The sequence below is a fragment of the Equus przewalskii genome, chromosome 5 (assembly GCF_037783145.1).
Source record: "Equus przewalskii isolate Varuska chromosome 5, EquPr2, whole genome shotgun sequence".
In the NCBI taxonomy this organism is placed as follows: Eukaryota; Metazoa; Chordata; class Mammalia; order Perissodactyla; family Equidae; genus Equus; species Equus przewalskii.
In genome coordinates this window covers 38,283,745-38,355,833 of record NC_091835.1, presented here as the reverse complement: position 1 = coordinate 38,355,833, position 72,089 = coordinate 38,283,745, and the positions used below count along the sequence as shown (strand labels likewise).

General features: G+C 37.7%; 3 protein-coding genes across 5 annotated transcripts; 1 reads left to right on the top strand and 2 right to left on the bottom strand.

Annotated features, from left to right (window-relative positions):
- Positions 1-8,252: 8,252 nt before the first annotated feature.
- Positions 8,253-16,957, bottom strand: GABARAPL1 (GABA type A receptor associated protein like 1). The gene is made up of 4 exons (XM_008534776.2): positions 15,899-16,957; positions 11,654-11,732; positions 10,521-10,639; positions 8,253-9,613 (listed from the first exon to the last, which is right to left on the bottom strand). The coding sequence occupies exons 1-4, from the start codon at positions 15,986-15,988 to the stop codon at positions 9,548-9,550; spliced, it is 354 nt and encodes a 117-aa protein (XP_008532998.1). The 5' UTR covers positions 15,989-16,957; the 3' UTR covers positions 8,253-9,547.
- A 10,711-nt stretch (positions 16,958-27,668) lies between these two features.
- Positions 27,669-35,339, bottom strand: TMEM52B (transmembrane protein 52B). 2 transcript variants are annotated; one of them, XM_008534783.2, is made up of 5 exons: positions 34,677-35,339; positions 32,701-32,744; positions 30,945-30,983; positions 30,235-30,401; positions 27,669-29,252 (listed from the first exon to the last, which is right to left on the bottom strand). In XM_008534783.2, exons 1-5 carry the CDS (start codon positions 34,728-34,730, stop codon positions 29,008-29,010), a joined length of 549 nt encoding a protein of 182 aa, XP_008533005.2. In that variant the 5' UTR covers positions 34,731-35,339; the 3' UTR covers positions 27,669-29,007. The 2 variants fall into 2 exon arrangements, with proteins under 2 accessions (XP_008533005.2, XP_070475157.1); XM_070619056.1 differs by lacking the exon at positions 32,701-32,744 and having other exon boundaries at positions 34,677-35,291.
- Positions 35,340-43,857: 8,518 nt separating this feature from the next.
- LOC103560606 (oxidized low-density lipoprotein receptor 1) lies at positions 43,858-57,676 on the top strand. 2 transcript variants are annotated; one of them, XM_070619049.1, is made up of 7 exons: positions 43,858-43,949; positions 45,177-45,254; positions 47,810-47,911; positions 50,061-50,306; positions 53,703-53,842; positions 54,138-54,253; positions 54,466-57,676. In XM_070619049.1, exons 2-7 carry the CDS (start codon positions 45,179-45,181, stop codon positions 54,608-54,610), a joined length of 825 nt encoding a protein of 274 aa, XP_070475150.1. In that variant the 5' UTR covers positions 43,858-43,949; positions 45,177-45,178; the 3' UTR covers positions 54,611-57,676. The 2 variants fall into 2 exon arrangements, with proteins under 2 accessions (XP_070475150.1, XP_008533004.1); XM_008534782.2 differs by lacking the exon at positions 43,858-43,949 and having other exon boundaries at positions 44,997-45,254.
- Positions 57,677-72,089: the final 14,413 nt, after the last annotated feature.

Here is a 72,089-nt window from a genome sequence, read left to right as displayed (position 1 = left end):
TTTGTTTGAGGAACAAGTTATAAAAAATAAGCAGGATTGGGGTAGGTACTTATATCTTGTAAAGAAATTATCTATGTATCTATATATATATATAAAATCTTATTGGTTCTGTTTCTTTGAAGAACCTTGACGAATATAGAGGGACAAATATTCTAGATAAACATTTGGGAGGTCTTGAGGTTATAAAAACGCTGGTGAGTTTGAGGAACTAAGAGAGCCATGAAGCCACAGCACAGAGAGCAAAGTGACACTAGTTCAAGCTGGATCGAGGCACAAGTAGAAAACAAGGAGGAAGTAACTTCCCAACTCATACTCTGTTCTAGTCGGCTTTGAAGGTTTTATTTTGCTTCCAAGGTGCCTTACCTACTACCTAGAGAACTTTGAGTTTGTATTTAATATACAAGATATGAAAAAAGCCAAATCTGCTTTGGTCTTTATCACTGTATTGTACTGCACAGTCATTTTAGATTCATCAAAAATGTACTTAGAGCTGGGCACTGGGATACAAAGATGAATTCAACATAATACAGGTCTTAAAGAATCCAAGACAATGAAGGAGAGAAATATCTAAAGGAAAAGTTACAGTATTTTAAGGTTAATATACACTCTAACAGAATTATGTATAAAATTATGTAATTCTCAGTGGTAAGCATTATTTCTAATTTACCAATGAGGATACTGAAATTTATAGAGATTAAGTAACTGAAATATTTACACAGTGCTGGAATTAGAGCAAAAAAATCTAGTCTTTATTTTGGATGGCCATGTGCCTGGCTAAGAAATCTATTACTGTGGGAGAAGAGGAAAATGGTTTCATCTGCTGCATCTCTCAAGCCTCAACTCTTAATATGTACTTTTAACATTCTTTCAAATTCTTAAGATTCTTTCTACCCCTTAATCTTTAGTTACTTGTGCAAGTCCCTGTGTTAGGGTTAAAAAAAAAAGTATAAATATAATTGCATTTCAAAAAGAACCTAGGGGCCGGCCCAGTGGTGCAGCGGTTAAGTTCTCACATTCCGCTTCTCGGCGGCCCGGGGTTCGCTTCGCTGGTTCGGATCCTGGGTGCGGACATGGCACTGCTTGGCATGCCATGCTGTGGTAGGCGTCCCACATATAAAGTAGAGGAAGATGGGCACGATGTTAGCTCAGGGCCAGGCTTCCTCAGCAAAAAAGAGGACTGCCAGTAGTTAGCTCAGGGCTAATCTTGGTCAAAAAAACAAAAACAAAAACAAAAAACAAAAAGAACCTATACAAGTAGGCTCACAAAGCAAAAAAATATAACATGAATTAACCCTCCAAAATAGGTTGAAAATTATTAAAACTGGGAACATTTTGCAAATCACTTAACCTCTATCTCAAATTCCTTATAAGCAAAAATAAAGACCACACAGAGATTCAAAGCACTAATGGCACTTAATGCCCACCCATCCTTAGGTCCAGTATGACTTTTAGCCAAGGTGGAAAAAGTGAGTGGGGTGATTAACCTTATATTCATTGAAATAACTCAGTCTCTTCTTATTCTAGTAATAAAATTGACCCTGGGAATTTAAGAATGTTTGTAGTTGTTAGTGCCTTTGAGTCGATTCCGACTCCTAGTGACCTGTGAAAAGCAGAGCAGAACCCTGCCCCGTCTTTCTGTGCCATCCTCTCATCTTCCAGCACCGTATCAGACAATGCTGCTATTCGCAGGGATTTCGTGGCTAATTTTTTCAGAAGTGGGTGGCCAGGTCCTTCTTTCTAGTGTGTCTTAGTCTGAAAGCTCCACTGAAATCTGCCCACCATGGGTGACCCTGCTGGTATTTGAAATCCCAGTGGCATAGCTTTCGGCATCATAGCAACACACAGCTGCCACAACGTGACAACCGACAGACAGGTGGTGGTTCCCTGACTGGAAAATGAACCCAGGCTGTGGCAGTGAGAGTGCCTAATCTTAACCCCTAGAGCACCAGCGCTGGTTTTAAGGAAGTTAATGCTGTTTTATTACTATGAAATTAGTACATTAAACACATTAATTTAATTACATCACAGTATGTTTTAAATTCATTTTATAGTATGTCTCCCATATAACTATAAAGAAAATCACTTCACTTATGAGGTAAAGGGATTCCTAGTTGCTTGTTAAGCAATTAATGCCAGAAGAGTCTAGATTAAGTTGAAGACCTCAGGTGGGTACGCTCTAAGAGTTAACAGGTAAATCTCATTTTTCAGTATATGTATCCATATTCTTACTTAATCACTGCTTCATTTAACAATCATTAGCTCCTAGTTATCTGCTGGCTACCAGGGACACAAATAAGATATGGTCCTGGCCCTTGAGGGACATAAAATACAACTTGGGAAGCAAGATATGTTTAAAACTAAATTATACAAAAGAATCACACAATGAAATATATGGATGCCTTAACAGAAGTACTGTGATACAGGATACAGTAGCTGCACTAAGAATTATGTTGCCAAATTTCCAGAGAGCTGAAGGAGATATTAGGAACTGCTTCACAGAATAATTATCCCTTACGCTCTTCTTCCACAGTAATAAAGTTTTGAGCCAGGCAGACGGACAGCTAGGATGAAAATTCCATTTGCAGACATGCATGGCCAGGTTACTAAATTCTCGCCAATGGAAATAGTGGAACTCTCCTTAGCACCTTTAGGGAAACTTCTTAAGAGATAGCCTGTACGCTGTGTCTTCTTCTGGATCTTTTCCTCCATCTGGCTACAGCGAACAGATGTTGCCTTTGACCTTATGGATGAGGGCCAGACCCAACTGATTGGGAGCAGAGGGTAGGAGTAGCTTGGGCCTCAAGAGATAGCACCATTACATCAGACCTGGACTTTTACATGAGAGAATAAACCACTCTTGTTTAAGCCACTGTTAGTTTTTCTGTTACTTGTTACAAGCACTCCTCACACAGGTGCTGCTCCTGGGGAGAACTCGGGGGCAGGTAGGATAGGGAAGAGCATTCCAGATAGACAGCAAAATAAGAGGAGGGGCTGAGGTGTAAAATAACCTGGTGTTTACACATAAGCAGAAGCAACCCAGTTACAGGATGGGGGGGAGGGGGGGCACCGCAAAGAGAAACTAAAATACTTTATAGCTTCAGTCTTTTCTCCTATCAAAGCTTCACATGGAATCACTAAAGGGCCCTAAACTGCTTTGACCATGGTGAAGACCCGTGCATGAGATTTGCAATTAGTTCTGGGTTTGAATATCTAGCTATATAGCTCAACATTAGCTATTTGATCTTGGAAAAATTAACTTTCCTTCCACATAAAGTTGAACTAAAATATTCACCCTAGAGTTTACTTTCCAAGACTCAGTGAGAGAACAATGAAGTATCTAGCAGTGATTTATACATAATTATAATACATAAATATAATAAATATATACACATATATAAAAATAAATACCAACAAAGGTTTATCCTCTTTCCCTCCCTTTCTTTGATCTCCCTTTTGTTCATTCATGGGTATTTAAGAAGTGTGGGTCCTGGAGGGATCTGCCATTTGGGATAATAATGTTGACTAAAAGTGGGCAAAGAGAAAAGGCACCTGACTTGCCCTTCCAGAAGCACTGGACTGCCCTCACGAGGGAAGCAGCGCTCCTGGGGCAGAGCAGCACTGGGCTGCAGGACACCTGGTCCAAGGGCATCCTCTCTGGAAGGCCGTGTTTTACAGTTCATTCTGCTTTAGGTGGTATAAAAACTAATGCATGGCAGTTAGTTATATTTATTAATGTGTTATAGCATGACGAATATTTGCCTGGACATTTTATAATTGAGCCCAAAAAATCAAAATAAGTTTCAAAAATTATATTGATTCCAGCCTGATAGGGCTGAAAAATGTTCTAGTTACTCTGTCCCACGTCTAGGTTTCACCTGCCACTACAGAAAAGGAGACCGACAGTACCATCTTTGAGGATAAACGGCAGCTACTGCCATCAAGAAAATCAATCCTCATAAGGGGTTAACCAAAAGGAAAAGAGCCCTCTCGGCTGTTTCCCATCAAATCTGGGAGCTCTTCAGAGACATCTGGCTCAGCATATGCCACTACGTTTTCCCTGACTCATGCCATATGCTGCATTTGCCAATGAATGTCCTCCAGTATTACCAATGAATAAAAAAAACAAAACCCAGATTCCCGCTAGCTGACCTAAGTTATTGCCATTTTAGACGTAAAGCTTTTTTCTAACGTGATAATGCTGTTTTAACAGTTTGCAAAGGATTTACTTAACAATCACAACCTTGATGTAATTATTATATCTGACAGGAAGGGAACTCATAATTTCACTTATTAAAAAAAAAATTGGTCCATGTCACAGAGCTAGTTAAGTGTCAGAGCTGGGATCTGAGCCCTATTTCCTGCCTCCAGGTCTTCTTCTACTAAGTTTCGAGGGGTTCCCAAAGTGCCCTTGAATAGCCCTTTTGTAACCTGTGCTTTTCCGGAAAACTCAGTTCTTCACTGAATTACCTAGTCCTCGAAACCTTCGTGCTGTCAGAAGCAACTCTTCTTTCAGTCTTTTGAGCATCAACTCTATGTCAGGCACTGTCTTGACCCATTTGTGCAAATCAGTGAACAAGTTTTTGTCTTTGTGGAGCTCACACTCCAGTGAGAGAAGATAGACAATAAACCTAAGAAAGGGTTAGAAGGTGATCAGTGCTAAGCAAAAAGGACAAAGAGGTATGAGTGGAAGGGCTGTGAGTGAGTGCAAGTTGTTGAAACACTGAAAACGTGCTGAGTGGGCCTCAGCGAGATGACAGCTGAGCCAAGACCTGAAGGAGGTAGAGTTAGCCAATGTTAGCAACTAAAATATGGCTTATTGTTACTTTTATCCTGTGAATACTAGGCAAGGAGCAATCATCAAGCTATTATTGAATGATGTGAGGCAACTTTGACCCTATTAGAAGTATAAAAATAGAAAATGTGTTTCAACTCCCACACAAGAGCTCAAGATCACTTTATGCAAGTTTCAAGGGCTAAGCACCTCTAAACAGAAGTCGTAAGGATCTTAATTACACTGCTGTGTTGAAAATAGAACTGTCAAAATAGATCATCCACACTATTGAACACACACCAGGAGAATGACTTAGGTATTTTGTTAGTCACTGTTGAAATATACGCACACCCACACAATGGCGTGTCCAAATGTCACTTGACCACTTCTAGAGGTGATCATTTCTTGTTACTTCAAACGTGGAAAATAATCTGGGCATATGTATTTACAAAGTATCCAACTACCCATAACTGTAAAAATAAAGGAAAAATAAAAAAATATGGTCCTATGACACAACAGGGCAATGAGGCTGACATCAGTCTCTCACAGCTTTTGGAACAGGGACACTAATGTTTATTTTTGGTTTTTTGGGGGAACTACATATCAAAATAGCCAGAAAAAACAAGCTCTAGAGCCCTAAGTCATCCACAGGACAGGATGCCACAGGCTGCAGCTGACCAAACTGCAGACCTACCACCAGAAAATCCAGGGGAACAAAGAGTGGCGGGGAGTTGGGCGGCATCCAAGAGCCAGAAAGCAAATACTCGGTTACTCAGGCCTGCACGGGAGTGACAACCTGGACTCAGAGCCACTCGAGGGGGCCAGTTTCTGAAACTAACTGGTCGTTTCATGCAGCAAAAACAAACAAAACAAAACAGGGAGATGAATGCTTGAAGCTTGTTCAGATCTGTCAGAGTAAAAAAATATCCAATAGAAAACACAGGTAGAAATAGTTGATTTTAAGTTTTGTATAGAGTAAAAACTGAATGAAATCACTTTATCAACTAGTTTATTTTCCAGAAATGATTGAATTTGTCCATTAAAACAGCTGGCTTGGCACTGTTATCTGTAAGCAAGAACACATGCATGCTCCCAGCCCACATACAAAACTTCAAAACAATACCATACCTATTATATTTGGTGGTTAACGACATAAATACAATGCAGAATTGTGTGCTTAATAAATGTAACATTCCATGGCAACTGGCAATAACTGGTATTATATCCAAAGGGCCACTGCGAAACCCAGAGGATTGTGCACCACAAACATCACACTGGGGAGCAATGTTCACTGGACGATGGCATGATGCCCCCCTGGAGTTGCACAAGGCAGTGCACCAGGCTGCTTAGTTACCACTACTCAACGGTTACCCACCATTTGTTTTGATCTTTTTGCAACCTTAACCTCTGATTTTACAATACAGTCCAAACATTTTTCCTTCTTTTTAGTGTACAATGCTTTAAATAAAACAATACTGCATGGGGGAAAAAATGGAATAAAGCAGAACAGTCAGACATTCTGGAGTGGCATTCTCCTCCTCGTCTCCATGTACACAGGGTAAGAGCCGGATGGGGCATGCCTTACATGGATGCACAGACACTGTCTGTCTCTCAATGGTGGGAATAAGCTTCCGTTTTTATGCTAAGTATGAGAGCGACCATTTATTTTGTCCATTGGGGAACTTATGACAGTGAAATAAGGAACCATTAACAAACCAATCAGGACAAGTATAAATCAAGACGATCCTTGGCAAATCTACATGTATGCTAACTCTACAGATACATATATTTGAGATGTTTCTACAAAAATGTATTCATTTCTGACACTGATATCATAGTGGCCTCCAAGGAAGGAACAGACTTTATTTGACACATCATTCTAGTCCCGAGAAAGAAGCATCATGATGTCAGTTAACCTTACATGGGACATAGGGCCCAGGTTAATAAAAGGACTCTTCTTGAACTGCTTTTAGTTCAAGACGACTCACAATGGCCTAAGAGTATAAGAAGCTTTAAAGCTTGACTAGCAGGAAACATGGGAGTGGTGCTGAGACACTGACGTTCAGGAAAGAGCATCATATCCAAATCAAAGCATGAAATACTTGGCCTGCCTTTGCCTCTGAACTTAGTTATTTAAAACTTATGGATCTATAAAATCAAAGGGCTGCTCTAAAGTGATAAGTAATGTCCCATCCAAGGATAACTTTTTTCCACCATGAAAATCTAGAGATAACTCGGACTGCAAAAAGCAAAGACCTCCTGTAAGAGACAAAGGCTCTAAATTCAAAATACCTTTTTGGTTTAGTAATGACATGCGTTCTCCTGCATGACGGGGACTGTTCCCCATGGGTAGAGAGGGCTGGGATCTGCCATGTGTTTATTTGCTCTTAAACATTCACCCAGTCACATTCCCATGCAGTGGGCAAATCTAGTTTCAAAATGTAGCTCCTATCTTAATTCAATATTAGCTGCCATCTGGCTTTATCAGAAACACCCCAATTAGTTACAGGTGACCATTTTTAATGCTTTGATGTCAACATCATAATTCTTTAGAGCTTTCCACAACTTCCTGCACGTGGCACTTGCAGGGCTTGGATTTCTTCCTTTCCTCTCAATCCCGACTTAACTTCCTCAGTTACTACACTGGGCACGGTTTGATGGTGGGTGGAATCCTGCCACAGATCTTTTACGATCACCTACTTCCTTTCTAGTAATTCTGATATACTCCATGAAACTCTACACAGGTATACACCACTTGGGGGTATAGCTGCAAGAAATTAAAAAGGATTAGGGATGGGTTTTAAAGTTCTTTAAGAAAGGAGTTTTTACTAATCTCTTTCAATGTCTCATAACTTGCATCACACTGCCCTCGCACATATTGGTTCCTGACTACCTGAACCCATGGTCAGAAGACACCAAGCTTGATTTGACCCTAGGGGCCTTGCCTAAATGCCATTTGCTGGTTCGGGAGATGATGGCCTCCTACTGACCAAGCTGTGATGGAGAGAACAGGTTTGGTTGGGACTTACAGCAAAACCAGGTACACAGAGCAATGCCTCTCAAACTTCAGTATGAAGCAGAATCACGAGGCGCTGGTTAAAAATACAGACGCCTACGATGAGATTGAGTCGGCTAAATCTGGGACAAAGCCTAGATATCTGCATTTTTAATAAGCATACCCCCAACCTCACCCTCTGTAGTCTCATGTAGGCAATCTTCCTCCTTCAGCTTTGAGGAACACGTAACGCAGTGACAAAGCATTTATCTGCAGAGAAAATCACACACATACTACCACTGCACCAGGCACACTGCCCCCACATTCACCAATTCCTGGTCAGTAAGGAACTGACAAACATGGATGTCTGACCATACGTGATCATTCATTGCCAAGAGCCACCCTCACTCAAAGTTTTCTGCTCAGAGTCCACATGCCATCTACTCTAACTCATGCTCAATAAAGGCAACATTTCTGAACTCACCGTGAGTTTTTAAGGTATGCAATTATTTTATTTTCTTGGCCTGACAGCATAAACTTCATTATACAAGAACCTGCAGCTGACAGAACTGACACATAGATTTCCCCCATAGGAAGAACACTTTTCATTAGCAGAGATGAACTGAAATGTCACGTCTGAGTGCAATTCCTGCTCCCCACCCCCACCCATTTAATAACCCCTAAAGTGACAATAATCTGAATCAACAGAATCCCCATGAATTACTAAAAGTCATCCCTTCAAACTTTCCTAACTAGCAGCTGCAGTAAATGAAAACCAAAGGAGGGAAGCAGCTGGCCATCCTTTAGTATTTCTGTGCGTGTGAGATGGAAGGGACAGCAGCAAGGGAGCAAGAATTCTGGATGAGTGGGAGGTGCAGACAACCTATCTTACCTCATACCTGCCCCTTCCATACATAAGACATCTCCGTCCCTACACACGGAGTGAAGTTTGGGGAATGCTGGGGGAGTGGTTTTAGCCTGTAATTGAAAATGGCTGAGGTTCATTAAAGTCTAAGGTAGGTGTGGAATAAGGGGCACCAGAGAGAGAGCAGGTTAGACAGAGATGCTCAATACTTAGCAATTCCAGTTTAACGCTATTGAAACTATCTTCACAATAACAACATCCTTCACGCCTTACCCCTATTTTCCAACAGTAAGAGAGCTCCATCTAAATTTCTGTGTCTGATGTCTATCACTACCACTGGGGTGGTACTGTAATATTTGTGTGTGAGATTAGGATTGGGATGGGGAGAAGTGTGGAGATAGGCGAGATCACGCATCACAATGTTTTAATTACAATGGATCTCTTTTGGTCCCCAGAATGGTCCACTACCAATAGTCTAAAACATTCCCATCCCCTTTTCCTACCTGTCTTGTGCAAATGTCAAAAACAGAATCCCTGCCCAAAGAGAAGAGCAGGAAGTTGCTACTGGTCCACAACCATCTCTGGCCCCAACCTGCCTACCTCCTCAGTCTTCCATGAAATCGCACAAAAATTAATTCGCAGCAGTGCTGTGAAATTACATCATCCCCATTCCTCTAGCAAAGCCAATCCAACAGCTCTGTCCTGACAAGCTTTCTCCCTGGGCCGAGGAAGCAGCAAAAAATTATCAAGTGAGCATGTGAAAATATGATGACGGTGTGTGCGGTGTAGTGTTTCCAGATGTCTTCACCTCTGTCTCCTCCACCGTGGGAGCCCTCCCTCTCTTTCCCCAAGTCCCACACACACCCCTCCCTCTACCCCCAAGTCCAGGTGCTCCCATCTGCTGGGCTTCCACCACTCACTTCCCATAGACACTCTCATCACTGTAGGCCACATACAGAAAATAGTCTTCCTCATGGTTGTCCTAGGGAAGAGATAAGAGGACAGTTTAGAAAACATAATCACATCTATTATCTCTAGGATCCTGAGCTCCACACAACCTTGTAAATACGTATGGAAGGTTATCATTAGACCCATTAAAAAGAGGAACAAAGAATAAACAGAAGTGGTTGGAATTCAATTATGAGTTCATAAACAAAAAACCTTCATGGAGAACATCATACACATAGGTATCAAGGATATGAACATGAGCAGGACATAATCCTTAACCTTAAAAAAGCTCATTCTAGCAAAGGGAACACAGATACAACAAAACATACATACTGGAATATATATTAATAGGCAACATATGCTATGGAATAAAAGTCAGATTAGAGGCATTAGAAGTTTATGCAATTCAGTAATGGGGCACAAGAAGGCGGCAGCATCTTTTCTGAAATCTTTTAAGGAACAATCCAGTTACAATCTTAGATGATACAGTAGGGTAAAGTCCTTTCCTATAGTTTTCTCAGATTCGGACAGTTTACCAATTAAACCAAAAGAAATCACAAAAATTATTCTCTCCAGCTCAGTTTATCTGTTAAAACAAATAAATCAACTTAAAAATTTTGCCTTAATTTTAAATTTCATTTTATCCGGAATTTTTGTAATCAGGAACCATTTCCTGCTGTTTCAATAAAGACGATCCAAAATTAAAACACTACAGCAAGGAGACTGAGAAGAGAATTTGAAGGTAGGTATTAAACCTAGCAGACTGCTCAATCCCTAAAGGACAAATGGTATCTCATGGCCCAGAGCCCTACACTGCGGTGTGTAAGAGGATCCTGATAAACAACACCTCCTGCCCTACTTCCCAGGTGTTAGCAACATGCACTGGAACAAAAGCCAGAGAACACCAGACTTCAAGGTATTGTTGTGACCAGGACCATTACCTCATACAGCTGGCCCATGGTAGCGCTAGTGGGAGGGATAGTGTTGTTGACAAAGAAGAATAAGGCGTCCTCAGGTCTCAGGTGGATCCTCTTCCGGATTAAGAAGTAGAACTGGCCAACTGGATGAAGGAAGGTTTTAGAAAAAGAAGGCAAGAGAAGAAAACAAGGCATTAGGAGAAGGGTTAAGACCCAGAAAAAAATTCTACTGTACCCGTTCCCTTTAAAGGATCGGCTTTACATGCCATCTGAGCAAAGCCAAATACTGTCCCACAGCTTTAGAAATAAAAAGGGAAACTCAAAGAAGACTGCATATTCCCTGACATGCCATTGAGGAGTTTATTCCTCAATACTTCCCCTCCTTACTCTATTTCAGACCTAATGTTAGCATACCCACTCAAAGCCTGAGGATGACTTTGAGGGAATACTATCCATCACTGTCTCAACTTGATTTGAAACACTCCCATGCCCACTCTCACCCTAACGCAGATGAGTGATGCGAAGAGGTCTACTGGACTCCCAGTAATCTTAGCATGGCTACTCACTCCAATGTTGGGGCAATGAGTGGAGTTCAATGCTTTTCCTTTAGCTGAGCACAATGAAAGCTCTAGAAAGTTGAGAGTCAAATCTAATAACTCGGGAGCAAACATATCTACCAAATCTTTCTAGTGTCCCCTGGATGCAGTGGTTATTCCATTGAGAATCAAGGTGAAGAATGAATACCCTTTGCAATTCGAAACAGTATCTACAAAATGTATTAACAAAAAACTGTAGTTTGAGGAGACAATTCAGCTGAGAATCTCTAAAATGTGATCCTTCTAAGAAACTAGTCTGATTTTCTTTTCGGAATAAATTCATACCACAATAACAAAGCTGAATTTTAAGTCATTTAAATAATGGATGTCTGATCTTTTCTTTCAATGTTTTGCACTTTGTTGTGTCAAAATCAAACAACGCACTATTATGGGAGACGCTTAAGGGAATTGGTGATAGAGAAAAACGATTGTCCCCATTTTTGAATCACCTAACTCTGTGGAGAAGCACACTCACTTTCTTCAATTCTTCAACTCAAAGCATGCAGGAAGGACTGGGAACGCTTGCCAAGGGAGGAAGGGTCAGGGGAGGGAAAGCTTTACCAGTGAGGTCAGAGGGCACTAGGTACTTCCTCTTGTCCAGATCAGGCACTCTGGCCTTAGGAGCCTTCTCCACGATCACCTGGGAGAAGAGGCAGACAGTGGGAATGAAAACTACAGAATCCAACCTAGCATTTTTCCTTCCACATCCTACAGCTGCCCTCTTTGAAGTGAATTTGTCTAGGCCAAAACAACTTTTTCATTTTTTATTTCTCCTTACCCCTTACAAAATGTATGGGCAAATGGGCTTTCTCAGTAAGGTTATAGTTTTATTAGTGAAATAATAAGAAAATAGAGAGGGCATGTGATGAAAAGTAAAGAGAATCTTGATCTAAGTAACTACAAGTTACCTGTAAGGTACTCTATAGGATATATACTTTCCAGTATTTAACTAGAGCATTAAAAAGATTGTCTGGGTTTTCTCAAATGGTCCTGAGTACTTATTAGTTTTATTCTTTCCTATAAACGCCTTTTATTGAAAGGACAGATAACATGGTTTAAATTTTATAAGGTCAAAATTTTCGAGAATGACTTCCAAAAAAGTACATTCAAAACACTCAAGTGAAAAAAGTACACATTAAAAACAGTTCTTATAGTACGATATTATGAATAAGATGCCAGGACAATAACCCATTTATCAATATTGATTATCTGCTAGGATTTTCACTGTCTACATTAAATATTTCTATATTTCAAGTTTTAGAAAGATCATATATTTCTGTAATGAAAAAATTAAGATGTAAAAATTAAAGTTTATGCATGTAAATTTATAAAATAGAAAATATTTATAATTACTTAAAATTTTAAATGTAAATTATACCACAAAACTATATTTAGTATTTACATATTCATATATTACATAAATTATATATGATTTATTATAAAATATATAATTTAATTCAAATTATAAATACAATCTTCTGTTAACATCAGCTTTAGATTTATAGTTAAGAAAATATAATCATTCTAGATAGAAGATACGGAAAGTATAAAAAAGTTAAAGTAGAAATAAACACTGGACAAGTATCTCTAGTAGCTGTGTGATCTATTTAACAGAAAGGTGGGTTAACCTCTCTGAGCTTCAGCATTCCAATGAGTGAAAGGAAGATAACTTTCCAACACATCTTTTACAAAGTCATGATACAGATATAATGAACCTGAGTAATCCATAAAATTTTATGTCAAAATGCTTTGCAAATTATAAAGAACTATCTAAACATAAGGACTGACTTAAAAGGGAGGGGCTTGAAGCTTTTCATTAAACAGATTAAAATAATGAAAAAACTTATTTCGTATTTACAGAGAAAAAGTATCCTGTACCAGGAAGACCAAAGGGACACGATCACACTCAAAATTTAAAAGTAAAAACTGGAGTCAAGTTATGTGAATCAGAAATTACAAAGAAAAAGTAGGAAGAGCTTTAGGGAGAGACCAGTGAAGGCCAACAATGAGGATGGGCAGGACGCAGCAGGTTAATAAAATCAAAGGCAAACAGGGAGCATAGCAGGGGGCCTCCCAGGAACTCTCAGATCTGGCAGCTCCTGCTCTGACCACTAAGGATCAATAAGTGATAGAAAGCACAAGAAGGGAGGAGAGAAAGAGAGCAATAAAGCAGACTGCAAATAAGACATCCGGAGGCAAGAGAGAGATCTGGAGAGGAACGGAAGGGGAGGGGGAAATCATTAAGGCCTTGGTTTACCAGAAAATATTTAGGTTTCCAGGAATCCCAACTCTACTCCTCACTTAGAAAGGCCCTGGGTGAAAGGCTTTGTCTCTGGTTCGGTTTTCCTCATGTGTGAAATGTGCCTAATCCTCCAGAGAACTGTTCACAAATCTTAAAAAACAGACAATCTGTTACTAACGCTTTCCTGCTATGTTGCAGGTTTTTAATACACTGTAGCCACTACGATAATTTCAAACTCCCAAGATACCCTCCTCTCTCAAGGCAAAGGCACACCTATTCTTTCAGATGGCAGCTAACAGACACTGTTGGGGCTAGGCTCAAGTATGCGAGAACTCAGGGTACATGACGGCCTTAATCACACCAAGGGTCCAGCTGGCAGGGACTTCAGAAATCATTTACTCTCACTGTCTTTTCTGTAAACAGGACACTAGCACAGTAAGATAAAGGATTCCGCCTAGAACCAAATCTCAGAAAACAGAGCTCTTCTTCCTGTGTTCACAACTAGAAAGAAGGTCACAGGCTGAGCACCTGAGGAGCACTGGGGAGGCCCATCACTGGTTAAAATCAAACCGAGGGAACCATGCAATCTGATCTATTATGGTCATAACAGCTTACAAATTATCAAAGTCAAACATTTAACACCAAAGAATGAAGAGAAAAAAATAGCGAGGATTAGCTGGCATATTCTGAGTGAATGCTTGTAAATGATTGAAATGGGAAGGGCTCAGTTTTGAGGAAATACATGGGAATTTTAAGTAGATTTAGGAACTGACAGATTTCAGTGTTTGTGACTTAGGTGGAGCTCCTGGAACAGAGCCTCAGAGTTCTGAATAAATGGGTCATTTCGCTGACTGGGTTACCTTTCTGGCATCATACTACCATGAACGCTTGAGGGCAGCAACAGTTTCATTTCTATTTCCCATACCTAACAGTGTGAGGCAGAGTGCACACTTAAATAATTCTGTTTAACACAAGTGGATTAGAAACTGAGAAATGATATGGCATGGAGGGTCCAACAGCCAGGTGGAATTTGAATCTGCCACACACCAGCCATATGAAACCTTTAGGAAGTTACTTCATTTTTCTGTGCTTCAGATCCTTCTTCTGTAGAACGGGATTATAATGGTGTGAAGATTAAGTGAATGAATAAAGACAGAGCACTTAAAATACTGTCAGGTACCCGGTAAACTATCAGTAAGTTAGTTGTCACTTTCAAATATTATAATAAGAGAGTAGGATTGGAATCACCAGACTTGAGGAACACTTTTAAAGAGGTCACCCAAGGTCCAGAGACCAGGAAAGCAATTTGTGAAAGATCCTTTACTGAGTAACAGGGCTAGCTCTCCTTTTTAGCCACAACTTCTTTGTATGCAATTCCTGGGGAATGGAACAGCCCTAATGCCCTTTCTTCCTTATAGGAAAAGGACTGCAACGGGTTTCCAGGGCTGGCCTAAGGCCCGAGTTGCTTCCGGTGGCTGTTAAGACCTTGACAGTTAGCCAAACGTTGGGGAGAAGTCTGAAAGAGAATCTGGGGGTCAAGAAAGGACATCAGCTAATCGCAATTTCTTTACCTGTAATTTACATGTAATATTTATCCTAACGTCCCCGCCTGAAGATAAAGAGCACAATCTTAAAGTGTCTGCTCTTCCGTCTCCAAAATCCAACGGTTGTTGTTCCATTACCTTAATACTTGTGTTCTGCCCTCCAATTCGGCTGTGCAGCCTATATTAGAGAAAAACCAGTCAAGTGGCGGGGGATGAGGGGACGGGAAAAACGCCCGGATGCAGAAAGATTCCTTATTCTTTCTTTTCTGTTCTTCCTCACCGCCTACACTAGTTTTAATTACATAAACCAGGGTGTAAAACGGAAGGAAAAAGACCTCATTCCTTCCCTATTGTATCTAGGTACAATCTAATCAAAATCAGTACCGGAAGAAGGAAGGCTGGCTGGCCCACACATGCCCTGGAGCCAAGAATGATGAGGCAACCGGGCTGTGGCGCAGAGAACGTGACCTTGTTTTCTGGGCCAGGGCTGTCTTGTGGCGCCCCCCTCCCCCTGCTTTCCTAATCCTCACAAAAAAAGGAAAGGATGCACTGGCTTCCAAACCCAATGTCATAAGGGCCAAAGTCAACCCGATTAAGGGAGAACCATCTAAGGCAGCAACCGAGTGGAGCAAACCCCATTGCATCAGTCAATCCCTGAACAATTTCCCTGCGATCTTAAAAGCAGCAAATCCAAGGTCCCAGCCTAACTATTCTCCCACAAAAGGGCCACGTTTTGAGCATCTCAACCAACATCGCTTCTGAATACTGCTGAGTCACTCAAACGTAAGCTCTGCTCTAAAGATGCGGTCGGCTGTAAAAATGGGTAGGGGCCCTGGGTTTATGGGTTTTAAAAGGTCCGCAATCAGAACGTCCATTCCACTGGCTCTCCTGGTAGTGAAGGGCGCTCAGGATTAAGTAATTGAGGGATCACCCTTCTACTGCGCCTGAAGGCAGCCATCACGACGCCCCTGCCCATGGGGATCCGCTTCCCCTCCCCCTCCGCACTCCCATTACACTCACAGGGACCCTGTCCGGATATTTCTTCCGGATCTTTTCTCCTTCCTTTTTCCGATATTCAAAGGGATGGTCCTCCTTATACTGGAACTTCATGATGGACCGCAGGGTTTCTAAGATCCCCGGACGGGGCCTGCCTCCCTCGCTGATGACTGCGTCTCTCCCGTCTTGCTTCCCTCCGCCGAACTTCAATATGTATCAGAATCGCTTCCGAAATGGCAGCTCCCGTCGCAACGCAGCCTGGCAGAGCTTTCAGAAGGGATGGCGGGTCCGCTGGTGCGGAGGTAGAGAATAGGCAGGTGAAGAAATCCCGGTGGCTTTTCCCAAGAGCTGGGAACACAAAAACAACACGGCGGCGCGTAGGTACTGTGACCTCACGGAGCCCCGCCCTTCATCCCGCCCTTCATCCCGCCCCCGGCGCTCTGGACCGCGCGGCCTGGGGGTGGGCAGGAACAGTGTCGGTTTCAGGGTATTCTCTTTCTACCTAATGATTTCCTGAATAGAGTCCGCTGCAAACATGAAAATTTCTTACTTCTTATTTTGTTGTGACTGTGACATTAAAGATTGTTTTAAAGTCAAAAAAACATTTTTTTTTCTAAAGATGTCTTTCCCTCTCCTTCGCTGTCTCTTGGTTGGCCCCAAAAACAAATACAGAGGGCGAAAATCCAGCTTTTTCCAGCTTGTTGGGATGTGGAATCAAGAAAAAGAAGGGATGAGGTTCTTAGGATTCCTTTGGCCAGTGCAGAAGTATCCGTTGCTTGCCTTTTGCCCTTTGTCCGTTCAATTTCACCCGCCTGGCACCTCGGGAGCCAGGCTGCCTTCCTCTAACCGTGACCCCTCCTTCACCACGCTGGCGTCATTGTGTTTGGGTCCATGCCGCAGTTTGCTCCCAGAGGAACGACATAAACAGAGCATGACTCAGGAATTTGAAGAGATGTATAAGGTGAAGGGCATGAGGTGTAATCAAGGTCCAGAGACGTGATGTCAGTCATGTATACTGAGGGCTTCACGCATGTTCCAATATAGAGATGATTCACTTTCTAACCCAGAAGTTGGGCCTATTTTCTGCAAAAGAAAATAGCAAGCAATTAAGGTGATTAACTCGGTAGTTCTCCAACATTCTTTTTCCTTTTGCAAAAATTTCACCTGAGGATAGTAATACTGGTTAAGTGTCCCTAATGTGAATAAATTGTGCCACCTGAAAGGGCTGCTTTGCTCTGAATAAGTCCAGGGAGTTCTGAAAAATATATGTTGCGTGACGGCAACCCGTCACTTATTTTATCGATGTCTCAGTGTCTCAGGTTTAAAACAGAAACCCACAAAAAAAACTAAACTAAGTTTCATCATTGAAACAAGAAAAATGAATTGCATAGTCCTACTTCTTGATGTTAATTCTTTTTCTCCATGGCATCTTTCAACCCTTTTTATGTATGAAAATCCAAGAATTATTTTATCCTATTATATGTTTATAATTTTGAGTCCTTATTTTCAAATTGAAAATGGTTTAATTCCTTGTTACTTATTTTACTTTTGACTCAAATATAGCTAAGTCTTTCAAAGGAGTCCTTTACAACCAGTTGAGAAAAGTAATTATGGTGAGGATTTATATAGATTTATATATATATGTATCTCCCCCCCCCCCAGGGAAAGATTGGGCTGAGCTAACATCTGTTGCCAATCTTCCTCCTTTTTTCTTCTCCCCCACACCCCAAGCCCCAGTACATAGTTGTGTATAGTTGTAAGTTCTTCTGGTTCTTGTCTGTGAGCCATTGCCACAGCATCGCTATTGACAGACAAGTGGTGTGGTTCTGTGTGCAAGAACTGAACCCAGGCTGCCAAAACAGAGCACACAGAATTTTTAACAGCTAGGCCATCAGGGCTGGCTCTGAAGATTAATATTTTAAGTGTTGTTTTTGATCAAATTGACTGGAAACAATTGTAGCTAGTTAAAATGCTGATTTTAACTTTTATTTTAAAAATACCTAGCACAGTGGTATATTTGAAAAATATGTATGAAAAATAATTTCCAGATGAAACATTGGTTAATCTTTTTGCCTTAAGGGTTTTCTAAATGCTAATACTTTACCTTAGAATAGCCAATCCGTCAACTTCTAAAGTTTGCTCTCTACCTTTATTCTCAGCATAACATTTAAAATAGTATGAAGAAGGTAATTTTATAAATTAACACATTCACTCAGATAAAAATATTTCAAAATTCTTTTTTTAACCAAAGACAAAATACTATATGTAAAAATCTCACATTTCAGGAACTCTCATTCATTGCTGACAGGAATGGAAAATGGTACAGCCACTTTGGAAGACAATTTGGTGGTTTCTTAGAAAACTAAACATACTCTTACAACATAATCAAAAATCATCCTCCTTAGTATTTAACCAAAGAAGCTGAAAATTTCTGTCCACATAAAAACCTGCACAAGGATTTTGATAGCCGCTTTATTCATAATTGCCAAAACCTGGAAGCAATCAAGATGTCCTTTAGTAGGTGAATGGACCATACACCGCCGCCCCCCCAGATGGGAAGAATGTTGAAGAATTTGTGGACGTGTTTTAAAAACCACCACTATTACTCAAACCGTTTCTTAATTAGTCTTTAATTTTCTCTTTGTCATTTCTAGGAGAAAAGGAGAAAAGAAGCTCACCAGTGCCAGAATAAATATAACAAAACCATATTTCATTGTGTCATTTGCTTTCTTAATATCATTCAATGGTCAGAGATTCTCTATAGTCTTTGGGATGAGTTCCAAGTCCTTAGTAGAGAAATGGAGAACTTATCATCTTGCTGCTATTTCTCTCTCTATCCTCATATATAGAACATATATGTTCCAGGCATACTAAGTTACTTAAATTACTTCTTTCCCTATCTTGCCCTTGTTTCTGGCCATTGGATATTCTCAAAGGCTCTTCTTGTAAAAACATTTTCTCCTATGTTTTTCCTGTCTAATTCCTGTAAATCATTCAGGGTTTAGTTCATGCATCATCTTCAGGAAAGCTTTTTGATTTCATTTGCCTGGGTCATTCTGTATCCTTTCAATGTGCTTCCAAATCATTGTGTGCTTATCTTTGTTATAGCACATATAATGATGCTTATTAGATGTTATGATACCTATTAGTTCTCATTGTTTTAAGGGGGACATACATGGTTTTGGAGGCAACTACACTTCCCACACCGACACCACATAGTCCTTCAGGTGGGATCCACCAATCATAGACCCTCACTGCCTTGACCATTTAGAAGGCCAGGTGATTTACAAAAGACTGATCAGAACATTTTCTTAGAGGTCCCTTCTTTGGTAGTGAAGTTTGGATGATATAAAATCAGAGGCTTACAGTAGCCGTTGTTTTAGTCTCATGCAGTCCAAATGTGCTGTCCAAATGCACGGGTCCAAGATAAGAGAGATAAAGAAGATGACACTCAGAGAGGCAAGATATATAGATAAGAAGAGACAGAGAGAGAGAGGGAATTCTAATGGCATTTAAGTCCCTAGTTTCAGGTAGTCTTTCCCAATTGACTATGCTATTTGATGGCATATTACTTGTATTTATATCTTCAGTGCTTTGGATACAAAGTAAAGACTCAAAAAACTTCCAGTACGTCATGTCACAGAGCAAAGGGTAGACTTCTGACTTAAGATAGTGGATTGAAAAAGATATATTTATCTTTGCTGTCTCCTGAAATCCACTAAAAGAACCGTGTCATGGGTTGAATTATGTACCCCCAAAAGACGTCGATGCTTTAACCTGTATCTGTGGATACGATTTTGAAAATAGGGTCTTTGCAGATGATCAAATTAAGATGAGGGCATTAGGGTACACCTTAAACCAAAATGGCTGGTGTCCTTCTAAAAAGGGAGAAATTTGAACACAGAGACAGACATGCATAAAGGAAGGAGGATGTGAAGACACAGGAAGAATGCCATCCCTAAACCAAAGAATACCAGAAGCTACCAGAAGCTAGGAGCGCAGTGAAACAGATTCTCCCTCACAGCTTTCAAAAGGAACCAACCCTGCCTACACCTTAATTTCAGACATTTAGCCTCTAGACCTGAGAGACAATAAATTTCTGTTGTTTAAGCCATCCAGTTTGTAGTACTTAGTTATGGCAGCCTGTGATATTGTGATTTATAATAGGAAATATATATTTGGTCTGCTACCCCATTCCTGGAACAGAGCTCTTAAAACCCTTGGAATTTCCTAAGTGATGAGAGGATAAAGGTGTCTTTTGTTATGTTAATGAGTGACTTTTGGAATGCCTCTAGGTAACCTAAGGATGAGCACTAGTCACCAGAGGAATCACCCATGACATTAGAGTTGAAATTTTCAGTCCCAACCCCCCTTCCAGAAGGAAGAGGCTCAAAATTGAGTTCAATCACCAGTGGCCAATGATCTAATCAGTTAGGTCTGTGTAATGAAACCTCTATACAAACCCAAAAGGACAGGTCTCTGGGAGCTTCCAGGTTGGGGAACACGTAGAGGTGTTGGATGAGTGATGCACTGGGAAAGGGCATGGAAGCGCCACGCCCCTTCCCACATAGCTTGTCCTATGCACCCCTTCCATAAGTAAAATATTTCTATGAGTTCTGTAAGCCGCTAGAGCAAATTAATCAAACTGGTGTAGGAGGTCATTGGAATCTCCAAACTATAGCCCAAAGGTAAGAAACCCAGAGGACAACCTGGACTTGCAATTGGTGTCTGAAGTGGTGGAGCAAGGGCAGTTGAGAATTGAAAATTGAGTTGAATTGTAGGACACCCAGCTGGTGTTGAAGAATTGCTTGGTGTGGGGAAAAACCCACACATGAGAACTGGTATCAGAATCCTACAGCCCTAGAAAACAAATATAGACAGTGAAAGAAAGAAGGAAGTTGAAAGCTCACAAAGTCAAAAAGAAGAAGAAAAAACAGAAAATAATATTGGAGGTTAAAAAGAAAACTGATAAGTGATAACAGACAGAGTGGATTTGAGAAAGGGAATCCAAAGATGACACTAGGGAAATTCTAAAATAACCTATTATTTGTTACATAATTTAGAAAGTCTCAGGCATTTTTACCACCAGGTAACTCCCTTGCCCCATACAGCTATGTAATTGTCTCTCCCCCATCCCTTTCTAGACTGGAGATTTATCTGGACAGGATAAACAAGGTCTATGGACTGGGGAAGCTAGAGAAAAGTGGGCTGATTAGAAAACAGCATACATACAGGTGAGAACTTACATACTGACTCTTGAATCCCCGACCTTCTTCCTTCTAGTCTGTTCCCAGAATTCTAGCAACCTAGTTGGATTTCCCCATGCCTACGGAATTTCAAATGGGCTTTTTAGTGCCCTGTTCTTAAATATAAGTAGACAAGGGGTCAAGTATTTGAAGAAAAGATCTAACATAAAGCAAACAAAAAGTGAAAAACAACCTGGAGAAAATAAAAAAGACTACTCCAGGAGAAAAAAATCAAAAAATTTATCATTAATATCCTCAGAGAAATAACAGAAAATATTACATCCATGAAACAAAAATAGCTTCAATCAAAGAATATTCAGACTGAAGAAAATCTTAAAAATTATAAGTATGAGAAGTGAAAATTTCAATAGAGGTATTAGAAGAAAGTTAGGGAAATTTCCTAGAAAGTAAAGCAATAAGGCAAAAGATGGAAAAGAAGGCCAGGGCATGTAAATTAGAGGTCCAACATTCAAATACTAGGAGTCTCAGAGAGAGAGAATTCAGAAAATGGGGGTGGGGGGGGGAGTCAGAACTTGTTTAAAGCTAGTTATGACTTCAAAATCCTAAGGAAAATTATTTTCTTCCTAGAATTTTATGCCAAGCCAAACTATTATTAAAGTATAAGGGTAGCACAAGACATTTCTTAGACATGGAAGCTATCTAAAAATTCACTTGTGTATCTGTTTCCAGGAAACATCCCCAAAATGAGGAAGTAAACCAAGAAAGGAAAAGACATGGGATATAGAAAACAGGATTCAACACAAGAGAGAAGTGAAGATAATCTATAAGATAGGAAAAGTGATTAATATTTATGATGTGTTAATATACATGCTTTATATATAGTATGTGTATAGGTATTAACACCCATAATCCTCACATAATAATGTAATGTATATGTACTCATTTTACCATCATTTTACAGCTTAAGAAATTGAAGCATAGAACAATTAAGTGGCTACACCAACATTGTAAGGGCAAGAGCCAGAATTTTAATCCATAAAGCCTGGTTTCAGGCTCTTAATCATTAATATTCTTTTTCTTTCTTCCCATTCTACTCATCTAATCATAATTATGATATAACTATGTTTAGAAGATGGGAGGCACAAGAAATGTTCAGATGTGTCATGGTAGCAACGGTAGGGATGGTGGTGATGAAAAGGAGCTAAATTTTCATCCTTCATAATGGCAAGTCAGTAGACGATGCTCCAAACTGAAAATAAAAATCAAGAATAGCAACGTATGCGTAGTATTTGGAAAAATGTAGATGTAAAAACATCAGCTAAAGTGTAGGAAGTGTGTCTGTGCGTATGTGTGTGGTGGGAAGGTGCTACTTTTCTTCACAAGCCTTGTAGAGCTATTTGACGTTTGAATCTATGTGAATGTATACATTGATTAAAAGGAATAAAAATGAAATTGAAACATAAGGGCAAAAGGTTTTTCAGTTTGATATTTGAAGTCTAAGTTGAGTGCATAATGTACACCTGAAATTTATATAATGCAATAAACCAATGTTACCTCAATAAAAAAATAAATGAAAAAAAAAAGTAGTATATAGATAAAACCAGCTCAGTCTCTCAGCTCTCTGCAAGATACATCACTTCTCTGCAATTCAGCCTCCAAAGCTCATAAAAGGGAAAACATGTGTTGGAGAATTAAATAGTACCCTATGGGCATTCAAATGGTTATGATTACTTCCCAAGTATTTGACCCAATGAACTTTTGTTCCCTTTGAATTGGATTTGCTTTTATCTACTTTGATATTTACTGAGTTTGGATTTCCAGTCTTTTTGAGAGAGGGAAAAGATAGTGCTCAACTTTACTACTCATCATAATTAATATTAACATCAGAGGGGAAAGCGGGTTCTAAGTCTAGTGCAAGAGGGGACTACAAGAGAGATCCTGCCTGTATAAACAGATTTGATGTACAAACTGGGACTCAAGAAAGGTCACTAGAACACTGAAATCATTTGTCAAACAACGACAGCAATAACCGAAAGGGAACATAAGCAATTAAAGGATGAGTACTGGGAAGCTGAAATATAGAGAAGAGGCATTAAATTTAGTCTGCCTGATTTCAAAACTTTGCCTTTAACAAAACTTTTATGAAAAAAATTAAAGTATTGTCTTTGGGGTGGTTCAATAGCCATACTGGTCTCCTTATCCTCTCCATCCCACTTCGCCTCTTCAGCTCCTAGTGACAGCAAAAGTATCTTACAAGTTACATCATCCTTTCCCTCCCCAAAACTTGCAAAGGTTTTCACAGAATGCAGGATAGGGATCAGACTCCTTAAACTCACATGTAATGCCTTCCATAGAAAGACACCAACCTATTGTCACCGACTAACTGCTCCGAGTAACTCAAAGGAGTTTTTTAAGGCACTTAGCTGTTTCTCAAAGTTGTATTTCAGTTAATAGATGCAACCACCAACCGCCCTGAACTGGTCCAAACCCCACTGCAAAGAGCAATGCCTGTAAAGAAGGGCCAAGAAATGTCCGAAGTTACCTTTGTTTCATTTTAATGTTAAGATCTCTACCCCAGGAGGAGCTTAAGCCTTATTAGCATAACATGCGATGTATGTGAAAGCGTGTTTTCAAACTACACCTGCGTGAGCTTATGCCCATCTCTACATGTGAAACTTCCCTTTTGAATATTCATTCTCCATCTGAAATAGAACGCCTCCGCTTTCCCTTGCTCCAGGGGCCACAGCTTTGGAAGTGATTCCCTGTGGGCTCCTTATGTGTTGCAAATAAACAATACTTTGTGTGACGATTTCTTCTGGTGAAGGTTTTGATTTCAACTCACCCATTTTGGTTCAGTAACACTTTCTTTTCAAATTCATTCCTATTATATCACTCTTGGAATTTTTAACATTCTCCATGATTCACGTTCTCATTTTTTCTATCTTTGCTCATAGACAGAAAATGCTCTTATACCGTACATTTGATGCTTAAAATTCTATCATCCTTCAGGTTTCAGTTCAAACACTACCACTTTCCCAACCCTCTTTCCAAACTCCCAATTATGAGAAATTCTGAGGCAGGAAATAGTGCAATTCTGGCTTAACCAAAGTGGAGTTGCCAACAGAAGGACACTGGCTAACACTATTCAGAAACAGCATGTACAATATTTTCCACAGTTGAACTCTCAATGTATCTTGGACAATTCATGAATCATTGAAATTGTTTTCCCAGTCAGTCAGCTTGCTCAAAGGAAGACTTCGCATCCTGATCTCTTTATTGCCTTCCAGCCAATCTGCTTACCCAAAGAAAACAAAACAAAACTTGCAAACAAATAATTTGCAATTTTTCTCCCCTGCCCCTTAAATTTGTTACATAAATCCCATTTTTGCTTTCTTTCCATACTTTCATGTACAAGTAAACTCTTAATGTGTTAACTAATCAGACCCTCTAATAAAGATCTTATAGGCCACACCTATACAGCCAGCTCAACAAGATTCTATGTTGCAGTTCCTAACCTAGACCTGGATGGGAAGCAGGCCACTGAAAGGCATCCTGTACTGTTCTATTTACTTCCAAACCACAGAGAAAGCCAGTCATCATAACCCAATCAATCTTCTCTCAGATGCATCTTCCCCCAGAAAGGAGAATCTATATTGCCTGTCAGATCTCTCACAGATTAGGAGCTCTGCGCCACCAGAGTCATTTCCTCCTGCGATGTAGATATTAACACTTCCTTTCAGATATTGATATGACACTAGACATGGCCCTGATTGCTTGTAGAAATTTTGGTTTTGGTAATTAAAAAGCAATAAAAAATGTTTCTTTTTTTGCCCAGGGTAATCACCCTGGGAAACCCAAAGTAAGCTGTGAAGGACGGATAGTGCAGCTTTACTGCCAGGCTGTAGGAGATTTATACATGTTTGTGTCTTTTGGGCTGAGAAAAAGGTGGTAGAGAATCTCCACTGCTTAAAATTAGAGGAAAGACCTAGAGAACAATGGTTTAAAAACCTTTGTTGTTTATTTTTTTAATTTGAGCACAGTTTAAGTTTCACTGGAAAAAAAATAATGATTATCATCCATTTCATCACCACCCCCATGTTCATTTTATGGTTCTCATAACTTTTAACTAGAATTTTTACAATATGTTCCTAGCTGGAATTAAGACTTGCCTTCTTCACACTTCAGCTAAGACCTCAAACTTTCATCAGAATATCTTTCTAAAACATTGATCACATTATGGAACTCTCCTGCTAATAAAACATCAAGTAGCTCCTCATTATCTTCAAGTTCAGTGTCTGAATTACCTAGGACAAGGTTTAACAATGTGTCACTTTTCTTCTTCAGCTCTATACTCCCCCTGAATTTTTCAATATATAATTCACTCTAAACTACTGTATACCAAAGGGAACAAGCTAGCAGAAAGTGAACAATTAAAAAATAAGCAAGGGGCTGGCACCATGGCTGAGTGGTTAAAGTTCCATGCGCTCTGCTTCTGTGACCCAGGTTCACAGGTTCAGATCCCAGGAGTGGACCTGCTCCCCTTGTCAGCCATGCTGTGGAGGCATCCCACATATAAAGTAGAGGAAGATTGGCATGGATGTTAGCTCAGGGCTAATCTTCCTCAAGCAAAAAAAAGAGGAGGATTGGTAATGGATGTTAGCTCAGCGTGAATCTTCCTCACACACACACACAAAATAAATAAGCAAGAGGAAAAAGGAGGATGGCAAGGATGAGGAGTTGATTATGTCATTTATACCAATATATAGGGTCTATATGGGTTTATGGGCTTTATCTTAGCCTGGTTTATATTTCACCATCAAATGCCTTTTCCCCATTTTAGAAATCATTGTCTTGAATTTCCCCCTAAATTTGGTCACTCATTTCCCATAGCCAGTCCATCAGCAAGTCTTGATGATACTGTCCCCAATATATTTTTCAAATCCCTACACTTGTCTCCATTTCCACCTCTAATATCACCACATTAGTTCTATAGTTTTATCTATTCTTCTTCAATAGCCTCTCATCTGGTCTTCATGCTTTTATAATTGTCCTACTCCAGCCCATTCTCCTGTAGCCTGAGCTCAGTGTCTTAAAAATTCAAATTGCATCAAGTAACTTACTACTTAAAATCCTTGGCTTCTCAATGCATCTGAAATGCAGTTTAGACTCCTTGCCCCCAGGACCCCTCTCCCTCTCAGACTCCGTTGTCCATAGCTGTCTCTTTAGCACCCTACAATCAGCTACTCCAGTCTTTTTTCAGTTCTTCAAATTTACCAAACTTTTCGTCATCATTGAAAATGCCCTTCCCTCACTCTGCCTTTCCCAAGGGTTCTTTGCACTTTTAATGTTCGCAATCATTTTTGCTTTTCTTGCGCTCTGTGAGGACAAAGAGTCAGACACCATGTTCGTCTTGCACACTTTCATACCCCCAGTTGCCTCTGCATTATTCTTGGCACATAACTTCCTAAATAAGACCTGTTTGATAAAGAAACTGTTGAATCAGTGTAATGCAAAGCACAATCAGAAGTGTTTTACTGGAGACAAGAAAGAACACGTATATCAATAAGACTGGAAGGAAGGAGGAAAGGAGAAGTTTGTAGCTTTGGGGGAATAAGTTACCTGAAGGCTTTGATTTCCTCTCTGAACTAGAAAGACAAGTCCCTGGCTAGAATTAATGATAGGTGATGGAGTATGCAGTTTGATGAGAGCCACTGAAATCTGAATAACTACTAAAAGAAATGGAAAAATTACTAAAGAAAATCTAGAAGAAATGGTTCAGGTGTGGGAGACCATGATCTTGTAATGACCTCAATCAATAGAGTTGAGAGATTTTCTGCAGCACTGCTCAGCCGTGTATGCTTTGGGGAGAAATCAGTTAGCTTCACTGAACCAATATTTAAAGTTTGAAGGATAGGTGTGACGAAAGTTAAAAGGGGTTAAAAAAAATTGAGTGCAGTGGTGAAAGTGATTGAGCTGATTAACAGGTGCCTTAGGTTGAGTAGAGAAAGAAGTGAAGCCAAATGGGTGCTAATAGCTTCTGACAAAATGGGAGGGTTACAGGAGTGGACTCTGTGTGGTTAAGGAGAGGGGCACAGGGCAGGAGAGAGGTGAGGCAGAGAAATACCTTTAGAATAAGAGACTTATAGGCAGGATTTCTTCCAAGATCCTCTTATACCCGATGACATTTTAATTTCTTCAAGACTGTGGTAGCTTGAAGGATGAAAAAGTCTAGAATATTTTATGGAATGTGTGATAATGAAGTCATTTATATGGCAGTGGCCAAACAAGGCCACCTCAGGTGCTATTATTAACCATTCATGCATTTCAACAATTTCCAGAGGCAATTTGATAAATGATTCAGGATAAATTCAGATCAGCAGCAGGTTATACTCACTTAGAACATTTTCCCTCTGGCTGGGCTGAGGGAGCTTTCCAAGAATGTATTTAATGAGGTGCTGCACTCCTCAGCCATTCCCAAGCTCTGTGCTGTCTCCCTGAGTACTGGAGCGAATTCCCGAATAAACGAGTTTTCTCAAGTATTCCTTACCTCTACACAGAACATATTGAGAGGAATCACATATTTTCAGTTGTTTACCTCCATTAGCAAATATTTATTGATGACATTAAGCTACTTCAGGTGTGACTTCACAATAACAGCAGACTGGCTGACAGAAGGACAAATCAGAAAATAATTCTCAGCAGAATCATAGCAGGCAGGTGAACATGTGATGTCAGTATGAAGAATAACAAACACATGTACAGGATACTTTACAAATCTTGTCATATATGTCTAGCTTATTTGATCCTCCCAACAATCCTCGGAGGTGTTATTATCTCCGAATTCACAGATGAGAGAACTGTGCTTTAAAGATTTCAATGACTTGCCTAAGGTCACTGGTGAGTAGTTTTTCCCCAATTACACTTTACTTCCTCAATTTTCCAGTAACAATGCATTTTGGAAGTAGTACGTTATGTGGACAGCTTAGCACTACACAGCGATGGTGCCACTGGGAGGATCCCATCCAGGCTTAGTTCAATTAGTGCTTGGAGAACTGGAGAGATGTGCAGATAGGCTCAATAGGAGAATGCATTTTCTACCATGGTTCCAGTAGGTGGCAGTAAAGGCCACCACTAGAGACGTGTGTGTGCGTCAGACACTTGACTTTAAGCGGTCATAGCGAAGAGGAAAGAAGCAAAGCAATGCTATTCTTTTAGAGCACAAAGGGTGCATGTGTATGGGTGTGTGCGTGCATCTGTGTGTTTGCAGGACAAACGAACTGAAAAATTAATAGAACTGTTATTGCATTCTGTGCAGTTTCTCGTACTGCTGGTGAGTAAGATCAGAATGCAAGAAAGTTGTTGATCTTTGGCACTTCAACACTATACTGTGTTCTCTTAGCCCAAACTTGCAATCCTACACCTGGATAGATGTCTAGTTAGGTATTACAGGATGTCTAAAACTATCATTGTCATTCAGTATAAAAGTGAGCATTCTTTCAAGAGGAAGGATGCATGAATTCGGTGCATTAATGTTTATGGCTGTGCCCACACTCTTGTCTTTCTCCACAAGCGTCTTACAGTGTATTAGCTGGTAGAGAAAAAAGCACCTTGCAGTATCATCTGGATAAAGGAATTCGAGAGCTGAAGGAACCCAAGATAGCTTTGATGATTTCCTGTTCAGTAGTAACTAGCATTTCTAGAGGTTAGTTATAATTGTTGGCCATTGGATAAAGAATGAGAGTTTTCTACTAGAGCATTCCACATCAGAAAATATATGTCTAGAAATGAAGAGTTGGAATCCATCTTTTCCACAGAACGATGATTAGATTCCATCCTAAATCTTCTGAAAATTAGAAAAAAATTTGTTTGTGAATCTCCACTGACTCCGGGGATACCCCCACCCCATTTATAAAACCGGAATTCTCATCAATTTGAAGAGTGTTCTATTTCAGGAGACTCTTTCTCTGTTGGAGGCAGCTGCTTTTCTTTCAGCACTGGGGATAAATGAGGTGCTCTCTGCTCACACCTTGCAACTGTGAAGCGACTCATGTGAAGAGCTTCTTCGTACCCTGGGAGGGTGTCCAAAGAGGAGGGCAGATGGCCCAGGGAGCTGTGGGAGTGAGTCACCGCCAGGATTCTTCGAGCTGAAGGGCCAAACGCTGACTGCAGGGCTGGTGAGCAAAGAAGGAATAGAGCTAAAGCGAACGTGACATCCTCAGAAAGCAGAGAGTTACAACACACTTAATTTCCCTTCATTTTTAACAAGTGTCCAAACTCATTGTCACTCTCTACCACAAATGTTATGAAAATCCTGTGAAACTTGTTTAGAAACCAACTTTACTCTGCTAGAAGATCTTGTTTGCTCTGATATCCTAAAATAATCTAAATTATCTTCCCATACCTCACAACCCTGTGTTTTTTCCCTTACAGACTTGGAACCCTTTACACCAACCCACTGAAATTTCAGACTCCTTCAGAATATTATTTCTGCCTTATTTATCTTTTCTCTAAATTGACAGTGAGAAAAGGGAGGCAGGAAAGGTGAACAACGACACGTTACATTGTTCTCTATTCAAAATAAGTATCACAGTGCTTTTCCAGTTCTGCCTGGTATTTACTCTCCAATTTTAGGAACGAATATGATATAAAGAAGAGAATGGAAGAAAATAAAGGAAAGTGTCCTATGATTATCAAGGGGGTATTGGGGTTAATATTTACTGTATCAAGACTTGAAGAATAAAGAACTAAAAGTACACACAACTAATTTCTCTGAAGATATAAAATAGTATAGATAATAGAAAATGTAGGTTTCTACAAAATCTGAGACATTTTTGAAAAGGAGATATATTTAGAGCTTAAGATAGTTTTATCAAAATAACTTTTTCAACTAGATACTTCTTCCTATATAACATTTCCAATATTGTCTCCAAAACTTCACTTCTTTCTTCACTCTATCACTAGTCAGACCAATATTTGAGAATACAACATCCCTGAGAGCCCGGGTCACTGTACCATCAGGCTTCTGGAAATTAAAACTACCCCAAGTTTTAGAATCTTAAATACTGTTCAAGCAATGTTTTTATACTGTTGTACTATCCTAATCGTTTGTTTAAATCTCGGTTCACCTCCCATGTTATAAGTCAGTGTACTCACAAGTGATTGAGTTCTGGAGAGTGCTGTCATGATCAAAAGCGATGACCGTCACTTCATAGGGTGGCTGGCCCTCGTCTTCCCTATTCTGCTGGCGACTCAGACAGCAGCGGAAGCACACAGAAGTCAGGACACATAGGAGGAGCAGCGCACCAATTACCACCAGCAACCTGCATGGAGCCCACGGGAAGATGAAAGCTCTGTGATCTAGTTTGTTCCCCAACTTTGGCATAATCAGTCTTCAATGTCTGCATTTTGATTCTTGTTTGAGTATTTTATAAATTGGTCATAAGATTTTAATTCCAAGGCTTTCATTCACCTATATACTTCTTTATTTTGTCATCAAGAATAAGTCTGTTCACTAGAACAATTAATAAAGATCTAATGTGGTTTGGAGGCCCTGCTTTTTACTTTACTGAAGTAATCTCCTCTATGTGGATATTTCTAGAGCTGACCCTGAGAAAGTACACAATAATCTGTTGATGTTGGCTGAGGAGATGGTAGTGAAATAGGAAATCCTGGCATATTGTCACATAGGTTAGTGATGAAGTAAAGAAACTTTTTACTCCATGAGATGCAAGGTGAGTGGGCTGGCTGTCTCATACATTTTTTCCCTGCTTTCAATATATTTAAAAACTAAAAAAATAATAATACCCCTCAGAAAAATAAAGTCCCTTTTAAATGTCTTTCTGCATAGGATAACTGAAACTTACCATATATACCAGAGATGTACCCAATCTGTGGTCAGGCAACTATGGAAAAAGAACAAAGTTTTTTTGCAATAAAAATATAGTCAATGCCCGTTATAATTCAAGAATCAGAAATATGAATTATGATACCTTGTTATAATAAAAGCATCACAGGTTATATTAACTTCAGTGTAACCAGCTGAATCTATTGTGAAATGGGATGCCTTAAATAGTATTTTACAATATAGATGACATTGTATAAATCATTTTGTAAATCATTATAAGAAAGACTAAAGTGGTGATCATGAAAACAGTGTTAATAGAAAATGTAACCATAATCATTTTAAACAGTTATGGTGGCAATTACCAAGAAAGAACACGCAACGCAAGTTTACAAAGAGGGAGTCTGAAAATGGAGATGCAAGTTAGGATTTGTATATTTTTAAGGTCATTAAAATATAAACGTAAAGAAAATTTCAGTTATAAGCGTGAAAGCAATGCAATGAAATTTGTACTTTATGTTTTGCAAGTCATTGCAAAAAAGGCCACCATAAAACTGTAAAAACTCCCACCATAAAAAAGAGCCCTAAATTTTTACATCTAGGATCAAAACTGATATGCATATCCACCGAGACTAAACAAGAAGGAGGAAAAATGTGGAAACCAACTTCATTATGATGAAAGCTAATTAAATATTCTGAATTAACTAGAGCAATTATAAATTTTCTCTACAGAAATAAAAATAATATGGAACCCACAGGAGAAGGAGTGTGGGATAAGCTCAGGAGTGGGAAGGGGAGGGGATGGAGAATATTTTCTTATCTTTGAAGATGAGTAAATTTAATAACACTTTCTGGCTTATCAGTCTCAATCTACTGAAATCCACTTCTACATCCTCTCTTTGGTTACACAGTCATAGAACATACAGTTTACTTTTTCACTGAACAGGGTCTCCTCTAGGTTTTCTCACATTCCCCATTTGTTCAAAGCCCCTTCTAATTGTACAATGTTGCAATTCTGATTCTATTAAAAATGACTCTTGCTATGGTGGCAAGTGTCTAAACCTCAGAGAGCATGTGACAAGTAACCAAGGCCATCACCATTTCTCGTGAGTTTAACAGACTTGGCTGTTGCAAAACCCTTCCCATAGCTAAATGTGTGTTTTCCTTCAGCCGAGCAAATGTTTTGTTCAAACTGTCCCTGCTATTTTTCATAGCTTATCTCCAAGTGGAATGAATCTCTTCTCTTTTTATTTTTTGTCCTCTGTGTGTACATAAGACTTAATTGTGACAGGCGTTGATTACAGGATAACTACCTCAAAGTACTAGTTAAATGAAGTTTGTAATAAATATTAACCTGCCCTAAAAAATAGAAAATGCTTTTCAGATTTGAAGTGATAACATTATTGGGAAAATCCCCCAAGTATATCTGCCTGTGACTAAAATTGAATCCAGTCTGTCTTGATGAGTCACTGAGAAGCATGAGTAAGAAAGACTTTTGCAAATTTCTCTGACTGTATAAGATGAGATGAAGTCTGCTGCTATGATAGGAAGATTAGCTTTGTAAAAAAATGCTGTCAGTAGTGTTATTTTGAGTACTTAGGGTGACATATATGCAAGTCTTTATTTTTGAGGAAGTCGTCTGTGAGATTAGTGGGTTGATACCCATTTATGTAGAAATAAGGGAAGTCACAGATACCTAATGACATCTTGACCCTGTTTGGGTGTTGATGTTTTTGTCTGTTTCTCCTTCCTCCCAGTCTGAACTTTCGGATACTTACTGTTCAGGATTGATACAGTTCTCCTCACATCTTGCCCAAGGAAGCTGTAGGAGGAGAAATAGTCTCAGACAGGGAAATGTCTCATTTGCTCTGCTCATCCCTCATGACTGTGCTCTTGTTAGATGAGTTGGTGAGAGAAGGGTAATCATGGAGACAGGGTCATAGGGTCAGCTGTGTTTAGGATTGTTTGTTTCATCTCTCCTAGGCCTGTTTTTTTGTTTCATTTGAATTGGGGAACCTGGAAGAGTGAATGTCTAATCTGTTTTTTTCTCTTTCATTTTTTTTGGTGGTGGGTGAGCATTACTGCCTTTTTTAATGAGAGGGGGCATTTATATCAATTTATTTGTCCTAGAAATTTCCTGATCTGTCCCTCAGGATATTTTTATTGTCTTCCTAAGTCTTTCCCAGTGCAGATTGAATTCTACCCCACTGTTCTTTTTCATTCCCTCAGTACATCAATAACTCGCCATACAAGAGGTGGGGGGGGGGGGGGGACATTTATTGAATAGCTACCTTATGCCAGTCAAACTGCTAAGGATTTTTAATATTTCATTACATTTTATCACATAAATAACCATGTAGGTGTGTATATTTAACCTTATTTTGAAAGGTTAAGGGACTAAGGCCTAGGGGTTTAAGTAACATGACCAACTGCACATACCTGTTGAAAAGCCAGAATTCAAATTAAACTCTATCGTATATATGTGTTGAAGGAATTAATAGAATCTGGGGCAAATCTGCTCTAACAACTCCTTGACATGGATGTCAAGCCCCTTCTACTCCTAGTAAAGAAACTTCCCACCCCTTCTAGCTTACATTTCGATTGACTTTCACCTTCAAAAACCTCTTTAGGTAAATTTTTGTTCTAGAAACTGTTTTTTCTCTTCCAATAACTTGACTGACTTGATATTTCAGGAAATAAACAACAAAGACCACAAAGGTCCTCTAAAAAGAGACAGAGATTTGTACTCATTAGGAGTTTTTTGGGGGGACACATACTCATGACATGTCAGGTGAAAAGTATTTGCAAAAGGACTAACATCTGTCCCCTCAGGTAATGTTTGAGAAACTCCTCGTTTTGTTTTAATTTAAAATATTTGACCACTAATGATGATAAAGCGTGTGTTTCCTCAACCCAGGCCTGGTATTTTGACTCACTTTCTTGAGTAAGGGTAAGGAAACCCTCAAGTGCTCAGCAGATAAAATGCCTCTTTTCAGGCCTGTTGCCAAAAAAGAAGAGAAAGGAAGGGAAGGGAGAGGCAAAGAAGAGAAGAGGAAGCCAAAAGGAAAAGAAAAAAAAAGAAATGGATTTTCAGATTTTAATCTAATTGGCATATAGGAAGCAAAACAGACAGCCCCCACCCTGCCAGGAGCTGTACGGGAATCTGAAACCAGCAGTTTGTTCATTTGATCTCCTTAATAGATTTCATAGCCATATAAACTTCCCCTTGATGATTGTCCAGAACCCCTCAACCCAATGACCCCTTTCTCAGCTAATGAGTTACTTAGGAGCTTCCAACTTGTAGTGGGGAGAAAAATAAAGATTCAAAGTATTTTTAAAGAATTTTCCTTCTCAACTTATTTCTGCCCCAGAGGCACCTACTCCGCTAGAATAGTATTAAGGCTAATGTTGGAAGCTCAGTTTAGGGGAATTATGTAGTTAGTTTTGATAATTTACTTGGGAATTTTATAAGATGCTAGAAGAGAGAAACATACATAAGTGGCACTTCTAAATTGCCATAGCTATCCTACTTGTACCTTGTCAGTGTTGTTGTCCTTAGTCACACATGTACGATGTAACCCTATCAGACAAAGGAAACATTCTAGTTATTCTTTCCCACTACCCCTTTGGTTCTATATAAGTCTTTTCTCCTCATTCATTTCTCCCCAGATTCTTCTGAGAGTTGATTAATCTTAGAAACAAACAAACAAACAAACAAACAAAGCCTTATTCCTGTGATTTTTTTCCAACTCACCTGGATGACATACACAAGGAAAGAGGCAGACACGGTGCGGACTTGCATTCCCATCGGGCTGAACAATGCCTTCTCCAGGATCACGCACTGAGTGTTCGTGGCCTCCTTACCATTCTTTGTGCCATGTCTGACTTCTTGACCTAGAGTACTTAAGGAGAAAAACTTTTCTCAGCAGTAAATCAATTTTTCCTTCTCTCTCTCTTTCTCTCTTACTCCCTTGAGCCTTTATTTTCTGTGGTCTTTCTCTCCCCTTTCATCCTAGCTTCTTTCTCTATTTCTCTTTCCGTTTTTAAGGTCTCCACATTTGCTTCCCTTTGCCTTCTTTCCTTCCCTTCTACTTTTAATCCTTTTTTTTATGTTTTTAACTTTCTTCCACTGCCCCCAAAAGGAAGCCATTCAGAGAGGACACATTAATGCTCTGAATTAGATATTTTTCTAAGCAGTGCTGAGAAACTTGACTTTGGGGAGGATCAAAGGCACATTGCTGGTGACCAAACAAATTCTCTTCTCCATCAGAAAAGGAGTAATATTCTCGGTCCTTCACTGCAGTGCTCCAGGTGACTGTTGAAGGTTGAAAGGCACCCTGCCAATCTCCATTCACTCTCCTCTCCATGTGATTAGCCCTCCTCTCTTGCTCTTTGAAACCCTCCCCTTCACTATGTTGATAATCAACTCTCCTTGTTCTGGGTCATTCGTTTTATTCCTAACCATTGGAGTAGACTGAAAAGTTGCCAAATGAACTGGAAAGCCAGACCACCTTTGGAGAAAGCAGGTTGGGATATTAGAATTTCTGGGTGCTATCTGTGAAATCCCTTTGTACCTGGACTTCAATTACCATTGAAACAGACAAGTCAGACAGACAGACATATTTTTTAAACTGGGTTCCAAGATCTGCAGTGCACTCCATCTCTTTCTCTCTCTCACAAATAAAATCTAAGGTCAGAGTAAAAATAGGCACACGTGGAAAGGACATAGAATGTTTGTAAAGACACATATTTACAGGAACAAATGAATGCTGTATAAATCATTTATGCTTAAGCTGCTAATCTTTTACTTAACATAAATTATTTAAAAAAATTTTTAGAAATACAAAGAATTTCATAAGAAAGTTAGACATTAGTTTATAGGGATATATCTATCTCATAAGAAGAATAAAACCACCTTTCAGATCCTTTCTAACTCTGAACGTCTAACTGTACTGAGTGTTGAGGGGAGACTGTTGGGTGGGGTTGATTCTAAGAACCATCACACAGCATGACAATGTGATATAAGAATGGAGGCTGTAAACATTTTTTTTTCTCAGATAAGAAAATCGAATAGTGAAAGAAAAGCACAGTATGATACTGGTGATTCGAAATCATTGCATTCCAAAACTAAGTGAGTACTACATTATTTTTTAAAATGTGAAGAAGTTGGGGTTAGGATGAAGAGAATTTTCTGAATTTCAGTGGAAAGCCTGGCCAGGTGGGAGGTATTTTATAGAATAGGAGAGCAGAACTCCAATCCTAGCCCTCCACTAAATTATTACGTAGTTTCTCCACACTTTGATTTTCCCATGCATGAAACAGGAGTGGAATGCCCACTTGATCTGCTCTAGATGTTGTATTATAGAGAAAATACAATCAGAGACATGATGGCATTTTGATTAGAATATTTATACCTGGGTAGCATCATTAACCTTTCCCTTCTCTTTCTCTTGTCAGAGAGACTGCAGAGTATCATGGCTAAGAATCCAGCTAGGTTGTCTGGGATTAAATACTTGCTTTGTCACTTATCAGCACTATTATCTTGGGCAAGTTATTACATCTCTCTGTTGGTTCAGTTTCATCCTATATAAAATGGGATAATAATAATAATAATTTTACTTTGTAGACTTAGAGAGATTAAAGAAGTTAATGTGCGTGAAGTGCATATTATTGCCCTGATATAACAAGTATTTCGTAAGTGTTAACTAAGATTATCTTGATTTACACTCAATTTTGTCAATGACCTTCACCTTCCATGTGCTGGATAACTGATGTCCTTCATGCCTCTCATGAGTATTGTTTCCATGACCATGTTTTAGCTTTCATAGTGTTCCAATTCTTGAATATTTCCTCTTGCAATTCTAGCCATGTCTGCTCCCAATCATGCCAGCCTTCACCTGCATGAACAGGTTTGCCAATTAACATAACTATTTTCCCCCATTACACTTTCTTGCTATGTGATTGCTATCATCATTTTGCCCTCCAGCTTCCTAACAGGTTTGAACAAAATAGTATTCTGTTAATGACCTACATGTTACTTTTCTTTCATAGAATTACTACTGCCATTTTTTTCTCAATGTGTTTTTCCCTGGAGAAATAGAATTTCTGTTTATCTTAATGAAAGTGATTATGGCCTTGGAAATTTTAGCTCTAAACTCATTTGCTATCAAAGCTTCCGTTTACAGAATGAGGAGAGAGGAAAGAAGATTCAGGTAGGAAGACTGAAGAAGGTACACATTGGAAGGGCAGGTAGTTGAGGTAGAGGAGAATGATCTTACAATATTACACAATCTTGTTGTAGTTCCATTGAGCTTGTAAATCATTAGCTTATACCCAGGTTGTTAAAGACTTGGAGTGGAACCAATGGAGGGTACATGTACACAGGCCTTTTCACCTATGCTTCAGGGAATTGTTATACAATAGCTGTAACAAGTGGGGCTAAATAATTACTTATTTCTGGTCCCTTTGGTTATTCTCCTTTTGACCTTGCCTAAGTCAAATGGCTTACAATAGGTTCCCAGAGAAGACTCTGTGCCTCAGAGAAATAGACATGGGACTATTATCACTCTGGTGCATAAAGAATGAGCTATAAAGAGCTGAGCAGTGGGTTGGGCCACAGCCATGGCTTGAAAAATAGATAATATGACAGGAGAAACGAGTTCCATCCTACAACCACTGGGAGCTCCACTAGGAAGTGTCTCTGTCTTATGAATCAAGATTGCAGCCTAAGTATTGAGAGGCATCCTCGAGGCATTGAAAGTCAGTGATAGGATTAGAATTAAAGAAGTTTAAAAACACAAAAGAATAAAGTTTATCACAGAATTATTGGCTTTATATGCCATGTAACACATTACCACAAATTATGTGAGCAGCAATTTAAAATAGCACACATTTATTATTTCACAGTATCTGTGAATCAGAAGTGTGGGTAAAGCTCAGTTGCATCCTCTGCTTAGGGTCTCACAAGGCTACAATCAAGGTGTCTGCTAGGTTGTGTTCTCATCTGAAGCTTCAACTGGGGAAGAACACTCTTCCAAGCTCCCTCAGGCAGAATTCATTTCTTTGTGGTTATAGGATTTATGTAAACTTGCTTCTTTAAATCCAGCCAGAAAGAGAGAGAGAAGAGAGAGAGGAATTTTAGCAAGATAGTCACTATACTTCATGTTATCACATATACATGATCACATTCATTCCATCACCTTTGCTGTACTACAAGTGACACTCACACTCAAGGGGACATTACACAAGGGTATTAACACCAGGAGGTGGGGATAATAAGAACTACTTAAAATCTGTCATCTGTCTGGGTATCTGCCACAGAAGGATTTTAGAAATTGTCTCCATGGATCTTTAAAAATAGGAGTGTCCCATATGTCCTTCAATGGATTAACAGATAAACAAAATGTGGTATATACATACAATAAAATATTATTCATTCTTAAAAAAGGAAGGAAATTCTGACACAGGCTACAACATGGATGAACCTTGAAGACAGTATGCTAAATGAAATAAGTCAGATACCAAAGGACAAATGTTGTATGTTTCCACTTATATGAGGTACCTAGAGTAGTGAAATTCATAGAGAGAGAAAATACAATGGTAGTTTTGAGAGGCTGCGAGGGGGAAGGAATTGGTAGTTGTATAAGGGTACTCCAGAGAAACAGAACCAACAGGATATGTGTGAATAGAGAAAGAGATTTATTATAAGGAATTGGCTCATGCAATTATGGAGGCTGGCAAGTTCAAATCTACAGTGTGGGCTGGCAGGCTCAAGGCCGAGGAGAGTCAATGGTGCAGTTCCAATATGAAGACAATCTGCTGGGAAATTTTTTCTTATTTGCAGGAAGGTCAGTTGTTTTCTTCTATTCAGGTCTTCAACTGATTGGATGAGGCTCAATCACATTATGGAGAGAAATCTGCTTTACCCTACTGATTAAAATGTTAGTCTCATCCAAAAACACTGAGAAGGATATTTGACCAAATGTGTGGGCACTCTGTGGCCCAGTCAAGTTGACATAAAATTAACTATCATAGGAGTTATTAACAGATCAGAGTTTCGGTTTGGGCTGATGAAAAAGTTCTGAAGATGGCTGGTGGTGATGGTGGCACAACAATATGAATGTACTCAATACCACTGAACTCTACAAGTACAAATGGTTAAAATGGTAAAAATCCTATGTTAATATGTTTTAGCACAATAAAAGAAGAGAGGAACTCACTTGTTTCTTTCAGCCTTGAATAGTGAAAGGCAAAAAATGGCAGTGCAGAGGAGCCAGATCATGCAGAAGGCGGTGATTGGTCTGCATTTCAAACTCTCCACATTGTGACTCCTCAATATGAGCTTCTGGTTTGAGGGAAGTCAAGAAGAGATTTCAGGATGACCATAGTGTCAGTGTCCTCTACCTCACACTGTACTTTTGAAGTCTTTTATGAAATGTATATTCTCTGCTTAGGTGATCTGAAAAGTCCCTCAATGAATCCTTTTGACAGAGATTCATATTGCATTTATAGTATCTCTTAGAAGATGTAACTATGTCTCATTAACTGACATAGCTGAAAGAACGATGAGCTGAGTTCTTGTCTAGCATCAGACAGAAAAGAGATATTCAGTAAATTACTTAAACCTTTTGGGCTTTAGTTCAACTTTCTCAAAATGAAAGAATTGAGATATATTTTCCTTAAATTTCTTTGTATTATAAAAATCCAGCTTATACTGTTGCTGTCTTCATAGTTAAGAATCTCACATTTTAACTGTCTATTGTTTGTGGAATATTACCCAAGTTATATGGTACGCTAGGGTGGTAGGAAAGAATGAGCTTTTCTTCATAGAAGAAGATCTGTCTTCACTCTTAAAGGGCTTGTAATTTTTTTGGAGAGATGGAATAACATTAACAGATTTGAAAATCAATACAGTGCACTGTTAGAGTATATAAAATGAGGAGAGAAAAAAATGATGTGGCTATCTCACTTGTAGATGTTAAGTATAGAGAATTTTTTTTAAGAAAAAAAGAATAAATTGTATTAGAATGGAGTACTGGATTTGTAGGACTCATCATCAGTCCTGGACCTCTTACTGAGCTTCCTATGGGTGTTGACCCAAAGGACAGTGGATAATTATGCTCTCCTGGGTCTCCTGGCTGATGTGTGGATGTGAATACCAGAAGTCTGAAAGATCTAGCTCAACCTTAGACCTTCTTTAAAGAATATAGTTCTTTCTAGTGCTGTGTTTATGTTTGGGTGTTTTAACTATATAGCCACATATATCCTTCTGAGACTCTTCTCAGGACAACCCATAAAAGGCTACTAGGATTTGATGTGCTCACATGAAATATGTGTCATGTCCATTTCATCAACAAGTGTACTTATATGTCTCATCTTAATCTACTAGAATATCTATGACATCTGAAATAACTGAGTCACTGTGGAAAATGGTAAGGTGTCCTCTTCGTTGTGATATCATTTCAGTATTTATCAATTCATCATTAAAAACAATTTCTTAAGATTTCATTTATGTGAAAGTCACCATGGTGAATGCAAAAATGTATCCAGTCTTGCTTCCTGGCACTCACAGTCGAGCAAGGTGGGATGAGGCTTGGGTAATAAAGGTAAGTAACATTGATTTATTACAGCTGATTTGACTACGATATAGTCATGTATTGCTTAACAATGGGGACATATTCTGAGAAGTGCATCCTTAGGTGATTCATCACTGTGCAAACAACATAGAGGGTACTTATACAACCTAGATGGGATAACCTATTACACACCTAGGCTATACGGTATAGCCTATTGCTCCTAGGCTACAAACCTGTACAGCTTGTTACTGTACTGAATACTGTAGGCAGTTGTAACACAATAGTAAGTATTTGTGTATCTAAGCATAAAAAATGTACAGTAAATATATGGCATAAAAGATAAAAAATGGTACACATATGTAGGGTACTTACCAGAATGGAGCTTGTAGGACTGGAAGTTGCTCTGTCAGAATCAGTGAGTGAGTGGTGAATGAATGTGAAGGCCTAGGACATTACTGTACACTAATGTAGACTTTATAAACATGGTATACTTACAGTATAATAGATTTATAAAAGCAATGATACATTTATAAAGAGTTTTTTTATTCAATAGTAAATTAACCCTAGTTTACTGTAACATTTTTACTTTATAAACTTTATTTTTTTCAAGGTTTTTGACTCTTTTGTAATGACACTTAGCTTAAAACACAAATACATTGTACAGTTGTACAAAAATATTTTCTTTTCATCCTTATTCTATAAGCTTTTTTTATTTTTAAAATTTTTTACTTTTTTTTTTTTTACTTTGTAAACCTTTTTGTTAAAAACTAAGACACAAGCACACACATTAGCCTAGACCTACACTGTCAGGATCATCAATATCATTGTCTTCCACCTCCACATCCTGTCCCACTGGAAGGTCTTCAGGGACAATAACACACACAGAGCTGTCATCTCCTGTGATAGCAATGCCTTCTTCTGGAACACCTCCTGAAGGACTTGCCTGAGGCTCTTCTTGAGGGAGTGTCACTCTTTTCAGAAATATGTCCATGGTGGTTTTCCTGACTTGTTCATTTTTTTCATCATAGATTTGCTTGTAAGCAGATAACGCACCATGAACTTTCCTCTCTTTTAAAGGAAACCTTTTGTTGTTGGTGTCCATGTTTTTAAACTTTTTAAGGAAGTTGTTGACATCAACAAAGCTTTTGCTAAACCCTTCACTGTGAATTTTCTTGGTAGTCTTTTTTTCTCCTATAGTTTCCTTTGCTCTTACCTCTTCTTCAGCTATGTGTTCCTGTTCTAGTTTCAACAACTCCTCATTAGTCAATTCCTCAGGAACCACCTCTAGGAGTTCTTGAATGTCATCCTCATCCACACTCAGGTTAAAGTTGTTTGCTGTCTCAACTGCAGCCTTTTTGATTTTTGCAATCTCCTCATCCTTGGAAAATCCTTTTAAGTCATAGATGAACCTCGTGGGTATGTTCTCCCAGATTCCATTCATACACTCCTTGGTGACATCACCCCCAAGCCCAATCAAGGTTCTTGAGGTAGTCATAGATGTTGTAATCCTTCCAGAATTACATCAGTGTCTTCCTCAGTTGCAGCAATAGCCTAGTCAGAGGTCCTCCTCAGGTAGTATGTCTTAAAAGCTACCAAAACTCCTTGATCCATTGATTGGGTCAAAAGAGATGGTGTTTGGAGGGAGAAACACCACTTTGATTTGATGAAGATCACCAATAAAAGGAAGATGTCCAGGAGCATTATCAACAATAAGCAAAATCTTGGAAAGTATGTTATTCTCCAAACAGTACTTCTCCATTTTGCAGCTTAGCAATTCAGTAGGGCATCTTGGAAGAGAAACTGAGTCACCCACGACTTTTCATTGCTCCTGCAGTGCTCTGGCAGTGTGTGCCTGTTGACGTGCTTGAAGGCCCTGGGGTTCTCGCTGTGCCAGATCACAAAGAGTTTCAATTTGTAGTCAACAACATTGCCCCCAAGCAAGGCTGTTATCCTGTCCTAAAAAGCCTTGAAATCTGGTGTTGATTTGGCCTCCTTATGAGTGAAAGTCCTTCCAGGAATCCATTCTCAACATTGGGAGTTTTCATCCACATTGAATATTTGCTCTGGCAAGTAATCTTCCTCGACATTCAGTTTAACTAGAGTTTCCACAAATTCTTCAGCTGCCTTCATATCAGCACTCACAGACTCATCACTCACTTTCCCATTATATAATAAATAATGATTTTTGAATCGTTTAAACCACCCAGAGCTAGGAATAAATTCAACATCATAGGTCCAGCTTTTTCTTTCAACATGACCAAAAATATTTTGGCTTCGACTGTGATCATAGTACTGCGAGGTATACGTTTCTGTGTCTGTCTTCAATCCAGGTCGTTAGAAATTTCTCCATGTCTGATACAGGCCCTTCTTGGATTTCTGTTAGTCTCATTGGCTTCAGTGAAGCAGATCCTTTAACAGCTTGCATCACTTTGTTCTTGTTCTTCAAGATCATAGCTATGGTGGAATGGGATATGCCTGAGTGGCGAGCAATAATCATCACTGATTTTTCACCTTCATAGTTCTTAATCACTTTTAATGTAATTTTAAGGTGAATCATTCTATGAGGCATCTTACTGGCAACATTAGCAGTGGAGTTTGTATGCTTAGTGGCCATGATGAACAGAACAACACAAAATTAAATGAAGAGCAAGAGAAAATGATGCAATCAAAAGACATGGTAAACATGAGCTATATGAGGCTGCTGCTGTCCTAACACAGCATTAGCTTTACAGTAAACATTTATAAGCAGAAAAAGTACACTCTATCATTATTTTATCTAATTATAAAAAGTATAGTATAATAAATATATAAACCAGTAACATGGCCACTTATTATCATTATCAAGTATCAGGTACTGGCCATAATTTTACGTTCTCTATTTTTATTTATTTCTTTCTTTTTGCAGAGGAAGATTTTCCCTGAGCTAACATCTGTGCCAGTGTTCCTCTATTTTGTATGTGGGTCACCACCATACATGGCTGCTGATGAGTATTGTAGGTCTGCTCTGGGAGCTGAACCTGGGCCACCAAAGTGGAGGGTGCTAAACTTAACTGGTAGGCTGTGGGGTCAGCCCCTTACGTGCTCTACTTTTATACGACTGGCAGTGCAGTAAGTTTGTTTACACCAGCATCAGCACAAACATGTGAGTAATGTGTTACACTATGATATTACTACAGCTACCGTGTCACCAGGCTATAGAAAATTTTCAGCTCCATTATAGTCTATAGGACCACGGTCACATATGCAGTTTGTCATTGACCAAAACGTCATTATGAGGCACATGACTATATTTGTTACATGCTTAGTTCTTTTGTGAACTGCATCATAGAGTAAAAGTTTAAATCACAGATAAACCATTTCAGTCTGGTCTCAGATACCCAGCACAGAAAAAGGAAATAAGAAAACCCAGAGAGGAGGAGGAAAATGGAATCGTAATTAGGCTGTTGATATTGGTGATTTTTCCTAATAGTTTCCTAGATTGTTTATTTATATATATATTTCTAATCTTGTTTTATGTAGACTCTTTCTTTTATTTTTTCCTGGGTTAGATTAAAGTAAATCCTAGGTATCATATCATTTTACTCACAAATACTTCAGAAGATATCTCTAATAGATAAGGATTTTTTTTTAAAGCATGTAAACTTCAATGAGACATTTATTTTCTGGTTAGGAGGTGAAGACAAAATAGATGAGAATTCTGTCAATAAATACATATAGGAGTACTTATGAGGAGTCCATTGAAGAGTCTTTTTGACTCAAGTCACTCATGCATAAAACATATTCTTTACCAGGCAATTCAGCCGCACTGAATATCACTAATGCTAATATTATTAACTATCATTTATTGAATTCTTATTATGTTTGAAGTACAAAACTTAGCATTTTCTCCAAATATCTCATTTGAATCCCTACCGCAACATCATCATTATCAAGTGAACATTATAATGTCCCAATTCATAGGCAAAGAGAGAGGTTCAGAGTGTTAAGCAATTCCCCAAGATTACAGACCAAGGGAATAGCAAAGGAAAGATCTGAAACTAGCTCCACCTGGCTCCAAAGTGTTCTCTGTTTCTATGTAATACTGCCGTTCTATGAAATAGTGCCCCTAATTAAGTTCTAAAATTACCCAGGTTATCATGACTAGAGAAAGTAGACCTCTGTGGTTAACCCCAAAATTCCTAAGCCCATTGCCAGTTAAAACAGTCAAAATTAAAAAGGAAAATTTGAGACTTATGTAAAATACCATATAGAAACATTCTGCTACAGTGAAGTAAACAAATAGGGACATTGGAATCAAATAATCTAATCTAAACACACTCTTTTGCAAATTTAGTGTGACTTATTCTCTTGGAATTTCAATTTCCTTATCTGAAGAGTAAGTACAAGTGCCTCTCCTCTAATGTTCATGGAAAATACTGTTTTCCCTTTCATAAATTACTTAGTGAAATATGTTGAAACACTATCAGAATCACCACTTTCCCCAGCTGCAATAGATAACCGAAGAATTTTCGTCAGCCAACTTCCCAATATGAAGCAAAGCCTCTCCTTCCTCCTACAATGATTGAGTCATTCTTCCATTAGAGAGCAGTAGCTATTTAAACACTCCAGCAGAAGCTCACAAATTTTTACTTCGTAGAGGTCCTCACTGCTTCACTCTCTCATTCTTGGAATGAATTTAGAAATGACTTTTGATGACCTCAAGAGCAAAACTGTGAAGGATCAGCCTGAACAGAAGCCAGATGGAGAGAAAGCTAAAGGTACTAGTAGTGGGTGAATGTGTAGAGGGACAGAGTCTCAGGATTGGCTTAAATATGTAAATTAATTGAATACAGGATTAGAAAGCGAAAACATCTGAGTATGGGAAAATATTATAGAATTAATAACATTCACTTAGAAAAACAGTTCAGATAGAATGATGATGATGATGGTGATGATGAGATAACTTGGTATGAATGATGATATAGTAGACGATGATTAACATTTATTGAGCATTTACTATAGGCTATGTTCTATGCTATTTGCTTTACATGCATTATTTCTTTGAATCTTCACAATAATACCTTGATATTAGGACTATTATTATCTCCCTTTTACAGAGGACTAACTGGAGATCAGAAGAATTAACTAAATTAACCAATTTTATGCAGCTAGTAAATGGTAGAGCTACAATTCTATCACAAACTCCTGTTTATCTAGAATCCAATCCATCAGAAGGTTCAGGAAATGTTGAATTCACCCAGTGTAAGCACTGATAATTTTTATAATAGTGTCCTTGACACATTGCAAAACTTGATATATTTTATGAATTATCCAAAGCAGATTAAATGATATTCAGTATAGCTTCATATAAATTATATTTTATCATACACCAATGCTTTTAAATATTATAATTTGTTTGGTGTATACAGTACATTAAACTGCTTAAGTATAAACTAATTCAAAACACCAACTCCACAGAAAATCTGGATAAATTGCTTTCTATTTTATATCCATTCTTAGAGAAAGAAACAAAATATGAAGAGGCTAAGACATACAAGTATTATCAGAAATTTAGATAAAGAAATTCTAGATTATGTTTCCACAAACAGGATAGAAATTTCACTCAATAGGGGAAATAAGTGTGAACATGGTGTGTTTTAACATTTGAGCTGATGATCTAACTTGGTCTGAAAATGGTTCTGACATTTATAGGTAGACCTACCAGTTAAAATAGTCATTTATTTATTCATTCATTGTTCATGCAGTAAATAGTAAGTGCTTGACGTTTACTACAATTATGAAATTAATTCTTCTCTCAGAACCTGGTTAGATCAGTTGCCTACTGCAAGGGATTTGACTGCTTTCTGATTAGAAAATTACTAGTGGGAGTGAGGATTGGATTGATGGTCTGTGCCTACCAAGGAGATGGGAGAAAAGATGGCCTGTAGAAAATAGGAACATGTGTCTTCCCGGCATAGGTGCAGTTCCGGTGATTTTCTTCTGAAAGTTCAGGCATTTCATCACTCAAGAGTGGTGGACACACTTGATATCCTATAATACGAAATGAATACTGACAAGAGGGAAAAGTTGGTCGATAGATTTACAGAAATATTTGTCCCTGAGGTTAGGATCAGGCAATTATTTGTAAGAGACACACTATCTTTTACTTCTTCTCGCACAACATGCCACACACATTCTAGGGCCTTAATAACTATTGAATCAGTGAATGAACCATATTCTTCCCTGTCAAAATTTCTATTTTGTTTGTATCTTCTGTCGAGTCTAACAGAAGTGCTTTTGACACATGAGAACTCTGAGTATATATGATCACTGATTGGCTTAGATCATTGCACATTCACAATGGAAATTGTGTGATGTAATGTTTCAAGTCATGTTGCTGTTGACAATTGGATTAAAGACCTATGTTTGGGTCTCAACATCTGTGAGATCTTAAGCAAGTCACTGAGCCTTTCAGTTTCCTTTTGTATATAGAGGATAACATTATCAGTGACTTGTTTATCTTATAAGATGTGGAGTCCAAATACATTATATGAAATGTTTTCCTGCTGAACTAATAATATCTGTGTTTTTTTAGTGATAGAATACGTAACTAGATATTCATACACCTGTGAGCTACATGATTTGTTTTTATAAGATGGTGAATTTTTCTTTCGTTAACAACAGGCCACAGTTGGTGTGAGTGTAATACATGACATTAATATGAGTCAAGTGAATATAGAAGTTTCATACCTATTTTTCTTTGGTCAATAACCCCAATTCTAAGATGTAATTTTAGTGGAATAAAAATTGAATAGCACAAAATTATGTTGTAATTCTTTGAAGTGATCTCATTTGATTAATTGATTAAAGCTTGTTTGCTTGATGTCTGACATTTATTTATGGTATGTTGCTTATAAAACACAATTGTGTGTGTGTGTGTGTGAGCATGCATACACATGATCTGTATGAAAAATGTCAGGCTCTCTGCCCTGTGGATGAAGTTGATTCAATCAAGCTGGACTGAGAGTTTCTTGAAGAATTACTGTAGGGCCAATAGACAAGGTGTAAGCTTTAGAATCGGATACTTAGAGCCAAATATCTGGTCTTGAATTCTGGCTCTTAAATTGTGTTTGTGTGGCCATGGGTAAATTACTTAAATTCTTTAACTGTCTATATTTTTCACCTATAAATGTGGATGATGAATTATTTGCAGAATCCTTGGAGGACTAGAGGTAAGGAATAAAAAGCACTGAGCACAGACAGGATCCAAAGAATTGTTTGATTGCGTGCCCCCATCTTTTTGTCTTCCTGATTCTATCTTCTGTCACTCTAGGTCTTCAATTTCTTTCTTCTCGATGGTGGTGCCCTGTTTCTGTGACTCTAGGGATCCTTTGCCTGGGATTACTGGTGACTACTATAATGCTGATAATGCAATGTAAGTGCTGAAACAGGGGAATGATAAAGGAAAAAAATGAGAGTTTATAAACAAGGTTTATGAGTTGGTTTGATAACTACAAACAATCTTGATTTAGATACATTTCAGGCAAACTGCTTCTAGAGTGAGTGGGAAGATGAATGTGTATATTGTGCTTATCCCTCAAATAGATTGAGGCATAGAATGAAGATTATGCATGGTAGGTTTTTGTTTTGTTTTGTTTTCATTATTTCATGGATAGAGCCTATTTAAATCCTAGAATGATAAGGAAGAAAATAATTTTGTTACTAATCCACAAGATCACCTGAAAGACCCAAAAGAAAAAAAAGCTTCATTTAGTTCCAGTTGTTTTAGCAGTGATGATTAAATATCAATTTAAACTTAAGAACTAGAAACACCGTCTTAATAAACGAAACATTTAAAACAAAACATACTTCAAATTTATAACACAGGCATTTAGGAAAGAGAGGATGCTAAGAGGAAGAGAAATGAAAAGACAGCTAGAGTGGCCAAGAAGGAAAGAAAATGGCGCTAATCATCCATCTAACCTGCCTGTGTATTTAGGTTGTAGATCTGAGTTATTTTGGCTTTCTAGAATCCAGGTTGCTAAGGACTTTGAAGGGCAATTTGTTTCTCAATTGTTGTTTAAGGTCACAAACCATTTATTTTTTCCATCTATAAATACTTAGGGCCTTTCCTAATGATTGGGAAAAGGGCCTTTCACTCAGTGTTGGTTATTGGAAGTCTTCCTCTGAGTCCCTGATCACTTTTCAACAGTGTCAAATCTGGCCTTCAAGCCAGGGAGTCTGCCTTCTACTGACCATCAAGCTTCTAGAACTGAAACATTTGACCCTTAACATTTGTTGCCTCTTGATTTCACAACCTTCATTTCATTTCCAGCCTTTCTAAAATGTGCCGTGGTGAAGAAGAAAAAATGTTTTGAGACTCTTGTGACACAATTTAAAATAATTCTGTGGAAGTGTGTCTCAAAAACGAAACAAGTATCACGGTCCTTAAATAAAGTTAGGAAGTCTGAAAGGGTAGAGAGATGACAGACAAATGAAGTGACAGAATAAATCATTAATGACAATTCCCACTAATAATCACTGAGTCTGGTTGGCCTCTATTTTAGATTGTCTATATTTTGTTTATGCCACTGATTTACTACCTACCTTGGAATTGCTTTTAACTTGTGTGTAGCTCTCAATAACAAGTAAAATTCTGGTATTTTTTTTTAATTACAAGTATCTGTGACAGATACGTCCTAACATTAAAAAAATATTGCAGGAATCAAAACTACACTAAGATATCACCTTACACCTGTTAGAATGGCAAAAATATCCAAAAGCAAGAGTGACAAATGTTGGAGAGGCTGTGGAGAAAAAGGAACCCTCATACACTGTTGGTGGGAATGCAAACGGGTGCAGCCACTATGGAAAACAGTATGGAGACTTCTCAAAAAGTTAAAAATAGAAATACCTTATGACTCAGCCATCCCACTGCTGGGTATCTAGCCTAAGAACCTGAAATCAGCAATTCCAAAAGTCCCATGCACCCCTATGTTCATTGCAGCATTATTCACAATAGTCAAGACATGGAACCAGCCTAAGTGCCCAGCAACTGATGATTGGATAAAGAGGATATGGTGTATATATATACAATGGAATACTACTGCTCAACCTTAAGAAAGGACAAAGTCATCCCATTTGCAACAACATGGATAGACCTTGATGGTATTATGTTGAGTGAAATAAGCCAGACAGAGAAAGACGAACTCTGTATGACTCCACTCACAGGTGGTAGTTAACATATAGACAAAGAGAACTGATCGGTGGTTACCAGGGGAAAGGGGGGGTGGGGGGAGGGCACTAGGGGGGAAGTGATGTACCTCCAACATGACTAATAATAATGTACAACTGTAATTTCACAAGGTTGTTAACTATCACAAAAAAATATTACAGGAATATCAAATAACTTTCAAATCCATAATTTCTGAGTAAATTTGGGTCGTTTTCCAGTTTGGGGTCATTTTCTAGTTTTTCTGTCGTCAAATTAGATTATTTGATTCAGTTTTTTGATTTCCTCAAAATCCAGTGGAGAGATTTTTATTGGGGCTTGGTAATGGAGTCTTAATTCAGCTCTGATTTAGTATCCCAGGTGTCTGATGACCTACAGCAACAGCAAGCAAACCTTACTCAGCAGGAACATATCCTGGAGGGGCAGATCTTAGCCCGGCGGCAGGCAGAAAAATCTTCCCAAGAGTCACAAAGGGAACTCAAAGACATGATAGAAACCCTTGCCCACAAGCTGGATGAGAAATCCAAAGAACTAAGGGAACTTCGTCTCCAGAACCTGAATCTCCAAGAAGCTCTGAAGAAAGCGGCAAACTTTTCAGGTATGGGGCAGGGACAGGTGAAGAGACATAATGGCAGCTTCCTTGTTAATCTTAACCTGTTTTGTAAATGTCTCTAGGCACAAAATTGGCATATTGATATATGTATCAGTATTCATTCCTAATGTTCTACACCAAAGTTCTCTATTTTTGTCATCCTCACCCTACCCTATGCCAAATTCTTGAGATAATCTGATTTAATTAACCACACATTCGGTGGATTTAATTTTTCCTTCTTCACAAGAGACTCATCTTTTTAAAATTTTGGTTTTGAGATTTTTCTGGAAGAACACTCCCACCCTTATCCTTTCCATTTCAGTGTATCTTAATGGTTAATTTCTTTTTCTAAGGAGTCCCCTTTGTCTCTGGGACCTCTACTTCCACATTAGCTTTTTTCTATGGCACAGTGTCTTGAAGGGAACTAGGTCAATTTGAATTGAATCAATTTGGCTGGCTTGGAACTGTTAGGTAGATACTTCAGGTAAAACAAAAATATGAGGGGCCCAAGAAGTCAGTTTATACGAGAAGAACTGAGTTGATCTCAGCTGTTTCCTCACAATCTAGAAGGTAGGCAGAAATATCAGCATCTATAAGCAGGAGATGATAATGAAAGTTACCTGTTTTAATTAACCTTTCTACTGTGTATAATTAAATCAGGTATAAGCTTTTAGTTATAGGGAGAGTGAAAGATGGAATCACTTTCAGAGGTATATTGCTTCCTTGGAGGTGTGTGAATGAGTATCCTATTTTCAGCATTAGTAACTATCACTAATAGCAGAGGTTTCTCCAGCTTCTTGCTTGTAAAATTCAAGCTCAACCACGTAGTTTCTTTGAATAAAGACTATATAACAGTTCACAGATACCCATCCCTTTATTTTATAGGATAAAATTGAAACTCAGTTAAATTAAATGATAATAATGATAAGTAGTTTTGTATAAAGTTTTACAGTTTATAAATCCCTTCAATATTTAAATTTCCAAAATAACTGGATACCTTTAGACAAACTGATCTTTCACAAGTGTCAAACATGCATTTAATCTCTTTAAGGAGGGAGCTATTGAGGAAATAAAAGTGTACACCATCTCAAAGGAGGCTTAAAGGAAAGAGGCTAGTATCTCAAGGATATGAATGTTTATATAAACAGACATAGCTACATACCAACCAACGGTTTATTCACAGGTGAGGCTGTAAAACAGTTTTGTTTTTATCAGTCGTATGAGGTTAAATCTACTTCAGGACCATTCAGAACCATCTCCTAGAGATGCCAGGCATGGACAACTAATCAGAAATAATAAACGATATGTCTTCCATTAGCAGATATACCAGGCAGCATGTTCCATTCCTTGATAGAGTCAGATAAAGGTCAATTAGTAGAGATACCAAATAAAGTACTGCTTTTCATCAAGCAGCTTTGAGACAAAAACATTCATAGTAAGATACCATATGGAAAAAATATGCCAGTTTTCTTAAGTTTGAGACAAGTTTTATGTTTCCTACTAACAAGCCTGTGGTCCTTGGAGTATATATGAAGAAGGAGAGACTCTGAGAAATTACTATATGGGGTTTGCTTGAGGTCATCCAGTTAGAAAGATGCAGTGTCTTCACAGTAACAGACTTTGCATTTAGCCCCAGAATTAATAGTGGTTCTCAACCCTTAGTGTACAAAATTATCACCAAAGTACCTTGTTAAAAATGTCAGGTTCCAGGTTTACCCCAAGATCTTTATCAAAATATCTTGAAGGGCATCAATAAATATTTCTTAATCGAGTCCAACTCACAAGTTTGAGGGAGTGTGATGTGGTGATTAAACACAACAATAGAGTTACACTGCCGAGCTTCAAATTCCCTTTCTCATTATCCATCAAATGAAGAAAATGAATAGAACATATCTCATAGCGTTGCTAGGAGGATTAAATGAGTTAATATAGGCTAAAGTACTGCCAACAGTTTTTGGCACATAGTGATATTTGTGAGTATTAAAATCCTTAAAAGAAATACAGGTAGTTTGAATACAACATTCTGAGATTTGTCTTCCTCACTTTATGATACCTTGGAAACCCTGTCTAGACTGTCCCTTAGTCCACAAAGACCAATATATCCTTTCCTTTTACGTAATATGATGGGAGTAGGCAAATTAAGAAGTAAGAAGCTCGCATTCATTGCTTTCATCATGGCCTTTTGTATGCCCTTTCTCATTCACTTTCATCTTTCATAGTTCAGCACCCTCCTGCTTTGTCCTCTCTGGTAAAGCCTACTCTTATAAAATTGCCTAATGGTTTTATGTCACAATGAAAATTCAAATTGAAATCTTGTGTTTCTCAAAGATTTTAATTTTTTCATCTTTTGGTCACAGTGTAGACCGAAGGGTTCATTTTCCCATTAAAGAGATTCCATGGGTTACTAATACACAGAAGAGATGAGGAGGAGGAGGAGAAGGAGGAAGAGGAAGAAGGGGAGGAGGCGGAGAAGGATGATGATGATTTGAGGGTTCTTTAAAATATCCGTAAACATGTTGACATTGGCATATTTTGCCTAGTGTCTAAGCCCTGAGTTGGGTATTTTGGACTCCCTCAGAATTTCGCTGCTGAAAACTTCTCCCTATTTTCTGAAATCTTATTGAAATTGAGATCTCACTTAGTATTAATATACTGTTTTCCCTAGAACATCTCTTTCCAAAGAGACACAGTGTGTGCCACATATGCAACAGCAAATTTTCTAGTGACCACATTAAAATACAAAAAAGAAACAGATGAATTTAACTTTAGTAACATATTCTAACTCAATATATTTGAAATATTATTTCAACACTAATAAGTATTAAGTTATTAATGAGATATTTTACAGTCTCTTTTTGTATTAAGTTTTCAAAATCAGGTCTGTATTTTACAATTACAGTACATCTTAATGCAGATTAGCCACATTTCAAGAACTCAAGAGTCACATGCGGCTACTGTATTGGACAGCACACATCTAGAAGCAGGAGGCACAGGATTTAAGCCTAAATCTGTTATTCAAAGACCTGAAGTTTTAAAATACATAAGCATACCTTTGTAATAGCAGAAAGGCTATTAAATATCCATTTTCCAAACTCTCACTTCCATTATTCCAAACATAACTTTAAAAAATAGATCAGATTCTAAAATTACATCCCAGCTCAAGCTTTACTTTTTAATAGGCTTACTTTAATTTAGTTTATCAAAATTAGCATACTTTCTTTTTCTACAAAAAATGTCGAAATAAAGACTTTGAGGCTATTGAGAAATTTGCAGAGTCTGGGTATAATTCTAAGTAAGAAGAGATGGCATATGTGAGAGTCATAAGAGGAGAATTGATTTAAGAATTGGAGAAATATTTTTACCGAGGCATAACTCACTGATTAGATATATTATACTTCCTAGGTCCTTGTCCCCAAGACTGGCTCTGGCATGAAGAAAACTGTTACCTATTTTCCTCTGGCTCATTTAATTGGGAAAAAAGCCAGGAGAACTGCTTGTCTTTGGATGGCCAGATGCTGAGAATTAATAGCACAGATGATCTGGTAAGTTTTTATGGATGTGTGTTAAGCTGGAGTATTGGCTTACAGGGAAATAAATCAGGTTAAGCCCTTGGTGGAGGAGCAATTGTTTGAGAATCAGAACACCTGTTCTCTAGCCACTAATTACATGCATGACCTTCAATAGACAGCTTATGTAGCATGTCTAGGCTTCAGTAAACATTTCTGAAAAATCATTGAGGGGATGTCAAAGATCTCTTTTGGGTCTTTAGTTTTGTGAATCTAATCTAAAATGACCACAATGACTTCACCATCAACTCAGAAATGTCACTCTCCACAGGAATTCATCAAGCAAGCAAGTGCCCATTCCAGTTCCCCATTCTGGATGGGGCTGTCTCGGAGGAAACCCAGCCACCCATGGCTCTGGGAGGACGGTTCTCCTTTGAAGCCCCACTTGTGAGTTTCCTATTCTTCACTAAACCTGCTTGGGGAATTTCTGAAAGTCTCCTTCCCACCTCTCTCACACTGGGAGTTGCCCAGTTACCTATTCAGAGCTTCTTTTGAGTTTTCCTTCCCAAATTTATTACTGATCTGAAGCTTTAAGACAAGGTTAAATTCATGACACAAGGTGACAGTAAATCTACGTTCTTATTCCTCTTTGCATGCAGGTTTAGACTGCGGGGAGCTGTTTCCCAGGAGTACCCTTCAGGCACCTGTGCATACATACAAGGGGGAGCTGTTTTTGCTGAAAACTGCATTTTAACTGCATTCAGTATATGTCAGAAGAAGGCAAATCTATTGAGAGCACAGTGAATTTGAAGACTCTGAAAGAAAAGGAGGAGAAGGCCTTCGAATTCTCTCCTGGAATTTAAGCCATTCTTTGTCACTTAGGTGCAAACTGTGAGAGCCCTGAGAACTGCCTGTTACTAGCTGACTGCAGAACTCCTTAGCAGAGACTGGGGCTCCAGCTGTTTAACACTTTGATATCAGGAGTTTTGATTCTATCTCTCTCTCTGTGTTTTTACCTAACTTGTCCCAAGCCTCCCTGCCAGCCTTTGATTCCACTTCCCTTTTTTGTTTTAAAGTTTCACTCCTCTCCAAGTCTTGGCTGTCCTCTGTACTCAGTCATCTCTACCTCAGTGCTTCCCCTCACCCTCAAAGACCACATAGAAGATAGACAATGGACAGCTTGCCCAACTGTAGGCAGAGAGCAGAAAAGGGGAAATACACATGGGAAACAGAGAATATGAAGAAATAGAGCAGAGGAAAGACCATATTGGAATCAAGAAACATGTTCTCAATATTAAAAGCTAGCACTCCTTGGTTTTTTTAAAATTCTTGTTTCTCTCCAGGCTCCACCACGTACACATACTTACACACAGACCCTTAACACCCCATTCTCACATTTTGGGGCAATTGGGATGTCCCAGGAAATAATTAGAAATTGGATGGTCTTTTCTGTGAACTAGTTCACAAGTCATTATTGGTTCCTGAATTGGTTATTATTGCTTCATCTTTTCTCTACCAAAAGATGGCTTAACACCTTTCATCCTTCAGAATAGTATTTGTTAGAATCATGTGGTAAACGGCCCAGAGGGACTAAGAGAATTTTTTTCCCCTAAAGTATATACCCTTTGTAGATGAGCTCTTCTCAATTATGTTATACTATGCTATGATGCAGAAACATACAGGATCAAAGAATGAAGACACTCAGTTCTGGAACAAACTGAGCCAAGCAGGGAAATATTGCTGAATAGAAACTGATGGAATTAGAAAATTCGTTCTATTTTCAGTGTTTCTACTCCCTTTCTACATCGCTGTACAGGTTATTCTACTTCAAAGGAAGCCTTTCCATATTGTTGTACATAAGCTAGCACCAATTTTATATATAAAGAAAAGGTTGTATCGTCCTTAGGAAGACAAGAGGTATTTTCTTTTATTAACAACCTTATTGAAGTTTAATTTCATATAACAAACTGAACATATTTAAAGTGTACAATTGTTGTTTCCTCATATGTAAACGTGTTCCCTTGAAATCACCATCACAATTAAGCTAGTGAACATATCCATCATCCCCCCAGATTTCATCATGCTCCTCCCTAGTGGCTTCTCCCCAGACAACCACCAACCTGATTTAGTTTGCATTTTGTAGTATTTTATATAAATGGAATCATACAGAATGCCTTATTTACTTTTGGTCTAGTTTCTTTCACTTACATGATCATTTTGAAATTCATATATCTTGTTGCTTGCGTCAATTTTTCAGTCTTCTTAAATGTTGAGTATTGTTTCTTTGTACGGGTATACCACAATTTGTTTGTTCATTTACCTGTTGATGACATTTGGGTCGTTTTCAGTTTTTGGCTCTTACAAATAAAGCTGGTATGAACATTCAAGCGCAAGTCTTTGTATGAACATAGGATTTCTCTTCTTTTGGTTAAATACTTAAGAGTATAATGGCTGGATCATTCAGTAGGAGTATGTTTAACTATTTAAGAAACTACCAAACTGTTTCCCAAAGTTGTCCCATTTTACATTCCTACCAGCAGTGTACAAATGTTCCAGTTCCACCTTATCCTTGCCATAACTTGGTGTAGTCTGTCTTTTAATTTAATCATTCTAATAGGTGTGTAGTGGTGTATCATTACAGTGTAATTTGCATTTCCTAAATGAAAAATGATCCTCAGATGTTTTTCTTTACCTATTTACCTATAGTGATTATTTACTATCCACTTATTTTCTTTGATAAAGTCACTGTACAAATCTTTTGAGAATTTTTATTTTAGTTATTTGTTTTCTTATTGTTAAGTTTTGAGAGCTCTTTGTGTGTGCTGGATAGAAGTCCTTTATCAGATATCATTTTGATAATTTTTTTTCAGTCTATGGCTTACCTTTTTATTCTCTGAACAGTATACTCAGAAAAGCAGAAGTTTTAAATTTTGATGAAATCCATTTCATACTTTTACTATTGTTTCTGAAAACTTGTTGCCTAACTCAAGGTCACAAAAATGTTCTCCTATGTTTTATTCTGGAAATTTTATAGTTTTAGATTTTACATGGCAATCTATGACTCATTTTGGGTTAATTTGTGTCATGTATTGAAATTATTTTTTTTTCTTTTTGCCTTTAGATATTCAATCGTTTTAGGAATATTTGTTGAAAAGATTATTCTTTCTTCACTACATTGTCTTTGTGCTTTTGTCAATAATCAGTTATCCATATATGATGCATATATTTCTGGACTCTCTATTCTGTTCCATTGATCTATTCGTATATTTTTACACCACCACGCTATTTTGAATAGCGTAGTTTTATGATATATCCTGAAATCATGTAGTACTAGTCCTTCAACCTTGTTCTTTTGCAAAGTTGTTTTGACTAATCTATGTCTTTGTGTCCCCATGTTAATTTTTGAATTGGCTTGTCAGTTTCTTTAAAAAAATCTTTTGAAATCTTGAATGTGATTGCATTGAATCCATAGTGCAATTTGGGGGAAATTGAAGTCTTAAAAATATTTATTTGTTCAACTCATGAACAAGGTCTATCGCTCTATTTATTTAGGTATTCTTTAATATCTCTAAGCAATGTTTTGTACTTTTCTGTGTACAGATATTTCACATATTTTGTTAGATTATCGTTATATATTTCACATTTTTGATGCTTTTATAAATGGTATTGTTATTGTTTGTAATTTTAATTTCCAAAGTTCCTTTGCTGGTGTATAGAATTATAACAAACTTTTTAATATTAACCTTATATCCTGAAGCTTTGAGAAACTCACTTATTTCTTCTAGTAATTTTTTGTGTGTGGATTCCATTGGATTTTCCACATAATTATGTCATCTGCAAATAAAAACACTTTATTTCTTCCTCTCTGGATAAGTTTTATGTCTTTTCCTTTTTTGACTTCATAGACTTGAACCTCCAGTACGATGTTAAACAAAAGCAATGAGAGTGAACATTCTTATTTTGTTCTTGATCTTGGGAAGGCCATTCAGTGTTATAGCAAATATACAGTGTTAACTATATATTTTTCGTGGATGCCCTTTATCAGATGAGGAAGTTCTCTTTTACTTCTAGAATTCTCAGATGTTTTATCAGTTTTATCAGGAATGAATATTGATTTGTATAATCTTTTACTACATCTATTGAGATGATTATATAGTTTTTCTTTTCTTTTGCTTTTTAGTTTTGTCACATGATGAATTATATTGAATAATTATAGTAGCTTAAAGCACCTTTGGATTCTTGGGATGTATTATCATTTTAGTTTATCAGTGGATTAGATCTGCTAAAATTTGGCTTACAATTTTTGCAACTATGTTTATGAAGGATATTGATATGTTATTTTCTTTTTGTGCAATGGTTTTGTCTGGTTCAGGTTTCAGAGAAGTATTCCTCCATGTCAATTTTCTGGAAGATTTTATGTAGAATTGGTTTCATCGTTCATTAAATGTTTGAGGCACTTGACCACTGAAGCTGTCTGGGGATGAGGTTTTCTTTGTTGTAAGATTTTTAAGTACAAATTCTTTAATAGATGTAGTGCGATTCAAATGATCTCTTCTTGACTGAGCTTTGGCAGTTAGTGTCTTTCAAGGAATTTGTCCATCTCATCTAAGTGGCTTAATTTTTTGGCCTAACATTTTTCTTTATAGTTTCTTGTTGTCATTTTAATATCTCTACAACCTGTAGTGATGTCACTTCTCTCATTCCTAACATTGTTAATTTGTGTCTTCTCTCTTTTTTTTGATCAGTTTGGTTGTTGGTTTAGAAAAAGTTCTTTGTTTCAGAAATTTCAGTCTGTGTTTAATCATTTTCTATACTTTTTTGTTTTCTATTTTATTAATTTCTGCTTCAATTGATACTGTTTTTTCCTCCTACTTAGTTATGTTTTAATTTGTTCTGCTTTTTCTAGTTTCTTAAGATGGAAGCTAAGTTTGTTGATTTAAGATCTTTCTTCTTTTCAAATATAGCCATGTAATGCTATAAATTTTCCAGGTAGTCTGCAATAAGATATGATGTATATTATAAATCCTGAAACAACTGCTAAAGTAACAAAACAAAGAGAATTGCTAATAATCAAGGGAGGTTTAGAACTAATAAATTGGGAGATAAAATGGGATACTAAACAACATTTAATTCATACAAAAGAAGGCAGGAAAAGAGGAAAAGGGAACAGAGATGAGTTGAGGCAAATTGGAAACATATCAAAATGATAGGCTTAAATCTAATTATATCAAAGATGCATTAAATGTAAATGGTTTAAACACCTTAACAAAAGATACAAATTGTCAAATTATGTTAAATAGCAAGACTCAACTATATGTAACATGAAAGAAACTCATTCTATGCATAAAGACAGAAAAATAGGTTAAAAGTAAAAGGATTGAAAAAGATACACCATGTTAACTTCACTCAGGGAAAAGCAAGTGTGGGCATATTAATTTCAGACAAATAGATTCAGAGCAAACATTATTAACAGACATAAAGAAGTTCATTTCATAATGATATAGGAGTTAATTCATCAAGAAGGAATAACAATCCATAACATTTATGCCTCTATTATCAGAGCTTTAAAATATGTGAAGCAAAAATTTATGGAACTGCAAGAGAAGCAGACAAAACTATAATTATAATCAGAGGCTTAGATGCTCCTCTTTCCATACTTGGTAGGATAGTAGACAAAAAAAGAAAATCAGCAAGAGTATAGTAGACTTGAACCCAGTTATCAACCACCTTTATCTGATGTACATTTTTAGAGCCTTCCACTCAACAATAGCAGATTACACATTCTTTACACACGAAAACTTTACCAACAAATCTCAATAAATTTAGAAGATTAGAGTCATAAAAGTATATTTTCTGCCCCCAATAGAATTAAATTGGAAACCTACAGTTTACATGTATATTAGGCTGCTAAAAGGTATCCCACAGCACCCTAATGCTTTTTTCTTTCCTTTTTCTCTTTTCTGCCTCTTTTTCTCCCTTCCAACTCTCCTTCCCTCCTCTCCTCTTAAAATTATTTTCTCTCAGTGTTTCATTTTTGATAGTTTCTATTGTCATATCTTCAAGTCCTTTAATCCCTTCTGCCCACCGTCTAATCTATCATTAATATTATGTAGCGCATTTTTCATTTCACATTTTGTAGTTTTCATCTCTAGAAGTTCCTTTGTTTTTTTTAAAGGGTATCTTCCATGTCTCTATGTATCTTTTTAAAAATGTGAGTATATTAAGAACATATTAACTATTTTAATGTCTATGCCTTCTAATTCTAACCTCTGAGTTGGTTTTGGTTATTTTTCTCCTCATCACCCCATTCTCACAAGGGTTATATTTTCCTGACTCTTTGCATGCCTGCTAATCTTTGATAAAAGCAAGGCATCATTAATTTGACCCAGGTCAATGCTAGATGTTTTTGTGTTCCTGTAAATATTCCTGAGTTTGATTGTGAGATATATTTAAATTACATAGAAACAGTGTGATGCTCCTGGATATTGCTTTTATGATTGTTAGCCAGTACCAAAGAAGTTCTCAGTCTGGGGTTAATCATTTCCCATTAATGAAGGAAAGATTTTCTGAGTATTCTACCCGATGCTTCATGAACTATGATCTTTTCCAGCCTTGCTGTTGGGAAAGGGCACTAGTCTCTGCCTCATGTGGACACTAGGTATTACTTCTTTTATTCCTTTTGAATGATTCTTTCCCCATCCCCTCAGGTACTTCCCTCACACTGATGCTCTGATCTGTACGCTGCTGATTAGTCTCAGAGGATCCTCTACAGATCTCTGGGTTCTCTCTCTGTGCAGTTCTCCTCTCTTTTGTTCTCTCCTCTGAACTCTTACTGCCTTTGTCTTTCCCAGTTCAGGTGTTTTTCAGTATCCTCCTCAGTTCCCCTTCCCTGTGTATGGCCTGTAAACTCTGTAAACATGGTAAGCTTGGGCAATCATAGAGCTCACCTTGTTTGTTTTCTCTCTCTCTTGGATCATTGTTCTTTGTTGTTTCATATCCAGTGTTTTGAAAACTGCTGCTTTATATATTTCATCTGTTTCTGTTTGTTTGTTTGTGTCAGGCTGGAGGGTAAATCCAGTCCTTGTTACTCCATCTTGGCTTTAAGAAAAAGTCCAAGAGAAGACCTTTGCAATTAGATACAGAGAGTCCCCAACTTACGATGGTTTGACTTTTGATTTTTCAACTTTATGATGGTGTGAAAGCAATATACATTCAGTAGAAATCGTGTCTAAATTTGGAATCTTAATCTTTTCCTGGACTAGCAATATGTAGTACAATGTTCTCTCCTGGGGCTGGGCAGTGTCAGTAAGCTGCAACTTCCAGTCAGCCACACAATCACGAGGGTAAACAACCGAAAGACTTACAACCATCCTGTATCCATACAACCATTCAGTGTTTCTCTTTTAGTACAGTAGTCAGTAAATTACATGAGATATTCAGCACCTTATTGTAAAATAGGCTTTGTGTTAGATGATTTTGCCCAACTATAGGCTAATATAAGTTTTCAGAGCACATTTAAGGTAGGCTAGGCTAAGTTATGATCTTTGGTAGGCTAGGTGTATTAAATGCATTTTCTACATAAGATATTTTCAACTTACGATCGGTTACAGGGAAGTAACCCCACTGTAAATCAAGGAAGATCTGTACTTAAGTTTCCCTTTCTCTTGGAGTTACTGATATGTCTGAATGGAGACATATTGAGTCCTGGAAAAAAATTCTAGTCTAAGGGGCCGGCCCCATGGCCAAGTGATCAAGTTCGCGTGCTCCACTGCGGTGGCCCAGTGTTTTGCTGGTTCTGATCCTGCGTGTGGACTTGCCACCGATCATCAGGCCATGCTGCAGCGGCATCCCACATAGCACAGCCAGAAGGACCTTCAACTAGAATATACAACTATGCAGTGGGGGGCTTTGGAGAGAAGAAGAAGAAGAAAAATTAAAGATTGGCAACAGTTGTTAGCTCAGGTGTCAATCTTTAAAGGAAAAAATATTTTAGTCTAAGGAATGGAAAATGAATTTCTTGCCTCTGTGTCTAGTATAGTTTCTATTTCAACGTTGATGACAGAACTATCTTTTTTAGCCAAGATGACAGTACCTATGAGTCATTGTCCAGTTACCCTTACTATTTCTGTCTCCAATTCTCATAGACATTAGTGACTTATGATCCTAAACTTTAGATTCAGAGGCAATTGTCTTAATTTGTTTTATTCTGTTACTCTCTCTCTCTCTCTTAGTTTATATATAGCTTCTTGATCTCAACCACATAAATGTTCTTATTCCTGTTATTGTTTAAGTCAGGGTTACAACTACAGCTTTTGGCCTGTAGCTTGTTTATGTATGCCCTGAACGCTAAGCCTGTTTTCACTTTTTTAAAACATTCTTAAAAAAATATACAGCATAGAATGTAAGTGATCCACAAAGTGTAAAATATTTACTCTTTCATCCTTTGAGGAAATTTTGCTGACTCCTGATGTGAATAACTTCATGTTTGTTTCTCATTAAAGAAATGCACAAGGACTTTCAGTTTGACTATCTGAGTCCAAATCCTAGCCTATCACTTTCTCTGTTATCTAAGTCAAGTTACTTAGCATCTTAGTACCCTGACTTCCTTAAGCGAAAGATAGAAATCACACTAGTAGCTCATAGATCCTCATATCATATCTATTTGCTCATACACATATTTGAGGACTCATGGGATAACGTATATATAATACTTCACATGGCGCTTAGGATTTGGTTCAAGAAATATTAGCTATTTATACTATTAGTTCTTTGTCTTTCTGTCTTTATAGGATCCTACAAGTGTTTCTGGTTTTGATAGTAGGTTCTTAAACTCTTACAGCAAATTGAGCAAATAACTTAAAAACCTTCTTAACTTAGTTTTAATTGTGGTTATAGACATTTCTTCTTTTTTGTTGCTCTTGTTGTTGAAGTAGTGTGCTGTGAAATGTCCCCTGATTTGGCACTTGTTTCCTTAACTATAAAAAGTGTTGTTCAGCATCTCTTCAGTTTCTTCTTTATAGAGATTTTCTGAGTCTATTAGGGCTCTGCAAGGCATTGGGGTCAGTATAGGGGTAGATGAGTGACTATAATTTCTGAGTGAAATAGTACGTGAATATTATTTCAAATACTGGATTACCTTAGAGTATTTCACAGACAGGCTCTACTGGTTTGGAAACATGGGCAGAATATGTATGCTTTCCTGAATCTATTGTTCAAGTTTTTAAATCTTAGCAAGTAAAATGAGCAAATTTAAAATATCCAATCTTTATACCTTAAAATTACAAATGTACCTTTGCACTGACATTTACTTCCCAAATCCTTTCAACCTCCACTCCTCCATGATCATTCATCCTCATCCCACAGTGTGCCAGGTATTAATCCGTGCAAGATGCCATGAACCAGAAAATTGATGGACCACTACTTTCCTGGGAGCAAATTTAAAAAATTAGAGAGGAGTAAGTGGTTCTAAGCACTTGTACAGTTGGGAAACTCAGAATTCTGAGTAAGAATATTAGCCATCTGACTTGTACCTGGACCATAAGAAAATCTAAATGGCTTTTAAAATTATTAACATGGCCCTTGGTTAGAACACATTTAATCCTGATGGCCCATATTATACACTGATGAATAGTCACATGCTTCACGTCTTCCCTAGTTCTTTCACTCCATTAAGAGCACAGCTGAAAGATAATTTACAATTCTACTCTTAGAGGATAAACAATCCAATAGTGATATAAATAAGTTGAATTCAGTAAAGCATCCTATAAGACTGACAGCAGGAATCTACCTCAATATGTTCATAAATATCAAATCAGCTGCCTTTGCTCAGCTCTTTTCTGAGATAAGCTTACATAGCACTAAGTCTTATTTATCTGCAACAAGCCTCAAGAACCCCCCCCCCAAAATTGAATGAACAACTTTTTCTAAATATTATGCCCATCTTATTAAACATGTGTGTTGCACTGAACATTTTTGAAATGACATGGGATGCCCAATATATAGTTTTAAAATACCTGATTATATACTTCAGTAACTTAAACACCAAAGTAATTATATCAGGATATTTGCTTCCTCCAAGTTGTTCTAATTTACTTTGACAAACAGATGTTTATTAGAAATTTTTCTCACTTTTTTTTGTTCATTCATACATTTAACAACTCTCTCTTGAATGCCTTCTTTCTCTAGTGCTAACAGGGTAGACAGCAATGAATATACAGAGTCTATTCTCATGGTGTTTACAGTCTAATGTGGAGGAAGAAAATAAACAACTAAATTAAAATAGCTACATATATACAATTTATTCATTCATTTAATACAGGCAAGCACAAGTCTAGATGCTGGGAATTAGTGGCAAACAACAAGTTTGCTGCCCGCCAGGAGACTATTATGGTGACAGAACTTAAAAATTAGAAGTTAAATAAACATACATGGTAATCATTGCTGGAATCCAATGGCTGCTCATAACAGAAGATAACTGCTAACAACCACAATTTATTAGGTATAAAGAAATATAAATGCCTTTAGGCAGAGTGAAAGTCACATTTTTATTGTGAGTTAGGTCCAGCCTACAGAAATTCTTCAGTTTTACCCACAGATGAATTAACTTCCTCTAACTTGCCTTGAAATTCCTAATGCAAAGCAGCAGATGGCACCATCACATTATTCACTCCTGCCTGATTTTGCTAAATCTTTTTGATTAATTCATACCAACTTAGCTCAGATCTCATACCACAGGAAATCTGTCTTCATTTTTTAGTTATCCTGTATCTTTCTTCTACATCATCCAAGCATCCTGACAGTGGTTTGAGATTCATCATCATTTCAATGGTGAGGAAAGAAGCAGTGAAAATCAAACAACCTATCTAAAGTCACTCAATCAGTGAACAGAATTAGGAGCAATAAGGCAACATGAGAAGCGTTTATTAGATAGAATGCAGACTTTGAATTTAGAAGTTCTGCCAAGAACTTGGACATTTTTTTCCCCTAAGCAATTTAAGTGCCCTATCTCACGTTGATTCCCCTCCTTAAAAAATGAATGGGGAGCCAGCCTGGTGGCATAGTGATTAAGTTCTCCTGCTCTGCTTCAGCAGCCCATGGTTCACAGGTTCAGATCCTAGGCATGGCCCTATACATTGTTCATCAAGCCATGCTGTGGAGGCACCCAACATGCAAAATAGAGGAGGATTTGGCAGAGGTGTTAGCTCAGGGATAATCTTCCTCAAGCAAAAAGAGGAAGATTGGCAACAGATGTTAGCTCAGGGCCAGTCTTTCTCACCAAAAAACAAAAAAAGAAAGAAAGAAAGAACAGAACATATCAGTGAATAACTTCCAAATATCTTGTGGGTTCAATTGCTTTTTTTCCAGGTGAAATTATGTACGAAATTCCAATGTATGAAACAAGTAAAATCAGACATGCTCTGGTTGCATCAATTCTGGGGCAGTCTAGAGACTTTCCTGCATCACATTGTGCTATATTTTGCTTCCTATTAAAGAAGATGCTGAGTTTATGGGCACAGGAATAAAAAGAAAATATAGTTAATGTGTTTGACCAAAACATGGATGACCATATAGGAACAAAACCAGACACAATAAAGAAGAGCCATTGTGAGTGGAAGAATGAGGGACAAGGGCACACATAACCTAAAGCAAACAAACAAATATACACACAAAAAACAACACCACTTGAAAATTACACCCATCATTCTTTGTTTTCCCCTGCTCTCCAGAGCCAATTTAAACACAACTTGGTTGTGATTTGGGACTAGAAATTGGACTTACCAATAGTTTAGTTCTTATACTAGTTGCTTATACTAAGAAGTATCATTGCTTGTTTTCTTGTCTATTTTCCCCAGTGGACAAGACTTCTGAGGCATGTACCAGACATTGGACACAGGACACCTATAGACAGAGAATGCTTGTCCTTTTGGAGTTGATAAACTGAATCAGACAATAAAATTGGGTAATTTTAGCCTATAACATATGAATGTACCTATATATTTTGTACATATATTATTAATTTTAAAATATCTTTATTTATTTTTATGATTTTATTTATACATTGACCTAACATATATTTATTGATAACCTACACTGAATCAGAAGCTACTCTAGCTTCTTGGGATATATCAATGAACATGACAAGCAAGATTCTTAACTTGTGAAGCTTACAAACATGTGGATGGGGTGAATCTAATTATAAACAGATGAGATAATGAGATATACTCATATAGTGTGAAGTGCTTTGAAGAAAAAAAAATGCTGTATGATGTGATCTAGAGCGATGGACAGTCACCCTGGTCATATTCTGCTTCATGTTGAGTAATCAGGGAAGACCTCCCAGAGAGGGTGATGTTTGAATGAAAACTGATTATAAAGAAAAATCCCACCATGCAATGTTCTCAAGACAAAGAATTTCACCCAAAGTATAAATGCAAAGTCTCTGAGACGGCAACAAATTGATGTGTTCTGTGATAAAAAAGGTCAGTGTTTCAAGACTATGGATGCTGAAGGGAGATGATTAGGAAATGAATTTAGAAAGATATGCACCAGAGTATTTAGATCCTTATGGACCAGAGAAGATATAGCCAAGAGAGTTCAGAAGGCAATAATGGGGTGGTGAATTATCTGTAGAGAATTTAAAAAGTAATAAAATTTATTAAAAAGTTAGTCTGCTTTTATATCACCATGTAGCAGCAATACTAAAAAATGTCAGTGATAAAATGTTGCTTGAAAATATCTTTTGTTGCCCAAAGTTTTAAACAATTATTGTGTTTACTATTGAGTTTTAAAACTATCTATCTACACAGTCAATTCTTGTTATTTGTGTAGTTATGTTCTGTGAAGTCACAGAGAACACTGAATAACTATTGCTCCAAGGAGAAATATAAAGGTAGGCTCCTGTGAGTGTCTGCTCACAACACTTTTTGTCAATAGATCAATATACAAACTTGTCTTATGTATATTTCTCTTTAAAGACACCTTGGCTAGTATGTATTCCTGATTCACTAACATTGAACTCACAGCCAGCAGCACTATAACTTGTGTCTGATTAAAGCTTATCTAGCACATGTATTTTCTCCATAAAGCACATCACAGCCTTCTTGAACTTAAGAACATTAGACAGCATTTTAGTACTATGCTTGAGGACATTTTAAACAGTGACACAACCAACAAAAAAGTGCAAAAATGAAAAAAATATGGCCCTAAATAGACTACGAAAAGGACATTCATTTACAGTATGAAAGCTGGAAAAAGAAGGCAGAATGTTGCCTGTCAAACTCATCAAGGATAGTGCATGTTGGATGAGTTAGATTTTTTGCTGCTCTGCTCATGCCTGTGAATGACCGGGAAAGTGCTGTGAGTATTGATTTTAGGATTACAAATAAATGTTAGCAAGTAGGCAAATTCGCAATTCTGGAATCCACAAATAATGAGGATTGACTGTATATGTATGTAAAAATATACACATATTCTTGTATGTATATGCTTCAAGTTAGCATGCTTCAGTAAACATTGTTTTCTACATGGAAGTTAATTCACAGAATCCCAGTTATACTGACATACGTGGCTTTGGAACAGTGGAATGATCCGGAATTGGTTAAGTTCACTCAGAATACCACTTACTCAATTTGCATTATTTGCAATTACTCATTATGGAATATTCTATGTTTAAAGGGTAGATTTAAAATAAACATTGATAGCATTGCACAGTGATTATAAAGTCAAAGAAACAGAACTTTAGCTACTTCAACTGTCATTCTATGAGACCATTTGTAATTATCATTTGTATTTATATAACTTTTCAACTTGCAGAGACATTTGAAAGCTTCTAAAATTGATCCTGAAGAAATAAAGACATGCGAAATACTGCAATTTCTGGAGTAATTGTGAAATTGGACTTTTATAAATCTTTGCCAAACATATCCTATGTATAAATCTTTTTCCTATCTACACATCTGTTGCTTCGGTGAAAGAAACTTTTCAGAATTAAAATGAGCAAAAAGTGATCTTCAGTCAATAATGAGCAAAGACAAATTGATGTGTCTGGTTACACTACTCAACATGAACATGTAAAAAAGATTAATTTTGATAACACCATTGACAAATTTGGAGAAGGTAAGGGTCTAAAGCAAAAATTGTAATATTATTATTTATTACTGTGACATACCTATATATAGGTATAAATTCTTTCTCCCTTTCCAAAAAATGCATCAATATAATTGAAAAGACTTTATCTATATAATTAAAAATTAGTTTGTATGATAACATTTATTTTTATTTTAATGCACACATTTATATGCACATTTTTATTTTTACTGGTATGATTTTTTATACCAAGTTAAATAAAAAATATTCAGTACCTATATTTATTTTATGGCCATTATTACCACTCATTCCTTGTCATGTTTATTAATGAAAATTATTTTTTTATATAGAAGAGAGGGAAGTAAAACACCCTGAAAGAACTGTTGCAGGTGTTGAATGTGCTAGGTACATCACTGCTCAAGGAACTCAAAGATTAATGACGAACATGGTTATAAGCATCTAACAATAAGAAAATGCCACATACATATCATCTCTTCCTTGGGGAGACCTGGAAGTTTTAAATACAAGTGACATGTGAGAGTGATGTTTACATACCCTATATACACTCCCCCCTCCCCCAATAATGTAGAGGAAAAGGCGCTGGGTTGGGATAGTAGAGGTTCTATGTGAAATGTGAACAATGCAGCAAACTGAAACCAGGAAACTGCTGGAACAGTAGGGTAGCTGGAACATAAACAGATTCAGAAAAGAGAAGGTAGATTGGGAAAAGATGGTGAAGGGCACATGTTCACTGTGAGGTATTTATTGATTATAAAGAGAGCCTTTGGTTTCTTTAAAATTTTTTTAGGCACTCTAAGAAAGGATTCCATTCAATTACTTCACTTGTAGAAAGCAGAAAACTAACACTGGAAGGAGTGCTGTGAATAACGCTAAGTAATTTTTGTGGTCTGTCTAAACCGAGGAATGCATAAACGATTTAAATAAAATTTTGTCTTTATCCTCCAAATATAACGTGAAACCAATTAGGATGGAGATTGGGCCTCATGCTTCTTTGTATCTAGGCTTCTGAGGAGATAGCAAATGTTCAGTAGATATTTAATTGTTTAATGGACATATGGAGAAAGGACAGAAGAGAGTGAGGGATGAAGGGAGGAGAACCTCCAGTTAGCATTAAAATTGGAGGTGAAATTTGGGGATTTTTTCTGAAACTTGTAAACATCAGTGGAGAAGGTACTTTAGAATGTTGAATCCTGAAGACTTACGTTGTTTTTTCTACAATGGTTCTTAAGTGAATACTTAGTTTATTTTTAATAATCTTGTTTTCTAATAAATTAACTTATTCATTTATTTCTATAAGTTTGTATCTTTATTTATTTCTCTTTTTTCATTTATTTGTAAAAGTTTTCCAAAAAGTCACATTGGATATATGCCTCAGACTCTCCTGTGTTTCTTTTTGCTGATCTAACACTCATTCTAGTACATCTACTAAAATAGATATTTATTTGGGAAGGATATTATTTTTTGAGATTTAATTCTGACAGCAAACACTACTGTTAAAACAGCTTAATATTTGTAGAAATGACAGCATGACAAATTCTAATTCAGCTATTCTGAATGCAGTTCTGTTGACTGTTTTATTGATGTAATATTCAATCTGACTCGATTCAATTAATTGTAGCTTTAGTTTATAAAATGTGTTTTTCATTTCTAAGAGCTCTTCTTAGGTTCCTCATTTTTCTTTGAAGAAAAAACTTGCTGGATGGATGCAATTTTTCGTCAAATTTCACGGAGAATATGAATTAGATAATTCATTGTTGTTTTCAGGGGTTTTGGGTTTTCTTACGTTAAATTATTTTGTTTTTCACCTGTTTCTTACATTAAAATTTAAGCAGGGGTATTTTTCTGTGAATACTTAGACTGTTTCTCCTCAACCTCTTCCTGCCCCTTGAAATGCTGAGGGATTTTTTTCCTAGTTTATCAATAATTTGTGTAATTGCTGTTCAGTTGTTTTAGTCTCAGACAAAAAGAGAAGACTAAAGTTTACATTTATTGAAAAATTTCTTTGACAACTTAGCCAATTTTTTTGTAGGATTGTAATTAAATAGAGGAAGGTAGTCGTCAAAATTAAAAGTTATTACATAAAGATCCTCCCATTGAGGGTCTGAATTGACAGTAAAAAGCCAGGCTTTTATTATTGCCTGGAAGGTGCTTCCCTCATTATGACTCTCTAGTTGTATTTAGTAGGCTGACTTCTTCCTTGAGCCGATTTATTCACTCTGTGAAAAAATCCCCTGCTTTCCAACTATCCTCTGCTTTCCAAGGGCTGCATTCTAGAACTGAAAGATGATCAACTGATGGATGTTGAGATTAGATCCACATTACTACTTTGCAATGTGTCTACAAAAAGTCAGTAAAACTTTTTCTTTTGGTGAGAAAGAGTGGCCCTGAGCTAATCTTCCACCTTTTTTTTAATCCCCAAAGCCACAGTACATAATTGTATATCCTAGTTGTAGGTCATTCTAGTTCTATGTGGGATGCCACCACAGCATGGCTTGATGAACGATGCGTGGGTCCACGACCAGGATCTGAACGGGTGAAGCCTGGGCCACTGAAGTGGAGTGCGTGAACCTAACCACTACATTACCAGGCTGGCCCCTAAGTAAAACTTTTGTGGTGGCCTGGGTAAGAAATAGAAACTCATTTATTTTCCGCTGAACTCTCTTACACTTGCATATGTTGTTGGTGAGAACTCCAGAATTCTCAGCATATAACAACTTCATCCAAACCTCTGCACTAAGACACTTGACAAATTCTAGCATGGTTTCTTGCAGCTTAAGGCCAAGTTCCTAGGATGACCCCAGCTCCTCTTAAAATGCCTACCTGAGAAAGCTCAATGCTTCTAGGAGAATTTACTGTTTGTTCTAGTCAAAACTTGGTGATAGACAGATAGGCAGGTCCCTGGATCCCCTCTTAGAGCAGTTACTTTAGGAAGCTTGCAATTATAGATCCTTTCTCTACCCCCTTGAGATGTAAATCTACTATCCAAAACTGTTTCTTTGAGGACCTGAGAGCCATCTCTTTGAAATGCAGCCATTCAGGGAGTTAGAGACTTTTACACTCTTAGTCTCTGTGGGAGGATAACAGCCTAACTTCAGTGGAGGCCACCTTGCTTCAACATGCACTACTGCCTCCTCTCATAAAAGTAGAAGTTGGGCTGGCTTCGGTGGCCTAGTGGTTAAGTTTGGCGCACTCCACTTCTGTGGCCCAGGTTCAGATCCCAGGTTTGGACCTACACTACTCATCTGTTAGTGGCCATACTGTGGCAGCGGCTCATAGAAAAGAAAAAAGGAGGAAGATTGGCAACAGATGTTAGCTCAGGGCAGATCTTCCTCAGCAAAAAGAAAAAGCAGAAGTTCGTCTCCCTTCTGGATAAACACCAATTAACAAATCCAGACAGCCTAGTCACATGGATTAACCCTCTCTTAATACCACTCTGTGCCTTTCTCCTAGAACAGCCCAGCCTTTAAAAAGTCTCCAGTCTTTTGTTTTGGGGAAGTTGAGCTCAGTTCATGCTGGGCTCTCTTCTCTCTGTAATAGTATTACTGAATGAAATCTGTTCTCACGGCTTTAATGAGTGTCTGGCTTTGTTGATCTTTGACAACAGAAGTCTCCTTCATTCTTCTGCTTCAAAGTCTTATAAATGGGTTGGATACCTCTCTAGTTTCCAGCAGTGAGAAGCCTTTTCCACATTGCATTAATTTGGACATTATTGTGGAAATTGGAAGAGAGGAAAAAAAAATCAAACATTTAGCATAATATTTCAGTTGGAGAATTTTCCATAACCAGCTACTTGCAACATAAGTGTATGTAATGGTGAAGGAGGCAGTGCAGAATAACAGAAAAGACCATGAGTTTTGCAGCAAGAGTAGACTTTGGTTTGGTTCCTGGCTTCAATATTTTTATTAGCTTCTTAAAACTGTGCAAGAGACTAAAATTTCTATGTCTCATTTTCTTGATTTGAAAATAAGAATAATAATACCCCCCACACTGACTTGTTGGAAAACTGAGATTGAATGAGAAAACATGTGCAATAAGTAGTACTTAGCTCATAGTAATTGTTCAAAAAATAATTTACCACTTTGTGTTATTAATCTCTGACAAATCCTGAAGAGATTTGTTTCCTCTCTCTGTTGTTACAACAGTGTACCTCCTTATGGCATCCTTTATATACCTATCT

What these genes read in the sequence shown, in the direction of transcription:
- GABARAPL1 (XM_008534776.2), bottom strand. Translation starts at nt 15,988, where the DNA reads ATGAAGTTCCAGTATAAGGAGGACCATCCCTTTGAATATCGGAAAAAG. An exon ending in AATATCCGGACAGGGTCCCT is followed by an intron (nt 11,733 to 15,898) that starts GTGAGTGTAATG and finishes CTCTTCTCCCAG; the next exon opens with GTGATCGTGGAGAAGGCTCC. An exon ending in CCATGGGCCAGCTGTATGAG is followed by an intron (nt 9,614 to 10,520) that starts GTAATGGTCCTG and finishes TCTCTTCCCTAG; the next exon opens with GACAACCATGAGGAAGACTA.
- TMEM52B (XM_008534783.2), bottom strand. Translation starts at nt 34,730, where the DNA reads ATGGGAATGCAAGTCCGCACCGTGTCTGCCTCTTTCCTTGTGTATGTC. An exon ending in TCCTTGTGTATGTCATCCAG is followed by an intron (nt 32,745 to 34,676) that starts GTGAGTTGGAAA and finishes CTCCTCCTACAG; the next exon opens with CTTCCTTGGGCAAGATGTGA. An exon ending in AACTGTATCAATCCTGAACA is followed by an intron (nt 30,984 to 32,700) that starts GTAAGTATCCGA and finishes CTTTTTCCATAG; the next exon opens with TTGCCTGACCACAGATTGGG.
- LOC103560606 (XM_008534782.2), top strand. Translation starts at nt 45,167, where the DNA reads ATGAATTTAGAAATGACTTTTGATGACCTCAAGAGCAAAACTGTGAAG. An exon ending in AGATGGAGAGAAAGCTAAAG is followed by an intron (nt 45,255 to 47,809) that starts GTACTAGTAGTG and finishes CTGTCACTCTAG; the next exon opens with GTCTTCAATTTCTTTCTTCT. An exon ending in TTAATAGCACAGATGATCTG is followed by an intron (nt 53,843 to 54,137) that starts GTAAGTTTTTAT and finishes CACTCTCCACAG; the next exon opens with GAATTCATCAAGCAAGCAAG.